The sequence below is a fragment of the Malania oleifera genome, chromosome 3 (genome assembly GCF_029873635.1).
Source record: "Malania oleifera isolate guangnan ecotype guangnan chromosome 3, ASM2987363v1, whole genome shotgun sequence".
NCBI lineage: Eukaryota > Viridiplantae > Streptophyta > Magnoliopsida > Santalales > Ximeniaceae > Malania > Malania oleifera.
In genome coordinates this window covers 29,449,554-29,521,642 of record NC_080419.1, presented here as the reverse complement: position 1 = coordinate 29,521,642, position 72,089 = coordinate 29,449,554, and the positions used below count along the sequence as shown (strand labels likewise).

The window sequence follows — 72,089 nt, the reverse complement described above, 5'->3', positions numbered from 1 at the left end:
ACGAAGAACGGGGCCGAAATCGAGGAAAGAAGATAGAGGGGATGGAAATCTAGAGAGAGAAAGGGTTGCACGCGAGTTTACTGCGCTAAAATCCGAATTTGGCATACTTATACACTGGCCCTCGTCAATGAGACACGTCACTTCGTCGATGAGGTCAAGAAGGGGGTTCGTCGACGAACTCATAACCTTCATTGACGAATTTCAGGCCCTGAAATAGCTCTCTCGGTAATTCCTCGTCAATAAGACACGTGTCCACATCGAAAATGAGACCCTGCAAAAACCCTTAAGAAAATTCCTTTTTCTCCCTCTTTTATTATTTAATTTCTATAATTCTTTAGGTCTCTACAACACCTCCCCCACCGACATTAGTACAAACTTCATAACACAATTTTCGTACTGAGCATACTTCCTCCACTGGCATCAGTACAAACTTCATAACACAAATACCACAGTATTCCTAACTAATCAAGAAACCAGTAACATCACAGCTTTCATCGTATAATACCATATAATGTTGTTTATAAATAAAACAGTAACATGTTATCATTTTCACAATTCGGTATAAAACCACATTCTCTCTATACAAACATAACTCAGTGTAAAATCACAACTCCGTATATATTCATAATTCAGTATAAAATCCATACTCAGTATAAAATCACATTCCTGTGTAAAATCACAATTTCACATGTAATCTCGGTATAAAAACTGTCTTTTCATTTCTCATTATAAAAATGCCATGTTTATATAAATCACATTTTCCACTATCAAAATATCATGTTTGTATAAATAACATTTCTAAGTATAAAAATATCATCTTTGTATCTCGATATAAAATCGACATTTCACTTATTTCACAAATTCACAGTATTTCCAGTATTTCCATAAAATTAGTACCATTCCACCATTTCACCATATAATACCATAAAAATATTCTGATTCAATTATGCAATAAAACATATTATTCTCATGCCACATGATTTAAATTATAATTTTGGAATACCGTAAACTACCCGAGGAAAATATATTTTACTGAAAAATAATATTAAATCAACTTATAGGGTTTACTCAACTCAAACACCCTGTTTCCCAAAAATATAATAACTCAAAATCATAATTCTCATATGCCTAAATATTCTGAAAAATTATATATATCATTTTTGTAATTAAATATTACGAATTAATCGGTGAATTTTCTAAAAATACCTGACATAATCTATCCTCTTACCTGCTTTACTGAGAGAATTCCTGCAACGATCCTAAAACCCAAGTCTGCTGCGACTCGGAGTTCTAAACCCTGAAATCACATTTCTCCAGTTGAATCAACTCAACCCTAGAATTAGAATTATTTTAACATTTCTTAAGTTCACACTCTCCTATTAACCGGTTAAATTCTAAAAATGCGGGTTTGATTCATGTTCCATATTTAAATTTAATTTCTAACATATTTAAAAACACTAATATGGTCAAATCCTCGCAATTTAATCTAATTACAAAATATTTTTAGAAATCTAATTTAATCAAATCCTCTGAAATTTAATTTAATTCCAAAATATTCCCCAAAAATTCTATTTAATCAAATCCATGCAGTTTAAATTAATCTTAGGAATATTTCCAAATATCTAATATAATCCAATCTTACAGTTTAATTTAATCTTAGGAATATTTTCAAAAATATAATATAATCAAATACTATAATTTAATAATTAAATACTATAATTTAATTGGTTAAATTTTTTAAAACAACAAATATAATTTGTATTCCACACCTTAGCCTTAGAGTGGCGCCTAGGATCTTCAAATCAAAAATTTATTCTGATTAAAATGATGAGGATCGAAACTAGGACTCTGTGGTGGTGTCTAATCATTGATTTGACTGGAGATTTGAGAAAAAAAATTGAGGAGAGAGAGAGAGAATTTATCTTATCCCAGGAGTGGTGCCTATGACGCCCTAATCACAAATCCACTCCAATTAAAATGTTGGTGGCCTAGAATGGAACCCACTAATATTTTTCGTTCTTCAATCGGCCAAAAATCGGAGAAGGAATTGAAGAGAGAGAGAGTGGGAGAGCGTGAGGAGAGAGAGAGAGAAAGAGAGAGCGTGAAAGGCAGAGAGTGGGGGAGAGAGTTGTGAGCGCAAAGGGGGGGTTCTTGGACTAAATTTTTTTTTTTTTTTTTGAAAGCTTGAAACTAAAGCTTTCATATATATACATATAATATATATATATATATATATATATATATATATATACACATTACTTTTACCCTTATGCATATATATAATATTGTTTATTTATTTAATTCAATTTAATAATAATTAATTAATAATATATATATATATATATAATATTTCCATGCATATTATTTTCTGGGTGATACGGTACAACCCAGAAAACCCAAAATATCTATATAAACAAATCAAGGTCTTACCAACACTCACTCTCAACGAGATCCTCTAAGTCCTGCTCTGGAGCATCTAGGCTTGATTTTCTGTATGACCTGAAAAGTTGATATATATTTATTGGGGTGAGACACTTCTCAGTAAGATGGAATAGATTATTATCAGTGTGTGGCTAACATGAGTTTTAGTGAAATTTAGCACAATCATTAATTTACTTTATTTAACAAGTATGACATTTCCAAAATATAACTCACACCTATACATTTGAAAATACACATTTTCTTTTGCATTATAGTTCAGCTCACTAAATAATACCAGTTACATAAATTCACATATATGCGTAGAATAAACTACCCTTTTGGATTAAAAACATCATCATTATGTATAAACCCCCATGATCGGGTTGTGCGGTCTGAAGATTGGACTTAACCTTAACTAGCTTACCACCAAGCTAAGCCAAAATTTCTTGTTTGCGGTACGATTTGCCTACCGCAGCTTGGTCCGGATTCCAGGGGCGGTCCACAACACTTTGTTGGCCAAATCGACTTCCATTACCAACACTTTATCTTGTCTGTAGTTACGGTACCATGCTCTCATTACAACTGGTCCTCGGGATTCTTAAACCATATAATGCAATTTAAGTAATAAAAATAATATCATAATCTTATTTTTTTAATATACATCTCATATCACTATTTCCAACCATTCACAATCCGGTATGAAACCGTCATTTCACATTTCACTGCTCAGTATAAAATCATCATTTCACATTTCCCCTGCATTGACAATTTTTACATAAATCAGTATAAAACACATTCTCACTATATAATTTCATAAAAATCTGCATATTCAATTATGTAATAAAAATATAACATACTCATGCCACACGATTTGAACGTTAAGTCATAATAAGATAAACTGCCTGGAAAATTGTATTTTTGCTAGAAGCTAAGTCTGATCATCTCCAAAATTTTATTTAACTAAATATATATATATATATATATATATATATATATATATACGGAGATGATTAAGCTACTTGCTTTGATTTTTCCCCAAATACATATAATAATCAAAACCGTCAATTTCATATGCCTGATTCATACAGAAAATCATGTATAACATTCACAATTTCATATACTCAAGTTTAATCGGTTCAAATTTAAGAAAAAACTGACAAAATCTATTTCTTTTACCTTATCCCAAAAGTGGTGCTTACGATGCCCAAATCACGAAATCTCCCCGATTAAAATATTGGTGACCGAAATTGGAACCCAGGGATATTCCCCGTTCTTCAATCGGTGCAGATTTCGATGAGAAAATTGAGGAGAGAGAGAGAGAGAGCAAGAGAGAACTCACAGTTTGGGGGGGATTTAATTTCTAAGGATGTCTTAGGAAGCTCCTAAGACATTCCTTTACATATATATATATATATATTATAATAATATTATTAAATTATATTATATTATATTAATATATTATATTATATAATTAATAATAACTATTAATTAATTAATTTAATTTTAAATTATTATTTATTTATTTATTTATTTTTGGATCACTACAACAACAACTATTTTCACTATCAATGAAGCTTACACCAAGCTTTGAAGATTACTTGAAGTTTAATCTCTTATAGGGTTATATAATAATCATTATATAACAATATATTGCGTACAAAAGATCTATAGTTGATCTTAAACACTTCTGTAGCAATCTTTTATAGAAAATTCATTCGATTAGACCAATCTACTGATCTCGAATTCAAAACTCTGTAACGTTCACAAGTGAAACCATCGATGGTTTGAAACCCAAAAAATTGCCTTCACATCACTGCTTGAAAAAATTGCCTTCCCTCCATGGCTACAACCTACATCTCTTTCTTTATCCTCGCTTCACAGTGCTTTCTCCCGTTACATGCGTTTCACTCAGAGTATGTGCCACATTCCCAACATTTTTTGCACAAAAGTAAGAAAATCTCCCTCGGGCAATTTTGTTCTTTTCTACCAATTTTGGCCATTTTGGGTAATCGAAAATGATTTGAAAGGGTTATGAGCAACTTAAATAGATTTCAAATTTCTAGCATAGAAATCAAGAAAATCTCCCTACTCTTTTCGAGCATTTCTATTCCTTTTCTACCAATTTTGATCATTCTACCTAATTTGAAATGGTTAGAAAGGGTTAGAAGCAACCTAAATAGATTTTAGATTTTCAACATAAAATTGAGAAAATTACCCTACTTATTTCGAGCATTTTTACCCTTTTCTTTGACCAATTTTGGCTGTTTTAGGTGATTTGGAATGGTTTGTAAGGATTAAGAGTAACCTAAGAAGATTTAAAGTTTTTAACACAAAAATTAAGAAAACCATCGTACTCATTTCAGGCATTCCTACTCCTTTTTGACTAATTTTTATCATTTTAGGTGATTCGAAGCGGTCCAAAATGGTTTTGAGCAATTTGGGCAAATTTCGAGTTTTCAACACAAATACCAAAAAAAAAAAAAAAAAAACCCCATCTTTGAAGTTTTTTCCATTTTATGTATTTTTCTACCTCTTATAAATTTTTCAATTATTTTTCCTATACTCCATTGATATTCCACTTTGGTGAATTAATTTTTTTTTAAATAAAAAACATTAATTAACTGTTTAAAATAATATTTTTTAAAAATAATAATAAATGCGCTCAGTTAGCCACACGAGTGGGCGCCCATGCGCATAAAACAACGCCATTTTGAAGTTACATTCTTTTAAAAAATAAAAGGCACACGTGTGTGCATGCACACCCACCTATTTTAATGAAATGATGCAATTTTTTGAAAATATATTTAAAAAAAAAAAAAACAACCAAAATAGTATCATTTTGCCTAAAAGGTTGTGTTCAACCTTCAAAGCTCGTTTTTTTTTTTTTTTTTTGTTAGACTTTGATCGTATTTTCTTAATTCTTTTGGCAAAAAAAGAGACAAACTTGTTTTTAACTTCCCCAACCCCCACCATCTATTTTGGCTCCTCTATGATATTCCAACTACACTAAAATCACAAAAAATCCTAAAAAAAAATTCCTTTTTTTTCCCCCTCCCTCTCCCTACTTTCTCCCCCACTTTCTCTCCTCTCTTTTGCTCTATAGAGAGGACGAAGCTCTCTCTCCTGGATTCTCTCTCTCTCGGACTCTATAGGCTTTTCTGGCAATTCAACTCACCTCTAGAAAATATGATTTTTCTCCACTATCCCAAATTATTTCCTTTTTGCATGAAATATATATCATTTTTTTCATGTAATGATTATTGTTGGAATTGGTATATTTCCAAAAAGGAGTGAATTGGGTATTTAAAAATTTTATGCTTAGGTTCAACTAATCTAACAATAGTATACCACAACCTAGAATCCGTCTAAATATTTCCCAATCATTCACAATGTTTAAATCATGCACACATTCATAATTAATTAAATCTAAGCACATGTGTAGGAAATTAAAGTGTAGGAATTAAAGAGCAGACACAAGAAATGTTATCGGGGTTCGGCCAATACTGCCTACGTCCCCGCCTCAAGCTCACAAGCAAGAAAATTCCACTATGACTCGCTTAACAGGTGGAGCGGTACCTAATACAACACCTTACCAGGATGGTGCACCTAATTCTCTTAACCGGGTCTGAACTAGTCTGCAAGTCACCCTCTTCCAACCACACGTCGGAAATATAACAGATATGAAATTTTTTTTTTGTACAAACAAATATGCTTCTTATACTAAGCAAATATGTACCACTATGAACAATCAATTAATGCACTCACATATGATAGGATATTTATGCTCAAGTGAGATTGGGTTAAGCAATATTTCAACTCTCAACCAATGGGTATATACTTGTATATACGTGAGAGTGAATTCCTTTGATTTAAATAGACTAGCAATCAAACATAATCGAAGGGGCAATGAAACCCTAAGTAAAAATCTCAACAGATATTTATCAGATAATAAGCACAACAGAGACTAGGGTTTAAGCTTGCAAAACAAGTTTTGTTAAATTAATTAAGCAAGCTTTTAGATCTGGGAATGAAGATGTCAAAGTTTTCAAGCTATGCTAAGTTTTCCTAGATGATGTTTGAATGAATGCTTTGGAAAACTTTCTAAACAAACTCTCAAAAGATTTTACAAAATGCTAAGTATGAGAGAGTTTAATCTTTTGAAGTATATGAAAACAATGCAACACAATCACTCTTCATGCTGTAATGAGTTTGCAAGTGAAGAGGATGAATAGATGGAGCTCTCTCTTTTTAAAAGATTTGGCAATGCACGAATATAAGAGAGTTGAAATGTATGCTTGTTTTTCAAAAGATGTGCAATAAAAAATGCAGAGAACTTTTGAGAGAACATATGGCCAATCTACTTGCTAATCCCTCGTTAATCTGAGCAAATGAGCACATATATATAGACATGACACAAATTATGACCGTTGGGGACATAAGGGGAATTGTTAAAATTGTTTTAATTAAGTTTTAAAAAATTAACCCTGTTTAACTCTAATTAACCTCGGTAAAAATTAGGCCAACTCGAGAATTTCGGTCGACCGAGCCATAGGTTTGGTCGTCCAAATAGACACATGAAGAAAAGTAATTTTTGAATTTTGGGTGCCTGAAAAATGGTTCGGGTGGCTGAAATAGACGATTTTAAAAATGTCCAAGATTCGGTCGCCCGAACTTAAGTTCAGTTTGCCGAACTTGCATGTTCAGTCACCCGAGTTCAAAATGAACTTGAAGTTTAGGCCCCCAAGGATGCTGGGAAAAGTCAAGACTCAGGTTCGGTTGACCATGGACATTTAGTTCAAAAAATTTTGGTCGTCCAAACCACAACTAACATGTCGACTTTTCACCTGTTCGGTCGACCGAGCCGTTTTTAATGCATAAATTCAGTTACCCGAAGCCCTTTCAAACTTGAGATTCGGTCTAGTTTTTGGTCCTAAGTTACCCCGGTTTGCATATATATTACTTCTAAGATATATGAGACTTTTCATGTGATATTTAGGGACCTAAAGTCAATCTATGGTCTGTGAGCATAACTACCTATTATGCATGTGATGCAATTATTACTGACCATAAATTATTATAGACCAAATAATGAAACAAAAATACATATACAATTAAAACAAATATCTTCTTCTTTTGCTCTTGACTTTTCATGGAATCAACTAGGATAATGTGCTTTAAGTCATTTCTGACTTCCACTTCATTTTCACATGTGTGATCTGAATGATTAACTTGTTCAAGTACTTAGACACACACATTAGTAACATGCAGTTTGTCATAATTAAAATCAAAGATCAGACTCAAAAAGTCAACAATTATCTTATGATAAAAACATCATATTTTTTTTTGTAATTTTGCATACATTTCTTGTGTGATTTATAATTTGAAAGTTTTGCATTTTATCTCTTCATGAAATTCATCTAATTAGCATTTTCTAGAAAAAGAATTGTTTTCTTCATGTAGTTTACATGTGATTTGCATTTTAAAGGTGCATTTTTTCACACAGTTATTGCTTCATTTAGAAAATCCCATCATGAAATGGATTTTTGCACACCCTTTTCATGAAACCCATATGGTTATCACTATATGAAAAATACATTTATTTTCCCATGCAATTTTGTATATAATGTGCATGCAATTTAAATTTTAGAAAATGATGCATTTTTTTTTATATAATTATTATCTTTACATGTAACCTTGCATTTCCTATCCCTTTATGAAATTCATATACTATTAGCATTCTCACATGTAATTTTGCATATAGTTTTTAGGTATATTACATTTTTTGAAAGAATTGTGTCTCTTAATTTCATGAGTCATGCACTTATCATTTTATGTCGTTTTTGTACAATTAGTGAATTTACATTTGTGAAAACCAGGTGTCTTCCTTCCATGTAAAATCAAGTAGCATCATTTCAAGAAAAACATCGTTGTTGTATATTAATATGTAGATTTTGAAGTTCAAATAATCAGATTCAAATTTGGTATTTAGTAAGTAACAATGCTTTCGTGGGATTAATTTTTTTCGCATGGGCCCTACGAAGGCTTCCTTTTAATATTTGGAGTTTCCTTTTTCCCCTTTATTCTCGAATTGCAAGAAAGGAAAACTAATTTTTTTTATCAAAAATTGCTTTTGAGGAAGTCATGTGACCCCCATGGAATTAATTTCTCCATATGAGCCCTACGAAAGCCTCTCTTTAAAGAACCAAAACTTATTTTCCCTCCAATTTCAAATTACAAAAGCGGTTATTAGTTTTCATTAGAAAATTTGCTTTAGACTTTAGAGGAAGTAATAGCACCCCTGTGGGATTAGTTTTCCCATATGGCCCCCACGAAATCCTCTTTCAAAATCATCATTTGTTTTGCTTCCATATCTTGAACTCAGAAAATCGATTTCAACCCCTTTTCCCAAAACTAGAGTTTTTCCTAAAATGTTTTTTCCTTTTGATCTTAAAAACCTTTTGGATTTTCTTAAATTGATTTTTTTCGAATTGTTTTGTTTCCCAAAATGCAGTCATTTTTTTTTTTCAAAATTGGTCACTATTTCCCGATTTTGCAAAATTTGTCTTTTAGGGGCGGCCACTAGACTTCAAAAACCTCATATTCACTTAATGTTTTAGATAAAATTGAAATCTCTCGCTTTAATTTTATTTTTTTCAAAACATCAACTCTTTCAAGAGGAATTCAGTTTAGAAAAATACTCAAACCAAAATGTTTGAATTGCATTAGCTTGACCCTAGGTCTTTTGTGCGTAGGCAGCTTACCTTGAAAAGGGTAGGTCTAGCCCAAAACAAATTGTTTTTTTATTTTCCCAAGTGGATCCCAAACTAGCCTTCAAAATAAAAAGACAAGTAGTGTGACTTTCATGGGGTTTAATCCTCCATATAGGTCTTATGAAATTTCTTTTTTTTTTTTTACGAGAAGCACACACACACAAGCAAGCGAGGTAACCATTCATATGAGTGATAGGAAGAAAATTTATTATCTAACTACCTTCCCTACGCATAAACGAACTTTTAAGCTCTAACTCTCTCATAAGGTTTTTTTATATTTTCAACCATTTTCTTAAAAGAATAAAAGAAATAAAGTGGCGAATCCCTGTTTTTTTTATGGCGTCGATAGTTTTGGCAACTTCGCTAGGGAATATTGAAAGTCGAGCCACCTATGTACCTGTGTGTGTGTTTCCTTTTCGATGTCTATTTATGTTCTCATTCACCTTTTTTGTGTTTGTATGAATTATATTATCATGTGTGGTGTTTAATTTTTAGCATTTATTTTTTTTTTCTTTTGTTTCTATGCTCCTAACACTCATTGATCACTGACACTCCATAAGCCCTACACCTAGACTCCTACTTTTTAGGGATTAGGAGAGGAGAGAAATAGTAGGGCATCCATTGGGCTTAGTCCTCCATGTAGTTCTTATGAAAATCCCCTTACTTGGGATATTCTCTTTGAATAACCGCGGGACCTTTTAGAATTGAGAGTTAGAGCCTAAACCATCCACTAGCAAACCATGAATCCCTTGCCCTTAGTTCGAAGATAGGTGTCATGCCCCTCAATTAAGCATAACACTAGGACACTAGGAGCAACCCAACATCATAAATAATGTTAATAGCTTGTCATTTATATTTATTGATTTTACAAAGTCCATTACATATGGGATATAACATGCTTGGGAAAATCCTTAATATATTTGAGGAGACACTAGACTCCGAGAGGTGGCAAGCCATTAAGTTAGATGTATTGCCAATGGGCTATCAAACCATGCTATCAGATAAAATGAAGTAATAATAGAAGAAACAAGATGTCAGTGGTATCCTCAATTGTTGGAACTGACTTTCAGAAGATAGGTGTAACGACCCGGAGAATTTTAAACTATTTAAAATAATAAGAAGGATAGAAGGGAAGGAAAAAGAAATTTTTTAAAAGGTGACAGCGAGCAATCGTCGATGAACCAACTGGTCTTGTCGATGAGTGTTCTGCCTTGGCTCGTCAACAAGGGCATACGTCTCGTCAACTTGAAATTTGTCGACGAGTTTGTTGTTTCGTTGCCAAACTGTGTACTAGGACTCGTCAATGAACCCATACCTATAAATAGTGTGTTCTTTCATTTCGGCGTGAAATTTTCCACATATATCCTTTCATTCTCTAGAATTTCGGCCCTACTACCTTTTCTCTTCGATTTCGGGTAGGATTTAGCTCGGTTTGACGATCAGAAGCTACCACAAGACTCCTGGGAAGATTCTCTACAATATAGGCGGAGTAGATTTTCGATTTGAGAAGTTTGGGAAACATCCCAAAACTAGGGTAAGTGAAATAATTTAAGGTATTATTGTTATTTTGAGGTATCTGGAGCCTAAGAAGTATTATAAGGGTGTTTTACTAAGATTTGAGGAATTTGGAATTTTTGGATTATAGGGTCTTGTTTTGTTGATTTTAGGTCGAATCCTGAGGAGCAAGTAAAGGGAAATATTTTATAATAGATTTTTAATAATTTTAAATGACTAATTTTGGGTATAAATTTCTATATATATCCAGGTATAATTTTTCTAAACCATGCAGGTATTGAAAATGTTGCTTTTAGATAAATATATTATATTAGGAAAAATCATGTGGTTGAAACCATCTTTGATAATTAAATGATTGTGAGTAACGTGGAATGATGAATCATTGATACTGTGAATATTGTTTGACTATGAAATCTGCCTGGTTTAATATACTGGTTTGTTGTAGATATTGATTGTTATAACTTGAAGAATTAATCAGGGCCTTGTTGACCAACACAGGGGATTCGTCGACGAGGATACATGAGGACCTCATCGACGAAGACACGTCTCGTCGATAAGAAGATACTGAGAGAGGGTTTAAGGCAGACTGAAACTCATCGACAAGGGTGCAGGTTCGTCGATGAACTTTCTACAAGACTCGTCGACGAGATAACTTGTCTCATCGACGAAGCCGACCATATAAATAGTTGAAACTCAGATTTTTCAGCAGGAAATCTCGTGAGAAACTCCTTTTATCTCTCCAAAATGTCTTCCTCTCCTTCTCTCTTCAATTCCAGCTCCATTTCTCGCCAAATTGAAGAATTGAGGCCACCACGACGCTCCTAACAAAGTTCTCTACAAGTCTACCGGAGCTGATCGTTGGTGGAGATGGTTTGAAATTCATCCCAATTTCAGGATAAGGTATTTTATCTAGTTTTTACCTTTACCATAGCTATAGGAAATGTAGTATGCAATGAAATACTGATATTTTGTTCTGGGGGATGATGTTTTCAGGATGTTGAACAGCGAAACTTGGGGGTATAGGGCCAGAGCACGGTAGGGGTTTTCCGGAGTTTAGGTAAGGGAAATATGTTATGCTAGAAATTTTGTTATATACTTCAGAAAATTATGAATGTGTATTTATAAGCATGCAGATTAGATTATTTTTCCAGAATAGCATGAATATTATTTTTACAGTAGAATCACAGAAATTGAGCTTGAGATTTTGATTTCCCAAATGTGTGGCATAAGTTTGTTACAGTATAGTATGTATATTTTACAATATTACAAATATTTAGTAACACAGATTATAGCAATGAATGAGACTTACAGTATTTTTCAGAATAACATATTTTCTAAACCATAATACTCAGACAGAAATTACAGACATATATTTCAAATAGATATTACAGAAATTACAAACAGATATTACAGATAGATATCACAGTTATTACAGACAGATATTTCAGATATTTTAAATAGATATTATAGATAATTCAGATATTACAACTCAAATTTATAGTGTTATGGTTGTTTTGAAATCATGTTAAAAGCAGCAAGATGATTATATATTTATATATGTATACAGTATTACACAGTTTCAGACCCCTGTGGATATTATAGACAGAGATATACAGCAGAGTACGGTACCGTTGCTATTTCAGACATGTGCAACCACATGACTTAGATAATATGTGGATTCCGTCTAACCGTGCGAGGAGAGATTGCAGTCTCTCCAGCTTGCTGGGTTGAGGTAGCCAGTTAGACGATGATAGAGATTAGAGATGGCCCAGAGTGATTGCAGTGGGCTAGATTCACACAGATTGGAGGATGTTACATATTCAAATTGACTTGCCTGGTAGGCCAACAAAAGTAAGTCCAGCCTACGGGCCGCACAACCCTATCATAAGGGGATATATCATGATACACAGATCCCAGGGTATAGTAGAAGTCCCTATGTACAGATATATCACACAGCAGCACTTTATACTATTATATTAGTAGTATCTTTAGATAGCAAACTCAAATACACAACTATGTTTTAAATTATATTCCATATATTCTGTACAGTTTATCAGCTTACTTAGATTGCAATATCAGTATTATTTTAGTATTTCAAATGTGTAATTCAGCCGCCACACACTAGTAATAGCATATTTCCTCTTACTGAGCGTCGACTCATCCCCGTGACTTATTATTTTTCAAGAGATCCAGCTAGGCGAGCGGATCAGGCTCGCGGATAGAGATTAGCTTGTACTGCCATACAAGAAAGGGTAGGTATTTTTGAGATACCAGTGTTTTGGGATAGTTTTTAGATTATAGTGATGTCACTTGGTATTTTTGTATTGTAAATCTATATATATTTCAGAACAGGGTAGCTTTCTCGGATTGTATATAGTAGTTCTTGATTTTTGTATACCGCTGCTTAGATATGTATGGTGCATAAAGTTTCTTCAGTGCTCATTTGAGCTTGAGAAATTATTAATAGTATTACAGATAGAGAATATTTTTGTATATGAATATGAAAAAATAATATTAAAGAAATAACAGGTCGTTACTGTTTGGTATCAGAGCCTAGGTTGCTAAGTTCTGTAGACTCTAAAGTGCAGCGGGTACAATACCAGAAGATAGGAAAAGAATTTGAGGATTTGTTCTGTGGTCTGAATACAAGAGTTTCGTGGTGGTTTCTGTGTTTTTCCTTGAGTGATAATTTCAGGAAAACCATAGTAAACTATCAACGAGTCATGTGTTTAGGTTGCAGGTTTGGATTTTGGGGTAAGAACAGGGGAGTTGCTAATAGAGAAACCGAGATTTTTGTTGAATAAGATAAATTAGATCTGTGTGGGAAATAGGATTATGAAAAAACGTTCTTTATATTTTTAGGATGGATCCGGGTAGCAGTGGCACCGATGCTGGAGGTGACAGACTAGGACCCTTCAGTATGAGAGGTGGAGATAAAGACGTCGTGTTACGCAGTGTCACCCAGCAGGTGATGGCTGAGATGGTAGGAGAGGAGAAGAGCGTAGCTGCACGATCGAGCAGTTTACGCGGATGAAGCCTCCTTCTTTTGCTGGAGGACCTGACCCAATTGTGGCTGAGAATTGGGTTCAGGATGTTGAGGAGATTTTTGCAATACTAGCATGTAAAGATGAGTAGAAAGTGGCATTTGCGACGTTTAAATTGATGGGAGAAGCAAAGCACTGGTAGAGATCAGCACAGATGATTAAGGAGTAGAGGCCGGATCTAGTGCCAATATCATGGAGTCGGTTCAAAGAATTATTCTTCAAGCGATATTTCCCTGCTATCATTCAGAGCACAAAGGCAACAGAATTTCTGCATCTGATTTAGGGGTTGATGACAGTGACACAGTATGCTGCGCAATTTCTTGAGTTGTGCCGTTTCGCCCCACATTTAGTACCAGACGAAGAGAAAAAGGCCAGGAAGTTTGAAGAAGGTCTAAAGTAGGGTTTATTTGAGCAATTTATTGGCTTTCGGGCTCAGATGTTTGCATAGGTGGTGGATAGAGCTGCTATTATTGAGAGTGGTATGTAGAGAGGTGTTACAACTCAGGGTCATAGGAAGAGGTTCGCGGCTCAGGATTTACAGGCGAGCTGTAGCTGAGGGCCATGGAGAGGAGATCGCTATGGAGATGGTCAAGGACGGATGTCAGGCCATGGTAGTTTTTAGGGTGGACAGACTGTTCTTACCTATCCTGGATGTGGCCGTAGACATCCAGGTGAATGCAGAATGGGAAAGGACGTCTACTACCGTTGTGGGAGACCCGAGCATAGATCTTGGTCATGTCAGGGGTTGCCAACTCAGGCACTAGCTCCCAGACCATACCGAGGTGGTTTTCAGGCGGCCCATAGAGGACAGTAGAGGAACACTGCACTGGCGAGAGTGTACGCATTAACGCTGGGCGACACCGATGCAGCTAGAGATGTAGTTACAGGTACCCTTACTACTTTCTCATATACAACTATTGTTTTATTCGATATAAGTGTCACCCACTCTTTTATCTCATTGGTATATGGTAAGTTAACAGGGTATGAGACACAGTTATTGAATATTGGGTTAGCTGTAGCTAAGCTGACTGGGTCAGTGGCGAGATGTAGGAGGGTACTCAGGGACTTTCCAGTGATTATTTAGGAAAAGACATTACCGGCTGATTTGGTGGTATTAGATATGCATGGGTTTGACATAATTTTGGGTATGGATTGGTTAGCAGTCAATCATGCTAGTATTGACTATCATTTGAAAAAAGTGATTTTCAAACCTCCAGGCGAGCTAGAATATAGATTTCTTGGCTCCCGGGTACGTTCTTCCCCACAGCTTGTATTAGCCATTCAGGTGAGAAAACTAATTCAAGAAGGCTACCAAGGATTTGTCGCCTACATTAAGGAATTGTCAAAAGAAGAATTGAAACAAATTGATATCCATGTGGTTAGAGAATTTTCAAATGTATTTCTAGAAGAATTACCTGGCTTGCCACTAGACTGTGAAGTTGAATTTACTGTGGATCTTCTAACGGGGTCAGCGCCAGTATTTAAAGCTCCTTACCGAATGACCCTGTAAGAACCCGAATCGTGATATATAGAATTATTGTATAAAAGAGGAAAAAAAGTGGAATTTTGCAGATTTCGTCGATGAGGCCATAATTCGTCGACGAACGTGTAAGGCTTTTCATCGACGAAATTCAGAGGTTCGTCGACGAGAAAAAGCCGAGGGGTTCAGGAAAATTTAAATATCAAGGTTCATCGATGAAATCGCTACCTCGTCGACGAAATCCCTGAAGACTTCGTCGACGAGGACACCATTTTATCGACGAAGCCCTTTGGGTCAAAGGCTTATAAAAGATCTTTAGGGGTTGCTTTGGGGCTAAGTTTTCCCAAAAGCTCTCTCTCTCTCTCTAAAACTCTCCCTACTCCTTCTCTCTAGATTCCTTCACTGATCATTGCTAGAATCAGGAAACGGAAGTTACCACAAGGATCGTGGAAAGATTCTCTACAACTTCTATGAATCAGAATCTCGTTTCGAGCGTTTTCGGGTTTCGGGCCAAAATCGAGGTAAGGCTTGGTTTTCATTTTTGATTCGGTATATGTATGGTAGTACAGATTGTAAGTACGTTTTGTACTATGGTTTGTAGGTTTCAGGATCTTGATTCGTAATTTTGAGGATCGTAGAGTTCGTAGTTGGTTTTCGGGTTAAGGTAAGGGAATTCTGTTTATATCAGTTCATTTTCGAAATCGGGATCGGTAAGCCTATAAGCTACGATTATATGTATATTTTGACTACTTATTTAGGAAAATCTATCGGGTAAAAACACGGGATTTTTGGGTTACAGTTTTCAGGAAAATTGGGGATTTCGGGTATCATCTGTACTTTGTTTGGAAAATGGTTGGTTGCATTAAAACTGTATTATTGAGGTGACCGTAATCCATATTTGCATAAACTGTATACTTGAATTTGTAAAAGATATGATTTTCCGTAAACCAAATAAGTGTGGTATGTTTGTATGTATGTATTTTGTTCAAGATATTTGTGAAATAGCTATGTGGCGACTAATTACTGTACGCTGAAATGTATAGGAACGTAAGTTCCAAAATGATTCCAGGAGTTTGTAAAACAGCCATGTATCGGTTAACTACCGTGGGCGAGAGTGGCCGGCTCTATATCCACGGTGTGAAATATCACCAGTATGTTTTGGCTGGTCACCGAAGGGTGTGTTCTATACTGTATGTAGCAATGGATTCACAGTGGGCCTAGGTCATCGCAGCGTAGTTGTACATGTGGCAATGTAATTGGGGTGAGACTAGGTGACCTTGTGTAGTTGCATATGTAGCAATGGATTCACTATTGGGCCCGAGTCGTAGACTTCGTAGTTGCATGTGTAGTAATGTAATCGCTGTGAGACTAGGTGACCTAGTGTAGTTGCGTAGAGGCAATGGATTCACCATTGGGCCTTGATCATCGCAGCGTAGTTGTACATGTGGCAATGTAATCGGGGTGAGACTAGGTAACCTTGTGTAGTTGTGTATGTAGCAATGGATTCACTATTGGGCCTGAGTCGTAGATCTTCGTAGTTGCATGTGTAGTAATGTAATCTCTGAAAGATAGGTGACCTAGTGTAGTTGTGTATGAGGCAATGGATTCACCATTGGGCCTTGATCGTCGTAGCGTAGTTGCGTATGTAGCAATGTAATCGCTGTGAGACGAGGTGACCTGGTGTAGTTGCGAACTAGTGTGACAACACTAACCGTATGTATGTATGTATGTATGTTGGGTATCGTATGAACTGGAATGGTTTTCTAAAAATACTGGAACTGTATGGAATTGTATGAAACTGTACGAATTGTTTCAAACTGTATCGTATGTATAGTGTTATGAAGTATGTAAAATGACACTGGTATACCACACACTGATATAAACTGTTTTCTTCCTTACTAAGAGGTGTCTTACCCCGAATGTACGTATAATATTTTCAGGGCCTTTAGGTAGCAGTAAGTAGCATCGTAGCGTCCAAAAGCAAGGGGTGTTGTAGCTACTGCTAGTACCTTTTAGGTACGAGTTTTGGTATCCTAGTTCTCAGTATAGTTTTGTGGACACCAGAAGTATGTGTTGTAATTATAAGAATGTATATCCTAGTTGTGTAGACTCTGGTATGATACTATTATTGTATAAAAGACCGTATTTCGCTGCGTATTATGGATGAGTATGGATGATTGTGTGTATGTATGTGGGCATCCGTTTACCCCACGGGGTCAAACCCCTTTATGTATTGTATCATGTATGTTTATATTGATACAGAGACAGGTTAGGTTACTTAAATTCACACCTGGGACCCACCTGCGGGTTTGGGGCGTAACAGACCCAGCCGAGTTAAAAGAGTTAAAAGATCAATTGCAAGAATTACTGGGTAAGGGATTTATTAGGTCCAGCGCGTTGCCCTGGGGAGCACCAGTTTTATTTGTGAAAAAGAAAGATGGGACCATGAGGATGCATATAGATTACAGGGAAATAAATAAACTAACAATTAAGAATAAATATCCTTTTCCCAAGATCGATGATTTTTTTTATCAGCTCCAGTGGACCTAGGTCTATTCTAAAATCGACCTGCGGTCAAGTTATCATCAGGTGAGAGCGAGGGCAGAGGACGTCTCGAAGATGGCATTTCAAACGAGATAGGGCCTTACGAGTTCTTGTTGATGTCATTTGGGTTGACTAATGCACCTGCGGTATTCATGGATTTAATGAAGCGAGTGTTCCATCAGTATTTGGACCAGTTTGTGGTTGTATTCATTGATGATATACTGGTATACTCGAAAAGTTTTAAGGAGCATGAGCATCATTTGAAGCTGGTATTGCAGACATTGAGAGAGAGGACGTTGTATGCGAAATTTAAGAAATGTGAATTCTGGCTGAGGCGGGTGTCTTTTCTTGGCCATGTATTCTTTGAGACAGGTGTATTTGTTGACCTGAGTAAGATAGAGGCAGTAGTGACTTGGGTAAGGTCAGGAAATGTTCAAGAGATTAGGAGTTTTCTGGGTTAGCAGGTTATTATCGGCGTTTTGTGGATGGTTTCTCCAATTTTTCAGGTCCGTTGACGCGACTTATGAGGAAAAACGTGAGGTTTGAATGGACTGATGACTGTGAGCAGAGCTTGTAGGAGTTGAAACGGAGATTGGTTATAGCCCCAATGTTGGCTATCCCATCGAGGGAGGACGGGTTTATGATATACAGTGATGTGTCCCTGAAGGGACTTGGGTGCGTATTGATGCAACACGGTAGGGACATTGCATATGTTTCTAGTCATCTTAAAGAATATGAAAAAAACTATCTTGTGCATGATCTAGAGTTGTCCGCGGTGGTGTATGCTCTTAAAGGAGGCATTATCTATATGGTGGAAAATTTGAGATATTCACGGATCACAAGAGCTTGAAATACTTCTTTACCCATAAAGAATTGAATATGAGGCAAATAAAGTGGCTAGAACATATTAAAGATTATGACTGTACTATTAGTTATCACCCAGGGAAAGCAAATGTGGTAGTAGATGCTCTGAGCAGGAAATCAGTGGGACCAGCACTGATAGCTATGAAGGTTCAGCATCGATCTTTATGGATTTGGAGAGACTTAGCATAGAATTAATAGAAGATAGTCCTCAGGAATTTGTTGCTAGTCTGGTTGTACAACCTATATTATACGAGAAAATTAAAGCAGTTCAAGGAGATAACGCAAAATTGGCGGAGGTAATGGCTAGAGTGCTAGATGATGAGGGAGAGGAATTCAGCATATCATATGACGGAGCCTTGCGGTTCCATACTAGGCTATGTGTTTCTATAGATACCAAGATCAGGAGAACTATATTGGAGGAGGCTCATAGATCACTATCCACAGTCCATCCTGGCAGTACTAAAATGTATAGAGATTTGCAATAGTACTTTTGGTGGAGTGGAATGAAGAGGGAGATAGCCGAGTTTGTACAACAATGCTTGACATGCCAGCAGGTTAAGGCTAAACACCAGAGACCAGCAGGACAATTGTAGCCACTTTTCATTCCAGAGTGGAAGTGGGACCATGTTTCCATGGATTTTGTTATGGGGTTACCACCAATGCAGCAGGGATTGAATGCAATTTGGGTGGTTGTTAATCGTCTGATGAAGACTACCCATTTCATCCCTATTAAATCAGTTATTCCATGGACAAATTGGCAGAAATTTATGTTGAGGAGATAGTTTACGTCCATGGGGTACCGGTATCCATAGTCTCAGAGCGAGATCCTCAATTCATTTCACAGTTTTGGAAAAGTTTTTAGGAGGCTATGGGTACACAGTTAGCATTTAGCATAGCTTTTCACCCCCAGGTAGATGGTCAAACAAAAAGAACAATACAGACATTAGAAGATATGCTTCGTGCATGCGTGCTAGATTTTGGGCTAGCTGGACTCAGTTTATGCCACTAGTTGAATTTGCTTACAATAACAGCTATTAGGCTAGTATCGGCATGGCACCATACGAGGCATTATATGGTAGGAGTTGTCGTTCTCCTCTTTTTTGGGATGAGGTAGGCAAGAGGCGAGTTTTGGGTCCAGAGATTGTACAACAGGCGTATGATAAGGTCCGACTAATTAAAGAAAGAATCAGTACTGCATAGAGTCGGTAGAAAAGTTATACAGACACGCGCTGTCGAGAATTAGAGTTTGATGTGGGAGACCGAGTATTCTTAAAGGTAGCTTCTCTAAGAGGGGTTATGAGGTTTGGAAAGAAGGGCAAGTTGAGCCCTAGGTATATTGGCCCTTTTAAGATACTAGAAAGAATAGTGTCAGTTGCCTACAGGCTAGCTCTGCCGCCAGTTTTATCCAAAATACACGACGTGTTTCATGTTGTTATGTTGAGGAAATACATCTCAGAGCCATCCCACATTATTAGTTATGCAGAAATAGAGCTTAAGGATTCATTATCTTATTAAGAAGCACCAGTACAGATATTGGACAGAAAAACACAAGAATTATGCACTAAAGAAATCAAGCTAGTAAAAGTTTTGTGGAAGAATCATTTTACAGAGGAAGCTTCTTGGGAGCTCGAGAAGCAGATGAGACAGAAATACCCACAATTGTTCCAAGAGGTTTAGAGGTGATCGCGAGAAACTCCTTTTATCTCTCCAAAACGTCTTCCTCTCACTCTCTCTTCGATCTCGGTCCCATTTCTCACTGGATTGAAGAACTAAGGCCACCATGACGCTCCTGACGAAGTTCTCTACAAGTCTGCCGGAGCTGATCGTTGGTGGAGATGGTTTGAAATTCATCCCAATTTCAGGATAAGGTATTTTATCTAGTTTTTACCTTTCCCACAGTTATAGGAAATGCAGTATGCAATGAAATACTGATATTTTGTTCTGGAGGATGATGTTTTCAAGATGTTGAACAGCGAACCCTGGGGGTATAGGGCCAGAGTACAATAAGGGTTTTCCAAAGTTTAGGTAAGGCAAATATGCTATGCTAGAAATTTTGTTATATATTTCAAAAGATTATGAATGTGTATTTATAAGCATGCAGATTAGATTATTTTTCCAGAATAGCATGAATATTATTTTTACAGTAGAATTACAGAAATTGAGCATGAGATTTTGATTTCCCAAATGTGTGGCATGAGTTTATTACAGTATAGTATGTAGATTTTACAGTATTACAGATATTTAGTAATACAGATTATAACAATGAATGAGACTTATAGTATTTTTCAGAATAACATGATTTAGCCATAATACTCAGACAGAAATTACAGACATATATTTCAGACAAATATTACAGAAATTACAGACAGATATACAAATATTTCAGACAGATATTATAAATAGATATCACAATTATTATAGACAAATATTTTAGATATTTTAAATAGATATTATAGATAATTCAGATAGATATTTCAGATATTACAACTCAAATTTATAATGTTATGGTTGTTTTGAAATCATGTTAAAAGTAGCAAGATGATTATATATTTATATATGTATACAATATTACACAGTTTTAGACCCCTATGGATATTACAGACAGAGATATACAGCAGAGCACGGTACCGTTGCTATTTCAGACATGTGCAACCACATGACTTAGATAATATGTGGATTCCATCTAACCGTGTGAGGAGAGATTGCAGTCTCTCCAGCATGCTAGGTTGAGGATGCCGGTTAGACGATGATAGAGGTTAGAGATGGCCCGGAGTGATTGCAGTGGGCTAGATTCACACAGATTGGCGGATGTTACATATTCAAATATACTTGCCTAGTAAGCCAACCAGAGTAAGTCCAGCCTACGGGCCGCACAACCCTATCATAAGGGGATATATCATGATACACAGATCCCAAGGTATAGCAGAAGTTCCTATGTACAGATATATCACACAGCAGCAATTTATACTATTATATTAGCAGTACCTTCAGATAGCAAACTAAGATACACAACTATGTTTCAAATTATATTCCATATATTTTGTACAGTTTATCAGCTTACTCAGATTGCAGTATCAGTATTATTTTAGTATTTCAAATGTGTAATTCAGCTGCCACACACTAGTAATAGCATATTTCCTCTTACTAAACGTCGACTCATCCCAGTGACTTATTATTTTTCAAGAGATCTAGTTAGGTGAGCGGATCAGGCTCATGAGTAGAGATTAGTTTGTACTGCCATACAAGAAAGGGTAGGTATTTTTGAGATACCAGTGTTTTGGGATAGTTTTCAGATTATAGTGATGTCACTTGGTATTTTTGTATTGTAAATCTATATATATTTCAGAACAGGGTAGCTTGCTGGGATTGTATATAGTAGTTCCTAGTTTTTGTATACCGCTGCTTAGATATGTATGGTGCATAGAGTTTCTTCAGTGCTCATTTGAGCTTGAGAAATTATCAGTAGTATTACAAATGGAGAATATTTGTGTATATGAATATAAAAAAAATTATATTAAATAAATAGCAGGTCGTTACACAGATGTTGTGTATACTGTGAATGTGTTGAATGATTGGTTGTTGTTATCTTGTGTTGTGGTTCATGTAAATTACGATATAACATTGGCGGTGGTATGAGGAGGTCGTTATATCGTACCTAGTATAATCGTTATATAACGTTGGCAGTGGTATGAGGATGTCATTATATGGACGTTTATATTGGGAGGTAAACGTTGGCAGTGGTATGAGGAGGTTGTTTACCTATTTACCATGAAGGGAGTGTTTTTTTTGTAACCTGTGTGGATTGATTAGCCTTGTGTGGACTAGTCCTTTGTGGATATGTATGATGTGTGTGTTAAAGTCCTGTGTGGATGATATATGATATGTGGATGTAGACCCTGTGTGGGTATGATTGAAGACTGTTTTAATATCCTGTGTGGATTGATTGTGATATGTGTATATGTGTGAAGTTCTGTGAAACCTATATTGTTGGCTGCATGTGACTTTAATTATTTAAGTATTTATGGTAAAGTAGATTACTCCACCTGAGGACTTGTTGAGAAAGACGAGTACTCAGGTAATTATTTGTGGATACCAGAGTAGAGGGAAGCTACTTGTATGGGCGGGTGACCTTCTCTATTCTCGATGACTTTACCTAGATACATAACCAAGGGCTTACTGAGAAATGTGAGTGCCTTGGTGTTAGCACTAGAGCAGAGGGAATCTACTTGTATGGGCGGGTAGACTTCCCTGTTCTTGGGAATTATTAGTAAAATATTTATGATTGTGGGCATGTGATTGGATGACAAAGACGTTGACCATGTTGTGACTATGAGCATGATATTTTGGCTGTTTGTGGATTGTGAAAGTATCTGGATGGATATTTTAATTATATATTAAACATCTCAGCCACACACTGTTATAAACTTTTTTTCTTTACTGAGAGGTGTCTCACCCAGTCGTTGGTTAAATCTTTAAGGTTATCCAAGTGATCAAGTTTAGATAGCTCCAGGGCTGGGTTGTTTTGTGAGTGGTACCAAAACAGTTATGTTTTTAATTTTTATGTTTGTTATATTTCATCAAGGTTTTGTAATATGGAGAATGTGATTGTGTGATATGACTAGTTGATGTACAAATATATAACTTTGGTATATTATATTCGAGGTTATTTTATTATTTTTCACTGCGTGAATGGTATCAGAGACGCATGTCGGTCTCATAACACTTCGGGCCCCATGCGGCGGGTCCGGGGTGTTAAAATAGGGCAAACCCTAAGGATGATTTTCCACTACCTCATACTAATATGCTTATGTACAATATAGTGAAACATGCGATGTTTTCATTCATGGATGAATTTTCAAGGTACAACCAAAAAAAAAAAATGGAAGACGACAAAAAAAAAACCAATTTTATTACCCAATTAGGCACCTTTTGCTATAAAGTCATGCCCTTTTGGCTGAAGAATGCTAGTGCCACTTATTAAAGGGCTATGGAAACCCTTTTCCATGATATAAAGCATAAAGAAGTAGAGGTTTATGTGGATGGCATGAATGCGAAGTCCAAAAGCAATGAAAAACACCCAAAAATCTTAAGAAAACTATGTGAAAGGCTTTAGAAGCATAAATTAAGGTTAAATTTGGATAAATGCACCTTTAGTGCCAAATTTGTGAAGTTGTTAGGATTCATTGTTAGCCAGAGAGGTATAGAAGTTGACATAGAGAAAGTCTCAACAATTAAACAATTGGAACCTCTACGCAAAAATAAGTTTGGGGCTTTCTGGGGAGGTTGAACTACATTACCCGATTTATATCACAACTGATAGCTACTTGCAAACCAAATTTTAGGCTATTAAGGAAAAACAAGTATAGAGAACGGAACGACGAGTGCTAGACTACCTTTGAGGAAATGAAAGGGTATTAAAGAACCCACTAATCTTAATGCCTCTAGTGTAGGAAAAAATACTGATTTTGTAACTCGCATTGTTAAAATAATCCATGGGATGCATGCTCTGCCAAAGTGACGAGTTAGAAAGAAAGAGAAAACCATACACTGTCTGGGTAAGAAATTCAATCAATGTGAAGCTAGGTATTCTATAGTGGAATAGACATGTTATGTGCTTGCCTAGGCCACCCACCGTTTAAGGTAGCACATGTTGTACCAGACAAAGTTGGCCCATTGGAGCATGTTGTTAATAAAGTATGACATAATCTACAAGTTGGCGAAAGCGATAAAGGGATGGGTAGTAAGAGACCATTTATCTTACCACATGATGAAAGAAAAAGAACTTGTGGGCATGAGCTTCCCTAATGAAGATATTCTAGTCATAGACAAGGGAGCAATCAAGTGGAAAATGTATTTTGATTGTGTTGCAAATATAAAAGATTGTGGAATAGAGGCAGTTTTGGTGTCACCTTAAGTAGAGCAATTTATTATTTCCACTAAGATGACCTTCCTATACACTAACATTTAATATCATGGAGTACGAGGCATGTACTGCCAGATTACAAGTCGTATTAGAGATGAGTATTTGAGACTTGAAGGTATACGAGGATTCTGCCATGATAATTTTTCAAGTCATGGGGGAATGAAAGACCAAGGATCATAAGTTGATACCATACCAATAGTTCATAGAACAATTAGTGAAGAAGATTCAAGTACCTTTCCTTTGAACATCTTCCTTGAACCGATAACAATTTGTAGATGTTTTAGCAATGTTGGTATCCATGATCAAGGTTACTGGTGGAGAGAAGTTCAACCTCTGTGTGTTAGCATTAGTGATAGCTTAGCTCATTGTATGACCATGCAAGAAGAAGTAGATGGCAAACCCTAGTACTATGACATAAAACAGTTTTTTGTAGAACAATAATATCTGCTTCATGCTTCTAACAATAATAAAAGGGCTATCCGACACATAGCCAAGAGGTACTACTTAAGTCGCAATACCATGTAGAAGAATAGTTCATATATGACCCTTTTGAGGTGGGTAGATGCAGAAGAAGCAATGTAAATTTTGGAGGAAGTGCATGGAGGCTTGTTTTCAACTCATCCACATGGATATATGATGACGAGAATAATAATGCAAGCAGGTTATTATTGGTCCACTATAAAGACAAACCACATCAATTTTATGAGGAAATGCTACAAGTGCCAAATTTATGCAAACAAGTTGAAAGCCCCACCGGTACCACTACATACCATGGCAACCCTTTAGCCATTCTCTATTTGGGAAATAGGCATCATTAGTCCTATTCTCCAAAAGGCATCAAATGAGCATTGTTTCATATTGACGGCAATGGATTGCTTTACAAAGTTGGTTGAGGCCACATCATTTGCAAGCATCACCAAGAAAGTAGTCGCATGGTTCATAAAAAAGGGAGTTACTATGTAGATATGGATTACCAAAACAAATCATCTTAGATAATGCTACCAATATAAACAACTGGATAATGTTAGATTTGTGCCGAGAGTTCAAAATCACCACAACTCTTCTATGTATTAGCCAAAAATAAATAGGGTGGCAAAAGCTGCAAACGTGAACATCAAGAAGATATTGGAGAAGATGGTTGTCACATACAAAGATTGGCATGACATGCTCCTGTTCGTGTTACATACATACCAAACCTCCATCAAAACTTCCATTAGGGCAACTTCGTATTCCTTAGTTTATGGGATGGATGTAGTGTTGTCGATAGAAGTAAAGATCTTGTCATTAAGATTATTGATGGAAGCCAAACTCATTGAGGCCAAATGGTTTAAGGTTAGATGGACTAGCTAAATTTTATTTAGAATGAAGGCAATCTATAACAACTAGTTGTACCAACAAAGGGTAGCAAGAGCATACAACAGGGAAGCTCGTCCCTGAGCTTTCAAAGAAGGAGATTTAGTTTCAAAGAAGATCCTACACTTAATCCTAACACAATAAATACTCTCAACCTTCTTACTAAACACACACTGCAACTTAATTGTCTTGCATCATTACAAATCAAACTAGGAGATCCAAACATGTACCAAAAGGGAAGGCCAAATCTGTGTGACCCTATGGAACATAAGCCGTGTGGGGTCTACATGGCTGTGTGGGGCCCACATGGGTCTTGTACTTGATCTTGCTTCAATATATTGACTTGGGTCTTCATGCACCTAAAGTCTTCAAGAGTCTTCAAGTAGTTCCATGTGTACTTACAAAACAATTTGCATAATAGTGGACATCGGTAGGTCGTTCACGTGTCACTATATCAGCAAAAGAAACAGTCAAGGCATGTTGATCGCCATCAATATCAATTTTGGAGAGTCAAAGGCTCTTAGGTTCCCTGGTTTGTAGATGTTTGGAAGAGTGGAGCTCCCCAAAACACTCATTTACATTGTGGCTTGGGGCTGAAGGCAAGCTGACTGCAAATGATAAAATTTTTGGTGAAGGGAAGGCCCAGCCATGCTACTTTTGTAATTTTGAAATGGAAACATTGGACCACTTATTTTCAATTGCACATTCTCTGCTTTGGTCTGGGACCATCTTAGAAACTGGTTGGGAATAGTTATAAAGATGGAAACCTTAAGAGCATGCCTTAAATGGTTGCATAAAAAGGCAAGAGGTACGGGAATTTAGGCAAGTTCAAAGAAGATCTGTTTTGCAGCTACTATACTCTTTATCTAGCATTTCAGAAATAAACGAAAATTCAAAGGAAAGACTACCCCCCAGAAGCCATTATCACAGTCATTCTGATACACACATACAAGGCATTGCATAACAAATTCCCCATGCTCTCATCTGGTAAGAGTAAAATTGTATTGTGGTTGAAAGAATTTATTGGTTCTCCTTTGACGATTTGGTCAGCTATTTTTCACATAGCAATAGAATGAATTTGTGGATTGATTACTGACTCTATGGTTATCTGGTTGTTGGATTCCGTCTCGTTGTATTCTTTCTGTCGATGATTTTTGACACTTAGCTCATTGGGTCTACGATTGGTACAATTGCTGTTTTATTTTGCTTCGTTATTGAAGTGTTTTGATTATTTTCTTTTTGGCTTTGGCTTGATGCCCCTGGGTATGCCTAGGTTGATATTTGCTTTGCATTTTTTTTATGGAAGTTTTGGCTTCCTTCCTCATGGATGCCCATAGTTTTTGTACATATACATTTTGATCTATAAAATTTTACCGTTTACTGATAAAAAAAAAAAAATCAAAAACTCATGCTTACAATATTGTTCAAGTGTTTCAGGACACCATGTCTTCATTTCACTAAAATCCTTTAATACAAGTTTGTATAAGATCATTATATTAGGGGACATAAACTATCAAGATAATAATTAATTTTTCTTGTGGATGAGCTGCATGCAAGTGATGTGCTGTCGAGAAAAATAAGATTTCTCATTCGTATGGATAAGCTAAGTATTCCAAGCATTCGTTTTAATTAACATCATTTGGTTTTCCTCTAGTTTTTCCCTAGTTTTTGTTTATGTTTGATTTTTTTTTTGTTTTGATTTCATATATGCATGTTTAGATTGATTTATTTGGATTATTGTATTGGTATTTTTTTTATTAGTTTTAATAATTGGGATGATTTTTATAGTTTATATGTAAATCTCACGTGTCCTGCTTGTAACCACGGTATTCTTCTGTCATAAGCGAGAATTATCAATAAAATTGAGATTCTATAAAAAATAAAAAATAAAAAATGCATGCAGCTGTGTGTGTGTCTATCTACATATATGTATATCGGGATGTGACGCATCCTCCAATGATTCAAAGACTTGATTGTGCGGGGCAAGTGTTACTAGTACCATCAATCTAATACATATTCTCCACTTAAAGTGGATCCAAGCTCACACTTCAATGCTAATAAATATATTGTATAGATATAAGATATGGTATGAAAAAATAAATTATTCTTATTTTGTATGTAGCTCAAGTTCACCTTAGGCCTCTAACATAATGAAACAAAGAAAAAAGGTAATTGAAATTAGAATTATTTTATTAAATGATTCTAAAGTTAGCATTATAAGATCACATTTTTTGGTGATTGGTGGATGGAAAACATAGTCTTAAATCATGTTGTGTGTAGTTCATATAACTAAATGACAATTATAAGTTTTTAAATAAGTTGTCACTTAACATGGTATTAGAAACTTAGAATTAATCATAATTGTTACTTTTATGTGCAATCTAAATTATTGGGATTCATTCACAATTAAAAATTATCTTATTGATTTCTTATGATAGATGTTATTTATTGTTAATTTATTTTTTCATCTACAATATTTGAATTGCAAATTGTGCAAGGAAGTGTTTGAAACTTGATACACATTTTTTACCTACAATTTTTATTGTTTAATTTTTATTTTTTTTGAAAAAATGACCTGATAACACATGCCCTTTAAAATGACATTTATGCCTAAAAACACTTGCTTTAATTACTAACGAACTCTAAAATGGAATTTCAAACTTTTGGGAGCAGTAGCATAAACACAAACACACACATCAAATCTTAGCAATCTAGGACATGTTTTTATTGTTGTTATTTGTAACATGTATTAAGAGTGATTTTTGAATTCATTGACCCGGAGAGAACTTGAATTTGGAGTTGTCTTAAATTTTGATAAAATGTAATAAAAAATTATATTAAATTTTTTTCAAATCCACTCAAATCCAAATCCAATATTTGAAATCCATGTTTCCAAGTACAACATGAGTGTTAACAGTATTGTGTCGGGCACCCCATTTGTGCCAAACATCAATACTACAATTAATGCTATTGAATATATAAAAAACTAAAACAATGCATAAACTAATAATAAAAGATAGTAATAAAGACAAGACAAGAATTTAAAGAGGTTCGGTATAGAATTACCTACGTCCTCGGGCACCGACGATCAATCCACTATTTCCAGAAAAATTACAACTTAGGAAAATTTCAAATTACCACTAGTAATAAGAAATACCCTAGAGTACAAACTCTTTCAAATTTTTGTGTCTTTACAAATGTAGGGAGGAGCTCTTTATATAGCTCCAACCCAAGGATAAAAAAAAATATCCCAACCGATGTGGGACAAAATACAAAACCAATAAATCTCCACCTTGACAATAAATTCAACAATTTTTTTGTTACCAACATTCTCTGGAGTTCCACATCATCGATGTCTTCCAAAAAATATTCAGACTTACGAGATATTGATCAAATTCAAACATTGTTTGAACTTGATTGATGTAAGTGTCTTGGTCAACATATCTGCGGGATTTTCAGTTGTAGCAATCTTCTGAATAAGTATTTTGCCTTCATCAATTACATCCTATATAAAATGAAATCGAACATCGATGTGCTTCGTTCGTGCATGGTAGACTTGGTTCTTTGCCAAATGAATGACACTCTGACTATCAAAGAACACGACAACGTGCTTCTGAGCAACTCCCAAATTTTCATGTAAACCCTGCAACCAAATAGTTTCCTCATTAGCCTCTGAAGTTGTCATGTACTATGCTTCTATTGTAGACAAAGCAATGGTAGACTGTAAGGTAGACCTCAAACTCACTGGACCATTAGCAAATGTAAATACATAGCCAATCGTTGATCGATGTTTATTCAATTCACTTGCAAAATCAGAATCCACATATCCAACAACATGTTGATTAATAGTATTATTTTTCTCAAATACTATACCAACATCAATCGTAATCGTAATATATTGCAAAATCCATTTCAAAGCTTGCCAATGTCCTTTACCCGGATCATGCATATACCGGCTCACCATACTAACAGCTTGTGAAATATCAAGTCTAGTACAAACCATTGCATACATCAGAGTGCCAACTGCATTTGCATAAGGAACTTGTGACATATACTTACGTTCCTTATCTGAATTATGAGATAAAATTGCATTAAGTTTGAAGTGAGGAGTAAGAGGAGTGCTAACTGGTTTTGATTGCTCAAACATGCCAAAACATTGAACTACCTTCCTCAAATACTGTTTTTGAGTCAAGCAGACTCTTCCTTTCATTCTGTCTCTGCATATCTCCATGCCAAGTATCTTCTTTACTTCGCTTAGATCTTTTATCTCGAACTCTTGATTTAACTAACTTTTCAGCTTGTTGGTTTCTTCCCTGTTATTTGAAGCTATCAACATACAAGAGTAAATATATAAAAGATCCATTTTGTAGTCTGTGAAAATAAACACAAGGATCATATTTATTTATAATGTACTTGTGACCCATTATAAACTGATGAAATCGTTTGTACCACTACCTTGGAGACGATTTTAAACCATATAACGATTTACCCAGTTTACATGCCCAATTTTTTTTCCCAACAACCATAAATCCATCTGGCCGAGTCATATAGATTTCCTATTCCAAATCACCATGTCAAAATGTAGTTTTTACATCAATTTGAACTAGTTCAGGATCAAATTGCGCTACCAAAACTAACAAAATTCAAATGGAAGAATGTTTAACAACTAGAGAAAATATCTCATTATAATCAATACCTTCTTTCTATGCGTAGCCTTTAGCTACCAATTATTTGCATTTGGAAATCCTTCTTTCTTTGCATAAACCCATTTGTAACCAATTGCTTTCTTACCTTTAGGTAGTTAGGCTAGCTCCAGAGTCTAATTCTTATGAAAAGACTGCATTTCTTTATTTATCGCTCTTTTCCATTTTTCTAAATTAGAGTTCCTCATTGCTTCCTTAAAAGTGTAAGGAACATCATTATCTACAACTGGAAGTGCATAGGCCGCCATATCAACATACCAAACAGGTTTTTGAATTTCCCTTCCTGGCATATAAGAAGCAATTGATTCTTGCTGCTGTGGAGATTTTTGGATTGAAATCTCCTCTTCTTGTACATTGTTCTCCACTATAACTGGAGAGTTACTTCGCATAGCCTTATTTCTTACTGGGTCTCCCAAAATTCTCTTAACCTCCACCTATTGTTGAGCACCACTGGTGTTTTCTTCAACTGGTGACTCCTTGCGTATTATTTTCTTTATTATCGCAAGTTCATCAAAAGTCACATCCCTGCTCAGAATTATTTTTTTCATTTCTAGACACCAAATACGGTATCCTTTGACTCCTGCACGAATCTCCCAAAATATTGCTTTATTGGTTCTTGGATCCAACTTAGATTCTTTAACATGATAATAAGCAACAGTACCAAATACATGTAAAGAATCATAATCACTATCAGGCTCTCTAGACCATACCTCATAGAGTGTTTTTCCCCTATTGTAGATGACGGTAGATGGTTGATGAGATGGCACACATATCTAATAGCCTCGGCCCAAAACCTTTTGTCCAACCCAGCATTAGACAACATACATTGAACTTTCTCCAGTAAAGTCTGATTCATGCGTTCTGCCACCCCGTTGTGTTGTGGTGTATCTCTAACTGTGAAGTGTCAAGCAATACCTTCATCCTGACATACCTTCATAAACGAGTCACTCATGTATTCACCACCATTATTTAATCTGAGTCGTTTAATCTTTTAGCCAGTTTGAGTTTCAACTAATTTTTTCCACTGAAGGAAAATATCACACACTTCATTTTTATGTTTCATAGAATACACCCAAATTCTTCTGTAAAAATCATCAGTAAAAGTGACAAAATAATACATACCACCCAATGAAACAGTTTTAGTAGGTCCCATACATCTGTGTAGATGTAGTCTAAAATACCTTCAATCTGGTGGATTATAGTGCCAAATTTCATTCTAATCTGTTTTCCCAAAATGAAATGCTTACAAAATTCTAATTTGCATACCTTTGGACACTTCAACAAGCCTCACTTAGCCAATTGTTGTAAAGATTTTTCACCTGCATGTGCCAACCGCATATGTCATAACCTGGTTGTATCTGAACTTGCATTTTTCTCAAAAACAATAGTTACTAAGCCAATAACTATACTACCTTGTAAATAATACAATTTATTTTTCCTTATACCTTCCATCACCACAAGTGCTCCTAATTTAATAATTAAGGTTCCATAATTTAGAGTGTTAGTGAACCCTTTAAATTCTAAGGCACCCGATGAAATCAAATTTTTCTTTAGGCTTGGAACACACCTAACTTCAGTCAAGGTTTTATAGTTTCAAATTGAAATTTCAACTATATTGAACTTATTCCAGTTGTTTTATAGGTATTATCATTTCTCATAAAAAAAACCCCACCATCTAATTCTTAAAAATTAGAAAATCATTCCCTACTGGGACACATGTGATAGGAACAGCCAGAATTCAAAATCCACTCACCAAAATAATGTGACTAAGTTGTTCCAACAAGAGAAAAATCTGACTCACTTCCATTATGCTTGACTATTTTGGCATTAGAATGTACTTTGCCCTTATTCTTCTGCTGCAATTTAGGGCAATCTTTCTTCCAACCTCCTTTCTCATGATAAAGGGCACATTCATTTTTAGCAAGTCTCTCATGAGATTTACCCCTCCTTCTAGGTTTACAACTCTGAGAGCGTCCCCTTATTGTTAGTGTTTCCGTTGTTTCCTTCTGGACCCTCTGATCCTTCTTTATGCATTCAGTATTAATCAATGCAGTACAAACAATTTCAAAAGTAACTTCATCTTTCACATACAATAAAGTGGTGGTCATATGTTCATAATCATCACATAGAGAATTCAGTAACAATAAAGCTTTATTGTAGCGACCTGAAAAATTTCGTTCAATTTCTCTAATACCACTTGTAATAACCTGAATATTTCATATTATAATAATCACTGATAAAGACAGCGGAAGTCCTCAAATGCTAAATACCAGAGTACTAAACTATCCCAATATCACAATATCAATCCCATTTTCACAATAAAGATCTGAACTCATTAAAAACATAAATAAAATAATGCAATTCTAAACATGACCTTCTATCCCACCTAAGCTTCATTGCACTATTCTGATCATTATTATACTCCACATGGCGTCTGAAAAATATTGGATTATCATGGGGTGAGACACCTCTCAGTAAGACCGAATAGATTATTATTAGTGTGTGGCTCACATGAGTTTTAGTGTAGACAAAATATAACTATTAATCTAACTTTAAATAACTCTGCATTTATAATTGTAACTCACACCCATTATTAAAAAAACAAACTTTCCTTTATATCTACAAATATGAGTAAAAGAACCTCTCTACATGGATAAACGACATGCATAACCCCCATGATGGGTTGTGCGGCCTGAAGACTGGACTTAGCATCTGGTCGGTTGAGTAATGCTAAGTCAAAATAACTCATTTGTTAGTTCGATTTGCCTACAGAACCTGTCCGTATACCAGGAACATACCCAACTCCTTTCGCTGGCCAAATCGACTTTTTATACCAACACTTTCCGAATAGTGTGGCTGCACTAATATCTCTCCCTATAGCTACAGTATTGTGCATATCATTGGTCCATCAGGATTCTTAAACCACATAATGTAATTTATATAATATTATACAATAACAATATAACGACCTTCTCATATCTTGCCAACGTTATATTGTAATTTATATAATATACAATATAATTCTCAACAATCACGTGATCTGTAAATCTCAGTGAATTTTCACAATTTCTACTTTATTCCCAACATTTCACGATTTCAAAATAAATTCACAACTCAGTAGGAAACCATAACCCAGTATAAATTCACAACTCAGTATAAATTCACCACTCAGTATAAAATCACAATTTCACTATGTATATTCATAACTCAGTATAAAATTCATATTCCAATATAAAATCACAATTTCCTTGTATAATATCATAAAAAGGGTTCCCAACCGATTTAATTCTACAATTAAAACAATTATTCTCATGTCACACAATTTAAATTCTTATACCATAATATAATAAATTGCCCAAGAAAATATATTTTTCATAAAACAACGGTCTGATCATCTCCATAATTTTTTTTAATTAATTCATAATATACACTTTTTAGGAAAATGGGAGATGATTACCCTACTCACTTAGTTTTCCCCAAATACATACATAATAACCAAAAACCATCGTTTCCATATGCCCAAAGAGTTCATAAAAATCATATATAGTATTTCGATATCCAAACTCTCAATTTAGTCGGTTCAATTTTGAAAATAACTGACATAATCTATTCCCCTTACCTTATCCTAAGAGTAGTGTCTACGACACTCAAACAACAAAATTTCCACGATTGAAACGTTGGTGGCCGAAATTGGAACTCAGGGATATTTTCCGTTCTTCAATCGGTGCAAGTTTCGTTGAGAAAATTGTGGAGAGAGAGAGGGAGCTCCATTCGTTATAAGGGGGTTCCTTGAAATTGAATTTCAATTTGAAGGTTCATGTGTGTGTGTGTTTTAACCAATTCGTGACTTATTTGTTTAATTTGTTAAGTACTCAAGAACTTAGTTTATTTATTTAATCTTTAACCATACAAACATCCAATCATTCAACCAAACCAATCAACTATAATTAGAAAGTAAGCAAACAAGGCAATACACAACACTTATGCAATATAAAAACTCAAGATGGTTGTTTGTTTATACTACCCAAATTTGAACCAAGCCCTGTAGTGAATGAGAATTTATGTTTGCTGATGTAAAGCCCTGTACAGATGAATCCAATCACTCTTCCCAAATATTTAGAACTCAAATAAACTCTTGGTAAATTTATCTTTGGGATGTTAACCAAGTAACGTACTCCCGTATGGTTTCCGCAAGATATGGTGTAACCAACGTACTCCCTTTCGGTTTCCACGACCCAAATCAAAATTAAACCTTAAGTTGGTTTGATTTCCAAATATACGTAGTTTATATGATTTTCAAATTTAAACCATCCACGCAAATTCAATATGCACTGAATAATAAAGAATAGGGAAAGAGAGAGTGAGATGAAGATTTTTACGAGGTTCGGCTTCAACACAGCCTACGTCATCGCCTTTGGCAAACTACCAAAGGATTTACTAAACTTGTTCCGTTGACGGGTGGAACAAACCTTTACAACACTCCTTTGTTTAGGCTAGAGCCTGCCTTCTCCAAACGATATCCCCTCGTCTGGTAGAGCCCGCCTCTCTAAGCAATATCCCCTTGCTTAGCCAACGATCCAAACAATCCTTGGAATCGTTAATCTTCAAGAAAAAAAAAAAGAATAGTTGTGTACAAGAAACACTCTCTAGAAAGAGCAAGTTAGTACGAGTTCAGAACTATATACTTCAATGTAAAAATATCAATATGAAATAGAATGAAGCTCAAGTGTAGAATTCACCAATATCCTTGTTAGATGAGGATTAGTAGTAGGAATTTAGAGGAGGAAGGATTAGCACTTCAGAATATCTTAGCAAAAGAGATTTGCAATGAGTGAGCAAGAGAACTTTGGAAGAACAAGAGTGCTTTCATCTTCTCAAAACAGATTTTTTAATTCTTGGTTTGTTTTGATTTGCAAAACCATGTTTTTACAGGCTTTCAAACTTGTTTCCATGTTGCAAAAATTTTATTAGAGAGTTTCCCAAGTTGTTAGAAATTTTGGAGCCCAAACGGCTATTTTTAAAATATTAGATTTAAAAAAAATTTGCCCGTTGAACAGTGTTCAGATGTTTGAAGAGAGGGTTCAGACGTCTGAAGTGTCGAGTTCAGATGTTTGAAGTGCCGGGTTCAAACATCTGAACAGCTACTGCCTGTTTTAGTTCTATCCCAAAAAATCTTCAGACATCTGAGCTTATTCTTCAGATGTCTAAGGTCGTTTTGTGTGCTGTTCAGACAGCTGAAGTTCCTCGCGTGAACAGTGTTCAGATGGCTGACAGCTGTGACCCTATTTTAGTGTTTTGGCTATGATTTTTTTTGTGTAACTCCAAATTAGGTGTTCTTGGCGTCAAAATAAATTTAAGAGAAAATACTACAACTTCTATTTTGAACACATTTTAAAATAAAGATATTTTGATATAGAAAAATTCACCTTAATACAGATGTATAAAAACTGACAGCATTTGGAAAAACTATTTTTGGTGCTTTTCATTCCAAAAATGATTCTAACATTTTTAAAATAATTTTTAACTTATAAAAATATTTTCCAAGTATGTCCAAGTACGTTAAATGGTATCTAGTTCCAAGAAGTTAACCTAAGAGTTTCAAAATATTTCAAACGATATTTTAAACATTAAAGCACTTACATGAGACTTCTAAGACATTAACATTTTAGGTTCTTGAGTCTTCATGCTTTGTCCTTGGATTGAGTCCATCTTTTCTTCAAGCTTCCATATTCTTTGAGCTTTCTCACTTTGCCTTTCTTTGGCTCTTTTGACTTTAATATTCCTTGGCTTTCAACAACTCATTCATGTCCTCATAATCTTCAAGGTTTAATATATCATCTTTAAATTTATGCTTTGACTCATTTAAGCTTCATTTGATCCTTGTGAGCACTTTGACCTTACTTTCTCATATATGAGCCCTGAAATATCATTACTCACACAAATACATTAAATTTCACTTGTTTGTTAGCATCAAAACAAGATAACAAGATTTTAAGCCTTGTAAAACCAACAATCTCTCCTTTTTTTATGATGACAAACAAGGAGCAAAAATTTGAGTAAACCTTAAAAAGGCTCCTTCTTCTTAATATGATCAATATTAATTTCATCAATCATGCTCATCACTTTCTTTTGGTTTTACAAGCTTTTTCAATCAATACTTAAATACTTCTTTTGAATAGATATTATGATCATGCTCAATTATGCTCAATTTTTGTTTCACAACTTCTCCCCCTTTTGACATCAATCAAAAAGAAAAGAAATGATTTAAATTTAAATACAAATCATTTTAAGCATATCAATAACCATGTCTTCCAAACATATGTACACACTCAAGTTATTGTTTTTCAATATAGCATGTGTAATGTGTAGCTCACAGCATTTATTCAAGATACCAGCTGATATTAATTTGAGGGTTTTTATGATACCAATTTAAAATTTAATTCATGATATCAATTGATTAATGATTCATGACACTCCCCCTGAATTCAATACATTCAGTTTTGTTATTAATTTTGCTCTTATCATCCCATGTAAAATATTGAATCATATCACGTATCAAATATCAATATCATGCTAAGATCATCAATGTCACATCATGCTCATAGACATAATCATACTCATGAATGATTTGACTTTGTGATACCAAGTGAGCTTTTAGATTTGACATCTATTGAAATTTTTAATATGTGACACCAAAAATACTTTACAGATACCAAAGCTTAATATCACATAATGTATAGTTCATGGATATCAATATAACTACTATATCTTTCATAGCTCATAGATAAAAAATAGTATGTTTATCCATGTGATTCATTTAAAATCATGCATGTTCAAGAATTATTCCTATATCAAAAATTTATGCTTAAGCTTAATAATCTCATTCTCAATTTTCAACATAGTGAACCATACTTTTCAATATAAATCAAGTCAAGTTAATTAATACACATGTAGCATATAGCATATCAACACATCACATGTAGGCAAGTAAGCATGTAGCATGTAACATCAAGGCGCTTATATAATAAGCTCAGATTTGATATTTTCTTTATATTTTCTTAAGTTAAGCCTTATAAAAAGTCATCCTATGATTTTGGCCAACAATGCCATTTTCTATTTTATATATGTGTGAAGTCATTATTTCATTTTTGGTACCCATATTTTCTTGGGTCCAGAGGATTTTTCAAGGGAGGTTTCTTTTATTTTCCATACTTGTTTGGTTTTAACACCTTTCCTCTTAAACGGACATTCAAACTTTATATGCCCCTTTTTCTTGCATTGATAGCATATGGTGTTTGTATAGGCATTAGAAGATGTGCAAGTATAGTCTTTGGATTCTTTTGAGAAATATCCCATGTAAGAATTCTTTTTCTTTTTATTTTCAATTCCATTGAAATCAATGTTTTCTTTATTTAGAGACATTCTTTGTCAGCCAATCATCTTATCAAGGTTTTCCTTTCCTTTTGTGAAGTTGTAAATAATTTTATCCTTATCTTTGATTTGATTCTTGAGATCATTTAACTCTATGTCTTTCTCGTTATCAACCTTCTTTAATGATTTCTCTAATTCTAAAGATAATTTTCTGATTCTATCCTCTAATTCATAAATATACATATCTTTCTCATATACGGTAGAGGATAAGGATCGAAGGTCCTCTATCATTTGGTCATTCTTGCTTTCTAGTTTCTCAATTTTCAAGTTGTTTTCTTTTTCAACAAGATTTTTGGATTTTATTTCTTTCATTGCTGATTCATACTTATGTTCTAATTGCTTGAGTTTTGAGTCTTTATCTCTTTCAGCATTCTTTAAGAATTCTAACTCTTTCATTAAACTTTCATTCTTATTCTTCAATGAGGTGTTTTGTTTATTTGCTTTCATGAGCATATTATGTACTTTGAATAGATCATTTTGAAGTTCATCATAAGATGGCATACCCTCATCACTTGATTCATCACTACAATAATTATTTGAAGATTTAGTTGATGAGCTTTCTTCGTTATCCCATGCCATAAAGCATGTGTAAGTAACCTCTTGGTCACTTATTTCATTCTCCGAACTACTTGTACTATCCCAAGTAGTGGCTTTCATGGTCTTCTTGTTTTTCTTTTTAGACTCATTCTTTAATAGTGGACATTCCTATTTTAAATGTCCAGCTTTATTGCAATTGTAGCATTTAGATGTTTTATTCCTTGATTTCTTTTTGCTGAAATCTTCTTCTTCTGATTCGGAGTTTGATTTCTTCTTTTAAATTTGTTTCTCCTTCTTAGTATCCTTGCTAGCTTTTTAGATATGAAGGCTTCTTCATCTTCATCCATTTCACTACTTGAGTTTTCTTTTAAGGCTTTAAAGGCTATTGATTCTTAGGCTTTGGTTTTTCCATTCTTTCCATTCATTGTCATTTCATATGTAAGGAGAAAACCAATAAGTTTATCTAAGGAAGTGTTTTTCAAATTTCTTCCTTCGGTTATGGCAGTAGCCTTTGGTTCCCACATGGAGGGAAGGCCTTTAAGAATTTTCCTTATCATCTCATAAGTAGTGTAGGTTGTTCCTAGTGCATTTAGGGAATTGATTACGTGAGTGAACCTAATAAACATATTTGTAATTGATTCATCCGGGTTCATCTTAAAGGCTTCATACTCGCTTGTGAGCATATCAACCCTATTATCCCCAACATCCGTTGTTCCTTCATAAGTAACTTCTAGCTTATCCCATATTTCCTTAGCTGATTTACAAGTCATTACTCAATTAAATTCATTAGCATCCAAGGCACAATATAAAGCATTTATAGCACTTGAATTTGTTTGAAGCATTTTATAATCTTGATTGGTCATATCTTTCTTCTCTTTTGGGATTTGTTTTCCATCTACTATCTCAGTGGGAATTTGATCTCCATCTATAACAACTTCCCATACTTTCCAATTCATCGTTTGGAGATAGATTTGCATTCTATTTTTCCAAAAAGTGTAGTTCAAACCATAAAAGATAGGAGGCCTAGTTGAAGATTGTCCCTCTCCAAAGGGAGCTACGCCTATGTGAGCCATTAGGATCTTTCTATAGTTACTTGTTAAGAATTGCTATAACCCCGCTCTGATACCAATTGAAATTAGGAATAGCTTCCCAAGAGGGGGGGTGAATTGACTTTTAAAACTTTCGTTTTAGTTCCTTTTAGAATTCTTAACTTATTTTATTTCTTTTAACCAATTCGTGACTTATTTGTTTAATTTGTTAAGTACTCAAGAACTTAGTTTATTTATTTAATCTTTAACCATACAAACATCCAATCATTCAACCAAACCAATCAACTATAATTAGAAAGTAAGCAAACAAGGCAATACACAACACTTATGTAATATAAAAACTCAAGATGGTTGTTGGTTTATACTACCCAAATTTGAACCAAGCCCTGTAGTGAATAAGAATTTATGTTTGCTGATGTAAAGCCCTATATAGATGAATCCAATCACTCTTTCCAAATATTTATAACTCAAATAAACTGTTGGTAAATTTATCTTTGGGATGTTAACCAAGTAACGTACTCCCGTATGGTTTTCGTAAGATATGGTGTAACCAACGTACTCCCTTTCGGTTTCCGCAACCCAAATCAAAATTAAACCTTAAGTTGGTTTGATTTCCAAATATACGTAGTTTATATGATTTTCAAATTTAAACCATCCACGCAATTTCAATATGCACTGAAAATAAAGAATAGGGAAAGAGAGAGTGAGATGAAGATTTTTACGAGGTTCGGCTTCAACATAGCCTACGTCCTCGCCTCTGGTAAACTACCAAAGGATTCACTAAACCTGTTCCTTTGACGAGTGGAACAAACCTTTACAACACTCCTTTGTTTAGGTTAGAGCCCGCCTTCTCCAAATGATATCCCCTCGTCCGGTCACTCCTTAACAAGGCTAGAGCTCGCCTCTCTAAGCAATATCCCCTTGCTTAGCCAACGATCCAAACAATCTTTGGAATCGTCAATCTTCAAGAAAAATAAAAAGAATAGTTGTGTACAAGAAACACTCTCTAGAAAGAACAAGTTAGTACGAGTTCAGCACTATATACTTTAATGTAAAAATATCAATATGAAATAGAATGAAGCTCAAGTATAGAATTCACCAATATCCTTCTTAGATGAGAATTAGCAGTAGGAATTCAGAGGAGGAAGGATTAGCACTTCAGAAGATCTTAGAAAAAGAGATTTGCAATGAGTGAGCAAGAGAACTTTGGAAGAACAAGAGTGCTTTCAGCTTCTCAAAACAGATTTTTTAATTCTTGGTTTGTTTTGATTTGCAAAACCATGTTTTTATAGGCTTTTAAACTTGTTTCCATGTTGCAAAAATTTCCGTTAGAGAGTTTCCCAAGTTGTTAGAAATTTTGGAGCCCAAACGGCTATTTTTAAAATATTAGATTTAAAAAAAACTTGCCCCTTGAACAGTGTTCAAATGTCTGAAGAAAGGGTTCAGACGTCTGAAGTAAGGGTTCAGACGTCTGAAGTGTCGGGTTCAGACGTTTGAAGTGTCGAGTTCAGATGTCTGAAGTGCCAGGTTTAGACGTCTGAACAGTTATTTCCTGTTTCAGTTCTATCCCAGAAAATCTTCAGACATCTGAGGTCATTCTATGTGTTGTTCAGACAGCTAAAGTTCCTCCCGTGAACAGTGTTCAGATGGCTGATAGCTGTGACCCTGCTTCAGTGTCTTGGCTATAACTTTTTTCTGTATAACTCCAAATTAGGTGTTCTTGGTTTCAAAATAAAGATAAGAGAAAATACTACAACTTTCATGTTGAACACATTTTAAACTAAGGAGATTTTGATAGAGAAAAATTCATCTCAATGCGGATGTATAAAAACTGACAGCATTTGGAAAAACTCTTTTTAGTGCTTTTCATTCCAAAAATGATTCTAACCTTTTTAAAATAATTTTTAACCTTATAAAAATATTTTCCAAGTATGTCCAAGTATTTCAAAAGGTATCTAGGTCCAAGAAGTTAACCTAAGAGTTTCAAAATATTTCAAACAATATTTTAAACATTAAAGCACTTACATGAGACTTCTACCACATTAACATTCTAGGTTCTTGAATCTTCATGCTTTGTCCTTGGATTGAGTCCATCTTTTCTTCAAGCTTCCATATTCTTTGAGCTTTCTCACTTTACCTTTCTTTGGCTCTTTTGACTTTAATATTCCTTGGCTTTCAACAACTCATTCATGTCCTCATAATCTTCAAGGTTTAATATATCATCTTTAAATTTATGCTTTGACTCATTAAAGCTTCATTTGATCCTTGTGAGCACTTTGACCTTACTTTCTCATATATGAGTCCTGAAATATCATTACTCACACAAATACATTAAATTTCACTTGTTTGTTAGCATCAAAACAAGATAATAAAATTTTAAACCTTGTAAGGCCAACAATATTCATATTCATAAACTATCATTTCTTATAATCATATACATATTGTAACGACCTCAAAATTCTTGCCATATATATACATATATATATATATATATATATATATATATATATCTGTGTATCTACATTCATACCTAAGCAGCGGGAACACATATTATATAACCATTCACATATATATACTATACAACACCAGAATCCAGTATATACAGACCATAGCCATACAAAAATATCCCCCAGCATCATCTACTCAAAAATATACACAACTCTATCAAAAACTCACCCTATAACCAGGGTAATCAAACTACTTTTTATCCGCGAGCTTAATCTGCTCACCTAGCTGGCTCACCTGAAAAATGTTAAAGTAATGGGGTGAGTCAACGCTCAATAAGTGGAAATATGTTATTACTAGTGTGTGACAACTAAGTTAAGAATACTTTTTAAATAGCAACTGAACTATAATGCAATAAACAATCTATAAAGCATATCTTTCCTTTCACAATTTAAAATATAATTGTATCATCTGTATTTTCTACTTTTCATACTGCTAATATCATACTATACTTATCATATACTGTAAAATTGTATACATATACATAACTGTACTTTATCCCTGGGACTTTGTACGTCATGATTTGACCCCTCATGATAGTGTTGTGCGGCCCGTAGGTGGGACTTCATCTGGTCTGCGATGACCCAAAAATATATACATGATTAAAGCACAATAATAATAAAATAATAAAAATGGTCATTGAATTAATATCAATACAAAAGTGTTTTTCTGTAGGATCCTTGATTCCATGTTTGATGTCTAAGAAAAACCTTGTCTAAGCGAGTGCTCAGAGACCATTGCGGCTCAGTCGCTCCCTGGAGGTCGGCTTGGTCAAAATGAAATTTCATAGGATAAACAGGATAGATACTGTTTGTATACGTAAATAAGTACATATACATAAAATAGTGTTTTGACAGACATAATTTGTAGAAATACATAATAAGATGATAATAATATAGGTATTATATGTGGGGCCCACAAGACTATGTGGGGTCCACATGAGTCCCGGAGCCACAAGACACTGTTTATATACGTAAATAAGTACATAAAATAATGTTTTGACTGATATAATTTGTAAAAATATATGATAAAATAATAATAATATAGGTATCCTATGCGGGGCCCACAAGACTGTGTGGGGCCCACATGAGTCCTGAAGCCATATGAAGGTTTACACGAGTTTCAAAGTTATGTAGGATGCATAAAATCGTATAAGAGTTATTCGAGTTACGTAGGATCCATTCGGGTCTCGAAGTTGTGTGGGGCCCACAAGACCATGTGGGGCCCACATGAGTTTTCAAAATTTAAATTTAATTCTTATTCAAAAATAAATAATAAAATAAATAAATACTAAAAATAGTTTAAAAGTAATAACAATGATAATAATAATGATAATAATGATTAAGAAAAATAATAAAATAATAAAATTAATTAATTAACTAATTGATTAATTAATTAGGTAAGTAGTTAATTAAAAATTTATTTAATGGGAATGGAGGCAAGCACTCCCACATAGCTTCCATCCCCATCCCATACTTAACCCATACCTTGCCCATCCCTTGCCCATTCTTTAATTTTTTTTAAAAAAATTATAATTTCACCCATCTCTCCACACTTTTATAAATTCCATTTCTTCCCCAAAATTTTCCTATAAATAGGGAGTTCTCAACCTTCATTTTTCACAACAATTTTCCAATGAAGAGAAGGATTAGTGAGTGAAAGAATTTGTGGTGGAGAGAGAATTTTTGAATAAGTTCTCACTCACCCACTCTTTCCAATCTCATTTCTTAAAGATAGTTATTGTGTTCGTAGCACGCGGTAAAAGAAGAAGGTAAGTAAATTTTGACTATGTTACTTTTTTTTTTATTTAAAATTCATACCCGAGTTTATTTTATAAGTAAATTTCAATTATGTTAATTAGTTTCACAAAATTTTCATGAGTTTATTTTTACGCGTATTTAATTATACCAGTTCTATCTTTAATATACTTGCATCTATTTTTGAGTTAAGAAATGTTCTAATCCCCTCGGGTAAATTTCCAGCATTTATTTCTATTCAAAAATAAAATTATATATATTTTTAACACAAAAATTATGTGGCATGAGTTTATTTTTACGTTACATTTTTTATGAAAATATGAGTAAAGATGAGATTTTCACGATATTATTTTAAATTGCATAAATTATAATAAGATAATTTTAAAACCCCTTACGGCAACGAAAGTTCAAAGTTACAGATGCTCGATACCGCAGCTTAAAGTTTATACGGATCAGAGTGCACCCACACTGTTTACAGAGTGGTTATTTATGTTAGTGAATTTCTCCTGAGTGCACACCTGGTTCCGGACCAGGACTTAATAAGGAAAATCTCACTTAAAGTTTACGTACGTTGATTTAGTTTGGTCGGCCAGCCAGCTAAGTCTAGTCTTCGGACCGCACAACCCAGTCATGGGGGTAAACATGACTTACGGCAAACAGGCCTAAGGGTGGTTTTTATAATATATGCATATACATATTTAATTACGTGTACAAAGTTACTGATGATTTGAAGGAAAAGTGTAAGTTTACGTGAAAAAGATCATTTTGGTGCTTAAATGACGATCTAAGGAAAACGTATAAGGAAAAGTATATGTACGTTTATCATTAAATATTTATACAGTTTTAAAGTTAAAAGTTTAATTTAACAATTATAGTATATAATTATAAAATTTTACTGTTGTAATTGAGACAAAAGTTTTATGCATAAATTTTTAAATTTATATTTATTCTAAAAGAAATTTTGAAGTTATAGTATTAAACATTGTTTTACGAAATTTTTAAAAAAAACTCATTTTGGCCACACACTAATAATAATCTTATTTGCTTACTGAGCGTCGTCTCACTCCAATCATATTTTTATTTTAGATAACTCTGAAGAGCATGTTGGAAATCAGGCTTAGCAAAGCATACGGGTGGGGATAGAAAAATAAAGATTTGTTTAGAAATATTAGTATGATGTCAGATATTTATGCTTGTGTAATTTTTCTTCTTTTGAAATAAATGATTGTAATACGGATAATTAGCGCTCTGGTTTAATAAAAATTGAGTTTATTTTGCTTCCGCTGTAAATCAGTAGTAAAAAGTTAATATCTCAGGCCCCTCGGGGTCAGGGTGTTACATGGTCGGCCCTCCAGATAAGTCAATATACTCTACACTACCTTAACCCGACTAAACAAGATCCACTCCTAAGCTCGGGACTAGCTACTACCTCGTCAAACCGGCCCCCTCCACCCAGCGAACTGGGGAGCTGCATACTCTCCGAGCACGGTTGATGGTACCCACACACTATCTGAGATATGTGGTTGCACTCTATCTATATCTAGCAACGGTACCGTGCTCTGTAATCTTAACCTATATCTGTTTGTAATCTTTCCTCAGGGATTTGATACTATATATATACACATATATACTCTTTTACTGTTTTCATCATGTTTCCAAAATTACCATAACTCTATCTTTCTGTATTGTAAATACTGTAATCTCTGTATACTATGTCTATAGCATCTTGATGCTACCCCTATATCTTTGTCTGTATACTCTATCTATATACTCTGTCTGTATATTCTGTATGTTATGGTAATTAGAAACATGGTATGCTATAACTCTGTACATACTATTCTGTATAAAACTATAATATAAATACTGATCTGAGTAAAACTGTATGCATGTATATATATATATATATACATATATATATATATATATATGTTTCATGAAACTATTCATATAAAAGTTGTATATGCATGCACATTTCTCTGTATACTCTTTGTGAATATAAATCTATATCTGTATATTTTGTGTAATCTCATATACTGGAAAAACTATATAAACTGTATATACTGTCTATATCTGTGTATTCAGTATAGTATGATATTTTATAAAAGTTATATAAATTCCTTCATCACATAAAAATCTACTCAGGCCACGCAAGCATTTAAACTCATATTTTGTAAATACTGTATAATAAACTGGTATAAATATGTGACTATGAAATCTCTGATAGCATTATGAAAAATCCTAGTATAACATATTTCCCTTACCTTAATTCGGAAAAGCCCCTATAAAACTCTGGCTCTATACCCGCAGGGTTCCCAACTCAACATCCTGAAAACAAAATCTTCCAGAACAAAATATCAGTATTTTCTTACCTACAACATTTCTCATAACTGAGGGAAGGGAAAATACTGAATAAAATGTCTTACCCTGAGATTGGGACGAAATCCAACCCAACTTTTCCAACGATCAGCTCCGACAGACTTGCAAAGAACTTCGCTAGAAGCGTCGTGGTAGCCTCAGATCTTCGATTCGGCAAAAAACAGGCCCTGAAATGAAGAGAGAAGGAGAGAGAGTCGTAGGAGAGAGAGAGGGGGGCTAAAATGAGATAAAAATTCGGTTTTTCCTTATTTATAGGGCCAGATTCGTCGATGAGACACGTCATCTCATCGACGAGTCATTCATTAAATTCGTCGACGAAACCCTGTATTCGTCGACGAAATTCATAGTAGCCCATTCCTTGCTTGTTTCTCGTCGATGAAATCTTGCCTTCGTCGAAGAATTTCCTTATGCGCTCGTCAACGAACCCCTATATTCGTCGACGAGTCCTGGCAATTTCTTAAAATTATTATTATTATTATCTCTAGAATACGATGTCTTCGACGAAATCTACTGCCTCCTTCTATTTTTGTTTCCATTTTCCTCTCTCTTTAATATTTAAATATCAATATTTTCCAGGTCGTTACACATATACTTTCATATTTCATCTTTATATTCATACTCTTTCATTTCTCTTATCATATACATACTCTTTCGTTTCTCATATTCATATTCATTCTCTAGCCCATGAGTATCCACCAGCATATAGCATGACTCGTCTGTAACTCATGGCTATTCATTTCACTTTTTACTTTTCATAAACATTTCTTAACTCATGAGCATCCACCGGTATACAATACACGTTGCGTCTGTAGCTTATGGCTGCATATTATCGCGTCTGTAATGAGAAACCAACCTGTGGATATTTACATCGTCATGTATTCATCCCACATGACCGGGTTGTGCGGCCCAAAGGCTGGACCTAAGCGTGGTTGGCCTACCCGGTTAGATCAAAACAGGGAATGTGTCTATAGTATGATTGGCCTACCTAATCCTAGTCCAGTTCCCAGGGGGTAACACAATCCTTCATAGGCCCAATCAACTGTCTCGCCACACTCTGCATCAGACATGTGATTGCACTAAAACAATGCTAGCAACAGTACCGTGCTCTCAGAATAACTCTGGTCCATCAAGGTTATCGTTTCCACATCTCAGTGTTCATATTTCATTATGTCTGTATAATTCTTATCACATATATATCATCATTTCTGTATAATTCTCTATTCAACATTTTTGTACAAAACATCTTTATGTGTTTCACATATCATTATTTCAGTATAAAAGACATTTGTGCATTTCTCATTTCATCATTTCTGTAAAACATTTTTGTATATCTCATATATCATCATTTCCCAATAAAAACATATCTGTACATCATATTTCATCATTTCTTAGCAAAAGCACATCTGTATATAAATCTCATATCATCACGTATATATATATATATATATATATATATATATATATATATATATATATATATATACATAAAACATAACTAGGTTTCCCATATTTTCATATATGAATAAAAACATATTTGGGTATTTCATATTACCATATTTCAATATCAACCACGTTCCCAATAATAAAAATGTTATTTCATATTCCTCATGTCACACAATTTTTAACCGATAATCATAATACAATAAGCATAGCGAAAATATTCATTTCATAGTATTCCAAAACTATATACCATATTTTCATTTTCATATACGATAAATCAACCAGATCATTTCCTAAAAATATCTGTTATAATTTATTCCCCTTACCTGCTTATTGAGAGGGCTGCTAAAATCTCTAAATCCACGCTCGTGGCATTCAGAGTTCAAAACCTTGAAATCACATTTTCCTCAGTTCAATCAACTCAATCCTAGAAAAATAATCTCATTCACATTTCCAAAACTCATATACTCCAAATAACCAATTAAATTGTAAACCACTAATAATTCATCTCCCTTACCTCAACTTTGGGGTGGTGTCTGAAATGTCTAAATTGAAAATCTGCTCCGATTAACTCGCTCAGGGTCGCTCCTAGGATCCCGTGGTAGCTTTTGATCGTCAATTCGGGCTATAATTGGAGTGAAAATGAAGAGAGAAGGGAGAGGGTTTCGCAGGGTTCCGAGAGAAAGATTATTTTCGTTTAATAAAGAAAATGACTTGCAGGATTTCATTTATTCAGCACTCCTCAAAACCGTCAACGGTTTGGATTTTAACCCCCCTCCTTTTCACTGTTTTACCGTTTACCCGACTAGGGTAATACAAAACCGTCGACGGTTTTCTGGCCTCCCACCAAATCGTCAACGGTTTGGTTTACACCAAACCAAAAATCCTATTTTCTTTAATTATTTTTATTATTATATTTTTCCGGGTCTCTACACACCCAACATATTGCTCTTTCGCTTTCAACTGCTCTACACGTGGCAATTGAGCGAGACTTATCACTTAATAACAAGTTCGTGCACAATCACATGAAGGAGTCAATCCCGTGTATTTATTTAGTGGGTTTCGAGCATAAACACTTCATTATAATTTATTTGATATAACTAAGTGTAAATGTATTAAACCGAACTTTATCTTTATCCATTATATTTTCACCACATAACAAATCCTATGAAAAAAAAAAAAAAACTACTCATACAATAATTTTTTTTTTAAAAATCGAATATTAATAATACTCAAAATCATTATTGTATTTTCTTTCTCACAATCATACCCAAAACATAGGAAAATGATTTTCTTCGGATATATCTTTTCCTTTTCCTCATTGTTTGTTTCTCCATTCAAAAACAAAACTTCACAAATCTCTTGTCCAATATGGCCCGCTCAAAATGAGGAGACATTGAACATTCACCTGAAGAAACGGCCATGGAAGGTGCCATCTTTAAAGGCAGCCCTATCGTTTCAGTCAGAACTAATCAATACTCAGCAAAAAAAACCATTAGCATTTTTTACGTTTACTTCCTCTCCTCATTCTTCTCTAACCAACTTCCACCATCCTCACCTCCAATCTGCGTGTGAAGAAGGAAAGAGAATAAAAAATTGACAATTAAAACAAAAGACAAAGAAAATGAATGATCAAAGCCATCCCACGAGAGAAAATTTATTTTCTTACTGCAGCTTTCATGTGGGACATGATCAGAGTCTTGATCCAATGCAATAAGCCACAGAAGTGATCATTTTCTTCTTGTTCATTCATTTCTTTCTCTCAGTTTTGGTCCTTTCTCTCAATTTCCTCAGACGGGATTTCTCAATCAGCTATGAGCTCCAATTCCCACGTTTTGTTTTCTTTAATGTTCTTCTCTTTCTCTTGTAAGTTCTTGTATGTAGTAAGTGGCAGAAGCAGTCCCCGGTCGAACACTGATTTGTTCATCCTCGCCTGTGGCGATTCAAGCAGCAAAACAGATGCCAATGGCAGGAAATGGGTTCCGGATTCCGAGTACCTCACCTCCTCCTGCAATTCGATGTCGGCCACAGCCGAATCTCAAGACCCATCGCTGCCTTCTTCGGTCCCTTACATGTCTGCCAGAGTTTTCACATCTGAATGCACCTACAAGTTCTCTGTTTCTCCAGAGAAGCACCACTGGGTGAGGCTTCATTTCTACCCATCTTCTTACAGCAGTTTAGATCCTTTGGAGGCATACTTCTCAGTAACCGCAGGGGAGTTTACGCTCCTTAACAATTTCAGTGCTTCCATTACGGCCCAAGCTCTCACACAGGCCTACATAATTAGAGAATTCTCCTTGAAGCCCAGTCAATCTGGTTCTCTTATTCTCACATTCACCCCCTCATCAAAACAAAAGGGATCATATGCTTTTGTCAATGGCATTGAGATGGTTTCAGTGCCTGCAGATGTGTTTGAATCAGCACCTTTGGTTGGTTTCTCCGACCAGTCCGTGGATGTCAATGACTCCTCACTGCAGACTATGTTTAGGTTGAATATTGGTGGGAAATACATTCCTCCAAATAATGATTCTGGGCTTACCCGGACATGGTACGATGATTCGCCTTACTTGTTTGGTGCAGCCTTTGGGGTTACCTCTCAGGCTGCTAAGAATGTCACAATTAGATACCCTTCTGGCGTACCAGGGTACATTGCCCCGATTGATGTCTATAGCACAGCTAGATCGATGGGTCCTAATGCAAAAGTTAATGAGAACTATAATCTCACTTGGGTGTTTCAAGTTGATGCAAATTTCACTTACCTTGTTAGGTTCCATTTTTGTGATTTCCAACTCACCAAGGTCAACCAGAGAGCATTTGATATCTATATCAACAATCAGACAGCGCAGGCAGCTGCTGATGTGATTGCGTGGTCGGGATCGAAAGGAGTGCCTGTGTACAAGGATTTTGCCACGCACACAAGCGATGGGCCTGGCAATGAAGAGCTATGGGTGGCCTTGCACCCTTCTGTATCGATGAAGCCAGAGTACTACGATGCAATCCTTAATGGGCTGGAGATATTTAAGCTGAATGATGCGGCTAGGAACTTGGCCGGCCCAAACCCAGTTCCTTCTCCCATGCTTCTTAAGGCAGTGTCTGATGAAAAAAAGGCATTTGCTCCATCAGAGTCCAATAATCAATCCAAACTGATCAGTGGCATTGCAGCCGGGATAGCTGGTTTGGTTTTGGTTGCTGCTATCTGCATTTTCATCCACCGCAGGAAGAAAATTGCTGATGGGTCTGAATGTGCAGCGAGTTGGCTGCCACTCTACGGTAACTCCCAAACATCGGCTTGCAAATCAACAATCTGCGGAAGAAGTGATGTAGGTAGGAGCCTTTCGTCTCAAGCTGCAGTCATGTGTAGGCATTTTACCTTGGCAGAAATAAAACAAGGTACGAAAAACTTCGATGAGTCACAGGTAATTGGGGTTGGAGGATTTGGGAAGGTCTATAAAGGCATTGTGGACAGAGGGACCAAAGTGGCCATTAAAAGATCAAACCCATGCTCGGAACAAGGTGTTAATGAATTCCAGACTGAGATTGACATGCTTTCAAAGCTAAGACATAGGCATTTGGTGTCTCTGATTGGGTGCTGTGAAGAAAATGGTGAGATGATCCTGGTTTATGATTTCATGGGCAATGGGACTCTAAGAGAGCACCTCTGCAAGAGCAACATGTCTCATTTGTCATGGAAGCAAAGGTTGGAAATTTGTATTGGTGCTGCAAGGGGACTTCACTACCTTCACACTGGTGCCAAGTACACCATCATTCACAGGGATGTAAAAACTACAAACATACTTTTGGATGAGAATTGGGTGGCAAAGGTTTCTGATTTTGGGCTCTCAAAAACGGGTCCCAATCTCGACCAAACGCATGTAAGTACAGTAGTGAAGGGAAGCTTTGGGTACTTGGATCCCGAGTACTTCCGAAGGCAGCAATTGACAGAAAAGTCTGATGTTTACTCTTTTGGGGTAGTCCTCTTTGAAGTCTTGTGTGCAAGACCAGCTCTTGATCCTAGCCTTCCAAAAGAACAAGTTAGCCTTGCAGATTGGGCGCGTCAATGCCAGAGGATGGGAGTTCTAGAGGAAATTATAGATCCGCATCTCCGGGGAAAGATCAATCCCAAGTGCCTGAATAAATTCGCTGAGACAGCTGAGAAGTGCTTGTCTGAGCATGGAATTGATCGCCCTTCAATGGGAGATGTGCTGTGGAATCTCGAGTTTGTGCTCCGGTTGCACAAAAACCCTGATGGAGAGGTCATGATTCCAGAAGATAAGGTGAATGCTGATTACACTATGCATAGAACTATGCTAACCATTGAAGAGGAGAGTACAGCGAGCGAGGAAACCGATGATGTAAATACAAGTGCAGCATTTTCCCAGCTAGTGGATTTCAAAGGGAGATAGGATTGAGACTTCTATTGTAGTTGTTGTTTTTTTTGGAAAGCGAATACCATGCATCCTTCTGTTTCTCTTTCTCCTTGGCCTTGCAGAGAGAAGAGGCTAATGAAAGTATTTGAAACCGATACTGTAAAGGCCTTAAGGTCTGCCTGCTGACTCGTTATGAAATGTGCATTTTCAGGATCCCCACTTCAGCTGTTTTCCTTTTAACACTGGTTTATGTGGAATAAAATGGAATGGAAATTTGACTAGAGAATATGAAGAAACGAGGTGACAAATTCAATTCCATTTTGTCCGATTTTTTTATAGCTACGAATTCTCATTTTGTCTCGGATATTAGCTTGGAGTTTTAACTCATCTAACAAAGACTGATTTTCTGCATCATCGGTTTTTTAGCTGATACAATCACTTTGGACATCTCTTACACTGCATTTTGGGGGAAGCTGAGAGATACGTGCATCCCAAAAAGAGAAAAATATTCTCTTTATAATTTAAGATGAGTCTTGTATTATAATTTTAGGCTTGTCTAGTCATGAAAAATGTATATATTTCATCCATTATAAGTTTAACGATAACTGTGATTCTGGTTCTTGAATTTTAATTTGTTGCATTCATTATCTCACCTACACATACAACCTATTATAGCATTATTGACCTTAAAGTGCACACATCTAACAAAAATTAAGATTTTTAGTAGCCCGACATCTAATCACACTTAATCAATAGAAAACTGCCAAAAGCATATGTCGAAAATACCTCAATTTGAGTTTGCAAACATTAAGATTTTTCACTAGATTGACCTCCTAATCATGTTGAGTTTGCAAAAACGTCTCAATTTTCTTACGTGTGTGCAATTTAGCACCTCATTATTATGAGTTACATAATCTTGACCTACTAGTTCGACAAATTAGAGTTTGAAAACGAAGTGTAATTTTCGTGATAGCTTAGGGACCATTGAAGCAGTTAAAAGGTAACATCATTTCCCAAATTGTTATACAAGTATTTCAAATTAAAATGAAGCTATATTTTGTACAATTATTCTAAACATACATACATATATATATGTATATATATATGTATATCCTTTCTCTATGTAATCCACGACTTTCATCCATCCTAAATGGAATCAAATCTTCATTTTTTTTAGTCGGTGCCCTTCAATTAAAGAATGGAATTGAGTAAAAATAAGTCAATAGGCTAGCGTAAGATTGATTTCTTGTTCAAGAATCCATTTAGGTGGGGTCCCCTTAGGTTCAATAACAACTTTTATCGTTTTTCCCGGAGTTGAGGAATTTATTCACTCTAATAGTAGGAAGGGATTTTTTATTTTTACTTGTACAAATTGTGTTTTGAACTTTTCCATGACAACTATGCTATATGATATGGGCTTGTGATGACATGGGCCCACCTGGTAGGGCACCAATGGGTGCAGGTGTGTGGATCCCCCGTGTCATCACGGCTTGCTTCACCCAACTTTTTTTTTTTTATAACAAACAATGCTCTAAATTTTTCAAGAATGTCACTCCAAAAATATACTCACTCTACTTTTTCGTATATTTAGCATAGATGGATTAAATGTATCTCTCTTTAAATTGTATTTTAAATATACGAAAGAGTAGAGTGAGTATATTTTTGGAGTGACATTCTTGAAAAATTTAGAGCATTGTTTGTTATAAAAAAGAAAAAGTTCGGTGAAGTAGGTCGTGATGACACGGGGGATCCACACACCTGCACCCATTGGTGCCCTATCACGTGGGTCCATGTCATCACGAGCCCATATCATATAGCATAGTTGTCATGGAAAAGTTTAAAACACAATTTGTACAAGTAAAAATAAAAAATCCCTTCCTACTATTAGAGTGAATAAATTCCTTAACTATGGGAAAAACGGTATAGTTGGTTATTGAACCCAAGGGCACCCTGCCTAAATGGATTCCTGAACAAGAAATCAATCTTACGCTAGCCTATTGACTTCTTTTTGCTCAATTATATTCTTTAATTGAAGGGCACCGAGTAAAAGAAATGAAGATTTGATTCCATTTAGGATGGATGAAAGTCGTGGATTACATAGAGAAAGGATAGTGCACTTATAAAACTATATATATATATATAGAATAATTGTACAAAATATAGCTTAATTTTAATTTGGAATACTTGTATACCTTTTAACTGCACCAATGGTCCCTAAGCTATCACGAAAATTACACTTCATTTTCAAACTCTAATTTGTTGAACTAGTAGGTCAAGATTATGTAACTCATAATAATGAGATGCTAAGTTGCACACATGTAAGAAAATTGAGGCGTTTTTACAAACTCAAACACTCACTCATATTATCTGATCCCACAACTATTTTCTTGAATCATAAAATGAGAAATATAATTTACATAGTTTAAATTTTTTCATAAATTATAAACAAGGGTAAAATAAGTTATTTATTTTTTAAATACTCAAATAATCTAATCATAAAACGAGTATATGATAAGAGAACATAAAATAAAATTTTGGATAAAGATTTAAATTTTTAAAGATAAGTTTTTAATAGCAGAAATTTCGATGTTTTATATGAAATTGTGAAACTTTTCCAAATTTAAAAATAAAAATTTAGGTTCGAAAATCCACATTCACGCAAAGAAAATGATATGGGCCCAATGGCCCAATCTAACAGATTCAAAATGTCAGGAGTTAGGGCACAGGCCCATTTTCGACTCTCGTGCCCGCAGCAACGTAAACGATAGGGGTCCAAATCCAACCGTATGTAATATATAGACCCCGCCATTGACGGATCCAACGGTCACGATCCCCCGACTAGATGGCTTCACCCAAAAGATCTTAGCCTCAGCCCACCACACGCTGACATCTCTCTGTCTCACTAGGGTTTATCAGTCTAGGGTTTTTGAGCCATCTCATATGCAGTAGCAGAAACCTAACAGAGCCCGAGTGGCTCTTAAATTTATTTATTTATTTTTCCTATGGAGGTTTTCTAGCCGGAGCTCCAATTGCCTTATTCTGGCTTGAGGATTCTGAACGAGATGGAGGACATTGGCGACGATTTTGGCGACATCTACGCTGATGTTGAAGCACAAGCAGCTTCTGCCGTCAATGGCGTGGCAGATTTCACTCGACTGTACATAGAACGGGAAGATGATGATGGTAATAATGATACTAATAATAACAGTAGTGATAGTGGCAATGATAGTGTCGCCAAGAGAGCTTGCTCCGCCGAGGGTTTGGGTTTGAAGAATGTCAAGTCGACCAGAGACGAGCCGGTTTGGTCCGATGATGATGGGCCGAGTCAAAATAAAAAAGCTTCGAGCTTGGAAGTGGACGGAAGTGATAGTGAGGACGATTTGAATATAGTTTTGAATGACGAGGATTGCGGGATGTTTTCCATCAACGGCGGAGCGAGCGTGAGGAGCGGAGGGAGTGACGAGGAGGATGGGGATGGTGGTCTTGTTGTTGGATTGGAGCAGGCGAATGCAAGTCATAGTGGTGAGAGAGGAAATGGACTAAAGGGTACATATCATCATTCGCAGTACAAGGTAGTGTCAATTGTAAATATTCTTCTGTTTCTTTGTTTATCGAAGTGACAGGACAGCTATGTATTTTGGTATTTGACAGAAAAATTAGAAAAAAGATTCATAAGTTCTGTTTATTATAGGAAGAGCCAATCTATTTTTTGAAAATAAAAGGCAAATAGGGGAAGAATCCAGAATCAAGAATCAAGCTATTGCCATAGTTTGTATGTTGGAAAATGCATCTTAATGCTTGGTTATCTTCTATGTTTTGCTAAATGGACTGTTATTAAGAAAGACACCAGAATCTAAGCAACCATCCTGGTCATCATTCAAAGTCCATACAGCTTGAGCTCGGAAGCGAAAAATGCAGGACTCACTAATATTTTTTCAAACTCAAGCAAAACAAATCAAGTGCACAATTCAACTGCCTATGCACATGATAAATACTTGAAAGACTGGAATGAATCAGGAACTTAATTTTCATTTGTCTGAGAAAGGTTTTCACCAGCATTTCTCCTGTCCTTTCTAGGATGAAGTGTGTACTTCTGTTCCTAAACATCCATCTTGGGATTTGAATCATTGTATTTAATAAAAAAAGACGTGTTTAGATGTTTGGTACTTTCGCTAGAATTTGAATGACCCTGATCCCATGTGCAAGATGTTTCTATTTTCTGCCATAACCCTGTTCAAGTTGATTGGCATCTAATTTGGAGGCTGCGTACACTCAATGGGGTCACTCAATTCTAATAGGGCTTCTGAACAAGCCCTATAGTTTCAGTTTGCAGATATTTTTGGGCATTTTTATGTTGGCAGGGCATTTGTGCCCTTATCCATATGAATCATGGTTATGCGGGCTTTTCTTGCGATTCCTTACTTTGATTGATGATATACTAATTAAAATACAAGTTCTTTGACTCAATGAATCCTTATTACGGTTTATGATTATGGTGCTCTTGTGTAGTACATACGACATCATGCAGCTGCATGCTCAAATGTTGCAAAAGCCAGCGGGACTGCTGGGTTGGCTTCATCCTCTCCGTTGTTTGCTAGAATTGATTGGGAAGATAATAGATGCAATCAACAGAAGGGCTTAGGTTCAGGTCACGGGGCCCATCTCTCTTCCAAAGCCGTTCCAGGTTTAGCTCAAAGTGGATACGGTTTCTCACTCCCATGGTATAGGTGGGCACATGTTGCGATTTTGATTGAACACAAAGCTAGTTTATTTAAGAGCAGCGCATGTTAAGTTCTCTACACCTTAAAATTTTAGTCATTATTAAATGGACAACCATCATATAGTGATGGTGGGGGTGGGGTTCACAGGTGCAGGTTTTTAAATTTCTCATTTTAATAATATCTGAAATTCCCTGATGATCTTAATTAATGCACATCCTATTGTTGCAGGACTATACTAGATGTAGATATTAACTCATTTGAGCAGAAGCCCTGGAGGAATCCTGGAGTGGATATAACAGACTTCTTCAATTTTGGTTTTGACGAGGAAAGTTGGAAAAGTTATTGTAATTATCTGGTATATAATAATACTGTTTCCTGTTTCTGTTGTTGCTCACTTGTTCTCATCACTTGTGTCCTAGGTTTGGTCTTCTGGCTCATGAACACACCCACCCACATGCAGAGGGAGAGAGAGAGGGGGAGGGAGAGGGGGAGCAGGGAGGGGAGAGAGGGAGTTGAAAGGTTACAAAATAGAAACCTACCTTATTCTGAGTCATGTACCAGGAACAAACACGGCAGCAAACAACCTTGCGGACCAGGATCCCAGTCCATGAATCTTCAAAAACCACTCAGGTTGATTGTTGAAAATTATTGTCAATACTCTTCATCTTTTAAGCGACGTCAACACCTTATAGAACGCTTTTAGGGTGTCTAAATTTTACAAAATAATATGTTTATGTTGAATAGGCTTACAAAGCTGGATTTGAGAATGAGAAAATACATCGAGAAGCTGTGGCAGGTGAGATTGCTCATGTTAGGCAGGCAGCTCCTCCTGGGTCAAAATATGACGACAAGGAAGTGAGGCAGCTGAGACTGGTATGTCCGCGTCAAGGAACTGATTTTTTTTTTCTCCTGCATCTCATATATAATATTCTAAATTTGTTTGATTTTGGTTATCTCATATCCGTCGTCATCTCTAAGTGAGTTGTTTTAAGTTTTTATGTTTGTAACTCTTGATTGTTTCAGCCAAAAGGCAGAGCCATTCAGGTTGAAGGCAGCTCCTGCGAGCGCCTACCATCTATGGATGTAAGGCGCCCGCGGAATCGGGATTCTGATGTTGTTATACAGGTAGGCATTTGCATTGACTATATTATAGTGTATTTTTGAAGCTTGATATACATTGCTAGCCCACAACCTAATAGCTTAAGCTTTTAGGTAAAGTGGTAATCTAGCATGGTATTAGAGCAGGTTACTAGGAGGCCTTTGGTTCTAGTCTCCTTGCCTGCGTTTATCGTGTGATGTTTAAAAAATTATTTGTTCTCAGTAATCGGTGTATTTATTGTGTATTTATCTTTCCACGTGCTGTTGGGCTGCACTTGTGGGGGAGTGTTAAAGCTTGATAGACATTGTTAGCCCACAACCTAATAGCTTAAGCTTTTACTAACATGTATAAACAGCAGTTAGCTATTTTCTTGCTTCATTATTTAATGTTTTGGTTTTGGATGGGGGCAGATTGCAGTGCAGGATACCATGGAGAATTCCTGTGGTTCTCAAAAGGGGGAAGGTGGCCACAGGGATGGCACTGTGCATGAATCATCTGAATATGAGGATTTTGACATGGATGATGATATGGACATACAGCGCTTTGGTAGTGCAAATGCCAAAGGACCGTCGGCAGAATCTCCAGACAGAAATGTGGACAGATTAGATTGGGCTGTTCTCAAAAGGTTTGCATCATATTTGATATTTGTGAAAATTTTTCTTATGTGTTCCTTTTGTTGTGTCTTAAAGGTGTACTGAACATCTGCAGAATCTAGGATTACTTTATATTGAAATTTGTGCATAGTTGTTGGGCCATGTCCATATCTTCAGATTATGCTTTTGCAAGGATGTTGCTATCAAAATCTTACATGGGTTGTGTTCTCGTGGATTCAGCAACTTGGGAATATTAGGGCCCGTTTGGTTAAGGTTTTCAAAAATGTGGGATACAAAGAACAACAAAATCCACATTTGAGAGTTTGAAAAACTGTTTCAGAAAATGTGCCCAAAAGCACCCTGAAAAGATACAGGTTTTCAGGAAACAATTTGAGGCCTTTTCCATGTTTTTGGATACAATTTTCTGGATACAATGAAAATACAAGGTATAGTTATAGCCCACTTTTTAATGATAATAATATTTATTATTTTTATTTTATCAACAAATTGCCACTTAGGTCAACCTTAATCAAATGCAATTCCACAATTTTCATTTCTGGAAACAATTTCAAAAACAACTAACCAAAAATGTTTTTGAGTATAAAAAACGCATGACACAATCCCTTGTTTTCATTTTCAAAAACAGTAATACAAAAACTCTTTTTTGGATCCTGAACCAAATGGGTGCTTAGGAATTAGAATTTTTTATGAGTATGTTTTATGAATTATGGCGAATGTAATTAAATTTATACTTCGATAATATACATCTTATGAATTAATGAATGGAATATGCTTGTTTGCATGCACTACATCTAATATGCATGCCGACCTTGTGCTTTTATTATATTATTGCTTAATTACTTCTCTTAGAGTATTTATTTATTTATATTTTTCCTTCTGGTTCTGTATAAGCATGTGGAAAGTTAGCTCTACTTCACTCTTTTGAAATGTCTGCATGACTGCATTAGATACCGCCTACTAATTCCTTTTTGTCACAAGGTGATAAATTACTTTCTATAGCATACTGGAGCACATAGTCTCTCTCTCCCTTTCTTTCTCTCCCCCTGGTTGTGTGCTTGGACGTGCATCAAATGCACACTTTAATTGTTCTTGGGCTTTGTACCTGGTTTTTGTGCTATACCTAATGCTTATGAATGAATGTTATATGTTCAATGGATGGATCATGTATCCTTGAGAGTGCGTTTGGTTTGCGGCATAAAAAATACTCCTATGGAATGACATTCTGGAAATCTAATTCCCAAGAATGGGATGCCAGCCTTGTGGGAATATTTTTGTTTGATTTACGTTGTAAGATTCTCAAGAATGTACACAACATTCCCATGTAAAAAATACTCCCATGAATGAATGTTATATGTTCAATGGATGGATCATGTATCCTTGAGATGGATCATGTATCCTTGAGAGCTTTTGGTTTGCGGTATAAAAAATACTCCCATGGAATGACATTCTGGAAATCTAATTCCCAAGAATGGGATGCCAGCCTTGTGGGAATATTTTTGTTTGATTTACATTGTAAGATTCTCAGGAATGTACACAACATTCCCATGTCAATGTTTGATTAAACATGAGAATTCTAGCAGACATCTCAAGAAGATGTATACCCTTGGCATGTGCATACCCAATATATGAAGAATAATTATATTTTCAACTCAATGAATTACTAAGAATATGTACTAAACTAAATTCATGTTGTAAAATTCTCAACAATCATAAATTTTTCATTTTTTTAAAAAATCAACACTTAAATAATCCAATTAGCTGAAATAATTGAGGTAATATAGTGTCTAAATATTAATAAATTAAATAATATTATTATTACACGACAATAATATTACTTATTTTATTAATAATCATTATTTTAAATATAATAATAGAATGTAATTATACTAGATTATAGGGGCATTGTTTTTCAACTCACCAAAACCATAGGAATGGGATTCTCATGAACCTTTGCCATGAGGGAGTAGGATGGGAATGAGATGCACATGTTTTGTGGGAATTTTCATTCCTAGAAATGTTAAAATGCCTGCCACATAGGATACCTGTGCCCAAACAAACATGGGAATGAGATGCCATTGGTATTTGCGCGTTGCTTGGTTGTTTATAATTGTAAAGTAAACCACTTCAACATGCAATGGATGATCCATCGGTTCTATTGTAAGGAACATATGAGCGGGCTAGGTTTAGGTTTTTTGAGTTGGACTTGTGTTGACCCATTTTCCTGCAGAATGTTATTGGGGATATTGTTGCCTGCCTGATTCTAGTAGTTGTGCAGATGGACAACTCCTTTTGAATGAACACTAGTTTGTGAAACATCTCTGCTCTTTGTATGCTACCTCTTTTGGTTGGGCACAGACATTCTGATGGCTATAGTTGTTCTTTGGTGCTGATTCGCTTTCCAAAATTTTGCTGTTTTGATGCAAAGATTTATTGATCATGATGGATTTATTATTTTATTATTATTTTTATTATTATTATTATTATTTGTGCTAGCTTATGAATTTGATCTGAGAATTTGTTTCCTTTGTTATGATTAGGTGCTCCCAGTCAGCAGCTGCATCAAACATAGTGGCTGAGGAATCTGGTAACTGTGGAAATGACCAAATATTTGATGCAGAATGCCGTCACTGTCAAAATAAGAATTTGCACACTTCAGATGGAAATGCTGAGGTGGTGGAAACACTAAATAGCATGAAGGAAGAGGTTGCGCGAGCTACATGCAACACAAATTCATGCATAATGGAAACAGAATCTTCACTTGGTGATGAGATTCAACAGAGCCCCTGTTCATCTAATCTTGGAAGTCAGTCTGATGCATCTGAGCATTGTGTTCATGCTGATCCTGAAGATACTCGGAATTCTATAGAAAGGCCATCTTCCAATTCTGTTATTGATCTGCAGGATTCAGTTTCATCTGACTACTATCTCACTAAGGATTTTAAAAGCAAAGGAGTCCATATGAAAACTGGTGATTATGTAGATTCTTTGAGATACAAAAAATTCAGTCAGGAGGAACGAGAGAGTCGCAGTAGAAGATTGCATCGCTTGGCTGAGTTGAAGTTCAACACCAATAATTATGATGACTCTCCCATCTCTGATATGGAGGGCCTATATGATGATAATAGGCATCTCTCATCAGTTGGTGGTAGGAGACGGAAGGAAGCACTGCGTGATTTGGGTTCTTATGATAGAGAAGATATCTCAAATCACTGGGAAGTAGAATCTGGCCCCCATTCTTGTTGTCAGAGGTTTTCTGACAATCATGTTCAAAGTGCTTATACAAAAAAAAATCGTAGGAAAGGTCATCTGAACTTTAGAGATGAGACAGGTCAATACTTTGGAAGGAGATGGGATGAAAGTGAATACTTTCTTGAAGAAAGAATCACTAGAGTGGACAAAAGAATAATGGAAGGGGATTGGTATCATCATGAAAGAGGAACAGCTAATGAGGACATGGACCATCATACTTATCAGGAGTCCAGGCAGGTAATTTCAAAGCAGTGCTCCTACACAGACAGAGAGAGGGGCACTCGATGGAGAAAGAAAAGTGATTACCATCAGTTTAGGAAAAGAAGTAGTAATGATGATCGATTGTTTGAGTGCAAGCATGCAGACGATTTCGTGCAAGAAAAATATGGTAAATCATACATTGAAAAGGAAAGGGATTTAATTGATGAAAAATATGGAAGGCATCTGGCATTTGCTGAGAGAGAAAACTTTGGCAGAAGGGAAAGATGTGGCAGCATTTCCTCTTTGGATTTGGATGATTCAATATTCTTGGAATTTGGGGACGAATACTGGCGGCACAGTGATTATCAATCCATGTCCTCTCGATCTTTCAGGGAGCCTCATTCTGCAAGTGGAGCTAGATGGCATGATATATCCCCTAGAAATGATTTGTATGACACAAGACTACCTGAAAGATATGGGAGACGTAGAAGACACATATGTGCTGAAAGATGCAGAGACAGTGGCTGTTTTGGTAGTCATAATGACTCTTATGAGAATGAAGATGGTATCATTTATCCTGATGATCAGGTTCATTTTGGGAAAAGAAGATACGACTTTCAATCTAAAGTATTGCACTGGAGTGAGGATCAATTGATCTGTAGGCATCAAGATGATGAATTGTTTGCCGAGGAGGAACCATTTTACTATGAAAGAATTTCTAGACATGAAAGGATTCATGGCAAACATGAATCTACCTATGATGGAATGCTTACTGCCGACAGGCAATTTGATCGGCATAGATGCAAAATGACAAGTGAAGGACGTAGTCGTAACTGTAGTAATAGAAGTTCTAATATTGTTCGTAGAGGTAAGCTTGAGCAGACAGTCTTGAGGTGCAGGAGTTCAGTTGACTTGGTTGTTGGGGAAGGAAAGGTAAAGTTGGGGAAACTGAGGTTAAAACCTTGTACCACTGTACCTGTATATATGAGTGTTCCACTTATGTTGAGTGAATCTTCTCTTATTTTGTTAATCTTATACGACTGCGTTGGTAGTTCTGGAATCTCATATTTTGAATGTGCTTTATTTTTCCATGTAACCTTCTTTGTGAGGCCTTTTTTATTATGGCTTCTCATGCTTGAGTGTCAATAATGGCCATTCAGATTAGTGACACCAGCTGCCCAGGTTCATCGTTCTAAACTGTGTAATTTTTTCAAATGTCTTTTTGGTCTTTAAAAACTACCTTCTAATGGTTGTTCTTTCACTTTCCAACCTGCTGCCTTTTGCTCAGGATCTGAATGTGTTGATTGAAACGCTCAAACTCTGAGCATGTTGTCTGAGATTAGGTTGTCTTTTTGTCTCATTGCTTCAGACTACATTCTTTTAGGCTCGTGTATCCTTTCTAATGTGTTCCCATGCATCATCGTTTTATGCTCCTTTCTGATGCAAGCGATGGCCTCTATTGCAATTTGCAGACCATATCTTATACAGCTTTCCCCCAGTATGTCCTCAGTTGGGGCCTATGCTGAACTTATCCTAATGTATTTATTATTTCTCTCTCTCTCTGTGGGGTATTACCATTTAACCAACTCAGTATCCTATCTCCAACTATGCAAATATTATGGAAACACAGAGAGAAACTGAAAGCACAATTGATAATATAGTCATCTTAAATTCTAGAAGAGTAATTGTGAAAAAAGCAAGCATATAATTTGGAATGTAGATTTCCTAGATATCATTTTTGCCAGTTATGGCTAAATCCTTCTTTGTTGATGAATTGTTTGAGCTGAACTTATTTGATGAATTTTATGAACTGAAGCTGTTCTTGGTGAGTGTTTGGTTTGTTTTTATAATTGCATTTTTTTTCTGCCCTGAATACATTTCTCGCAGCCCCAACACAAGTACTTAAATGTTTTCCTTAATTTGCAACAGCGCACCATTCTGTCTCTCTGGCCATCTCAAGTGCTTAATTTTTTTCCCTGAGCTGCAGGGTGTCTTAAATAATCATCATTTTCAACGGTTACATAACTATATAGCTTCAGTGTCTTTAATGTTTCTATTTCATCATGCCTGTTAAATTTTATTTTATTTTATTTTTTAAAAATTGTAATGAAATGTATCACTATGCAACAAATTGGCGTCAACCCATGTACAAAAACAGGTAATAGCTGAACCTGACAGGACTAAACAAATTCAACTGCCCAATTATGTCTGGCATAACACTTCCAGAGTCCTGGCACAAAAAGAATGTACACCAATATATCCTTCAATTTATGTACAGAGACTTCCTATCTCCTGAAATCTCTTCTTTTATGCTCCCTTTATAAGCACCAGAACAGGCATATAGAGGTGTCATTTTCCATGATTTCCCCCTAGCCACTTTCAATGTCGCTAGCTTTCTAGATCCATAATGTTCTGATATTGATGAGACCCACTGAGCTCTAAACTACTGCCACAGGAGCCCCCACGACTCCCAGGTTTTCAAGATGCGGAGGAGCAAAGATGTTCCATATACTTCGCACCCATGCTGCTTCCCAACTGAAAAAAAGACACTTTCCTGGCTACCACTGCTCTCCACACAACCTTCTAAGGGAAAAAGGTCTCAGTTCTCTCATTGGTGAGGCTGTGAAATGGTTTAACTTTGAAAAGGCGTAATTTTTTTTGCCTACTCTCCACTTCATTATATCCTCACCTAGTTGCCTCTGTCTGGTCTGAGATCATATATCCATTAGAGTTGTTATATCCTTCAGCTCTGTCATTTCCTGGTCTTCTGACATGCGGCTCCTTCTTCCCCTTTAACCAGGACACCTGTAACTAACTCAAATTTATTTGTGGCAATATTATATAAGGCTGGTTAAGTATCTTTCAGAGCCTCACTCCCACACCACATATCCAATCAAAATCTTGTGCGATTGCCATTTCCACTCTGGAACCTATTACTTTGAGGATTGCAGCTTTCTCTCAAGATTTCTTTCCAAAGGCCAGTTCCACAAGTAATATTATAACCTCTTTAGGGAACCACCAGTTGCCTGTCTAGCCAAAAATAAGTAGAGATTGATCAAGATACTCTTCATGAGGGCGATCTTCCCTCTTTGGAGAGATGGTGCTCTTTCCAAACAGCCAACTTTCACTCAAACCATTACACAACCCCATCCCACATCTTTGGATTTAAAAGAGGACCAGTGCCACTCCCAAGTGTTGAGCTGGGAGCCTCCCAATGTTACACCTTAGAACAGAAGCAAGGCTCTTTCTGTTCTTAAAGCCAGTATTAGTATGAATTTTTTTTTACTTTATTAGACAGAATCAACTAGTCTTGCTGTTCTTTATAAGAGTAGATTCTGTGAAGCATTTATTAATCATCTTAATGTAAATTGTTTTAAGTTGACTGCGTTATTTTTTAGTTTCTTTTAGATTTCAGTCCCCCTTTGTTTTGGGGTGTGGTACAAGTTCATAGGTATTTGGTACATTCCTCCCAATGTTACACCTTAGAACAGAAGCAAGGCTCTTTCTGTTCTTAAAGCCAGTATTTAGTATGAATTTTTTTTTACTTTATTAGACAGAATCAACTAGTCTTGGTGTTCTTTATAAGAGTAGATTATGTGAAGCATTTATTAATCATCTTAAGGTAAATTGTTTTAAGTTGACTGCTTTATTTTTTAGTTTCTTTTAGATTTCAGTCCCCCTTTGTTTTGGGGTGTGGTACAAGTTCATAGGTATTTGGTACATTCCTGAAACAGATCTGTAATTGAAAAAATATTGGGTATTAAAAATATATGAACCTTTACCATATGTTGTTCGGCTTCATATTATTGTGAGAGTGGGCTATCAGTGTGTATCTGATGTTTTTGGGCTCCTAGGGACTTATTCCGGTTATAGTATCAAATTACTGAGAAACATAGGGCATCAATGCTTGTTAATTTTGCAGGTAACAAAACCTTTTCCATGAAGTTTTTTATACAATTTCTTAAGTTTTTATTGTATGGTTATGACACCCTATTATTCTGATGGGATAATGGGATGCCTGTTTATTTTAATTTTATTTTTTAAATTTTCAATTAGTTAAAATTGATCCCTGGATCGATCTTGGAAACAGTGAATAAATTGGGAATTGAAGAATGCAGAATACAGTGAATTATGTAGTCTGGGAAGAATTTCACTTCCTTTGCTGTAGGTTTGGCTGAAACACCAGTGACTCCTCAATATAATTATCTTCATGTTTACAGATTTTGAAACTTTGAGAAGTCAAAACAGTACATCAAATTTTGTAGTTAAAATTTTGGATTCGTTTCATGATTCTCAATTGTAAGTTATTAGGGTTCAAATCGTTTGGTTTGCATTGAAAGCATATATTTTGTCTGGAAATGGTTAAGGGTAAGAGTTTTTCTCTCTTAATTTATGAGCTGTTTTCATATGTTTTTGGTTGAACTTTTTGAAACTTTATATTCTGGTAAAATAATATTTTAGTTGTAGAATGTTTTTGCTTCTGGACGTAAAGCAAATTCATGTCTCTTTCTAAAATTGAAGTAGTAGTCTAATTTGAATTTTTTGAGCATAAATGACCACAAGTTTTTGGTTGTAATGGAGCTTGATGCTGATCACAAAATTCTGATGAATTTCTCTATTCTGTAGTTCTTGATTATTCAATTTCAGCATGGTTCGATGCCCCTAACTGGTGAGTGTTCAAATATTGGTGAAACGTATATCCTTGATGCAGAAGAAAAGTTGTTATTCTCCTTATCATTGTATGTTATTACAGACATGTCTGCCATGTATGCTGTGTGGGAATCATCTGCCTTAGTAGAGAATGTACTCAGTCCAGCAAACTATGGTTGGAACTGTAGCATCTTACCTAGAAAATGATTTCTTCAATTTTTTAATGATCATATTTTGATGCCATGGATGTAATGTTGTTTTTTTTTTCTTTTCTTTTTTCTTTAATTTTCCTGAGGTTTCATTCCTTCTGTGTTCCCCTCTTCTCTCCCTTCACCACAACCTCCTCCTCCTCTGTCTGTCTTCATCATCATCATCATCATCATCATCATCAACATCTTCTTCATCTTCTTCTTCCTCCACCTCCTCCTCCTCCTGCTCCTCTTCTTCTAAAAAAAGTATCATATCATGCCACATAGAAATCATATTATATTTCCCTTTCTGTAAGGCTTATTGTTTTAAATGATTTGTCCCTTTTGAATTATGAATTTATATTTCCTTCATTAATCACTTATGGCCAATGATTTACCTAAGAGACGAGCAATATGATGCATGATACATTGTTGCATCTAATTTTTCCCCCAAATTTTATTCATTCAAATGTTTCTTTTTACTCTTTTTTGGGTTGTCATTGACTTCTGTATGACCTACTATTAAAAATAAAGAAATTTCAGGGAAAATGTTCCCTTTTCTTGCATTTAAACATTCGGAGACTTCCTATATGATGTTTGCATGCCGTATAATTTCTTAAATGAGCAATTATTGTCCCTAGTAGTTTTGCAATTTTATATGGTGATTCTTTAGATTGAGGAAAAATTCTAAATATGGTTGGCTAGATTTTATTTCTATTGATATTACTTTTTCTATGTGCTCTTTGTTTGTTTGTTTTTTTTTTTTTTTTTTTTAATTTCTTTCCTTATCGTTTGGGAGAGTATGGATGGAAGGGAGATAGGATCTCATGCGCGGATCTTCTATCATTTATATGAAGGATAGCATTCAAATCCTTGCCAATTTGTTTACCAACAGTTCAGAACAAGAATTCCTTATTTCTTGATTTGCTAGTTTCATTGTTTGATCTTTTTATGAATTCAATATTCAAAGTCCTTTAAATTTTATCTTCACCACAGTATTCTAAGGTTCCAAATGGTCCTTCAATTTTTGGTTTCAGGGAACTGGTCAACTCAACCTATCATTTGTGATATTTTCTGGATACTTCAGGATATGGAGGGACAGAAGTAGTTTGTTTTTTGTTTTATTTTCATAAAGTCTCGGTTGAGCCAGAAAAAAAAGCTTCTAAGTTTCCTTATCCTTTAATATAGGTAGTTCAATAATTCCACTTAAGAGGAGGATGGTTTTCCCTCAAGAATGAGAATTTTATCAGGAAAGCTTTGGAGATTAACATAGTTCCCACTAGAAGGTGGCATTTGAGTTTTTGAAAGAGTGCATGCATTATGGTGGGAGGTATTTTTTTTTTGGTGAGAAATCAAAGTGATCAAGATCCAATGATTGAAAATTTTGAGAAAATTCTGGCAGGTTTTAAAGGGCAGTTACTTTCAATGTGTCAAAAGATGATTTTAAGTAAAAATATATTGTCCAATTTATTACTAATTTACGTTTTGTTTATTTTCAATCTGTTTGTCTAGCTGTGGCAGCAATCGATCTTTGTGGCAGGGTATTGCTCAAGTCACAGTTGAAGTGTGGTGCTTGGGTTGCTGTAATATGGGGGATTGACAATGTCGCTAGTAGCTATAGTTTTTGGTGCATCTGCAGGGCGCCCAATCATACACTAGTACCCTTATACACTATCCCTCTAGCGTAGATGACACTTTCAGTTACCATTTGGCAAGATGTGGAACTTCGCTTGTCCAATGGGAGATTTGGGAGTTTCAGATCTGCAGGTGTGAACAAAGGCTATTCTTGGCAAAGGTTTGGAGATTTCTCAAGTTCAATTTATAGTTGAAAGTGATAGGAGCTAAATGTGGGGAAAGACATAATGAATGGGTGGTTTGGGTTAACAGGAGACTTGGTGAGGGCAGTCCTTTGAGTGTATATTTTGGCAAGATGTCTGGTATGGCAAGACCCCCCTATAAAGCCAATTTCCAAGGCTTTTTATGTTGCCCTTTACCCAAGATGGATTTGTAATTAACTGTTATGCCAAGGAGGGAGATCAAATGAGATGGGACTTGTGCACCAATAGAAATTGGGAGAGGGGAAAGACTGGAGGATTGCTTTTGTCTCATGAAGGCACTGTTAGATAAAGGGGTGAATGGAAGGGGAGAAGACGAGGCTTCTGGTTTATGCTATTCTTGGAGTTAAATGGGTCGTGGCAGATGGAGATGGGGTTAGAGCCACAGCCCTGGAGGAGGTCCTTCCGCAAGAAAAGAAAATAGAGATCAGGATCTGTTGAGTTGCTATTCATCAAGCAGTGCTTAAAATTTTTTGGAGTGAGGGACGCTAAAAGCTAGAGCTTCATAGGAGTTGAAGATCCATTGAAAATAGTGAAACAGAAGTAGCTGTCTATTTTGTATTTTTGGATGAATGGCTCTTGCTGTAGCAACTTTGTTTCCTCAGTTGACTTTGTAAAGAGTGCTTGGTTTAAATACTATTATTGTGATGATGAGTTTCAAAAGCTCTTTGTTTTTCTCTTGTACTGGGGTGACTACCCCCAAGGAAAGGGATGGACCTGGAATCTTGATATTTGTATGTGAAGAGTCTCTGACAGTGTTAAGCTATTTGGTTAGAAATTGAGATGAGTCCATGGCAGGTAGTTTCCCACAGATATAGAAAGCAACTCATTCCCTTTTGTTTGAGATTGGTAGTGTAAACAGTTATCTAATGGATTTTTTAGTTCTGATTTCAACAAACCTGCTCATGTAGTCATATAGGATTTATTATTATTGTTGTTGTTTTAGGGGGTGGGGATAGAAATTTTTCGATTGAAGGACGGAAAGAGTTCACTCTTCCAAACAATTAGATTGGTGTCCTTTCCTAGAGTTTGTGGCTTAGTTATTGAACTGATGATAGGATCCTAATCTTGTACTCTATTCAAGATCCTAGTTCAGAAATCAATTTTATCTTATTTAAGACTTAAAAAGGTAAATTGATCATCCCTGTGCTCTAGCCATGGCTAATTGGTTGACATATACTGCAACATGACAATTTCACTAAAGTATTTTGTTCATCCTAACCGTGCAATAAGATAGCTTGAGGCATCTTAAAAAAGGTGCTTATTTATGCAATATTTTGGATATCCTGGCCATTCTTGGAAATATTTATAAGCCGACTGGTGTAGGATGGGTAGCGGGTATTTGGATGGATCATTTTGACCCAATTTGGAGGCCTATGGTCAAAGAATAGGGTAAGTGGTTTATTGGGTCCAAAACCCAAATGTGTTTTGTTGTTTATGTGTGTGATTTGCTTATGTTAGGATCATGTATGTTTATAATCCAGTATAGTTTTAGGGGTATGTGTGACACGTGTTTAGAAGCTTTCTTATAAATAGTGTGTGAAGCACGTTATAAGCAGTTATTGTTGAATTTGAATTGGAATTGAATGCCAGTTCCACCCTGTTACCTCCTCTCCTGCCTTTCCCTTCCTCTCTTCTGTTTCTTATAACTCTCCCATGGCTGCGGAACATTGATGCTGCCCCTGCATCACCAACACACCTTGAATGGTTTATTACACTTTTTAATTGATGCGATCAGTTTTTTCTTCATAATTCATCTACTGCATGTTATGTTTTCTTGAACCTGTTTATTTTTTCCTGATGATAAGTTTAATTTCTCCTTTGTTGCTATAATGTGACATTTCTTTGTGGCGATGCAATCTGCAGTCCTCTGGGAGGTGCTTCAAACCTGAAAGTGTAATGTGCTGTGGCAAGCTTCAAAAAGTTGAAAGCAAGAATGATAGGGAGCAGGCTATCAAGGATTTTGATAAATCTCGCACGGGCACGACAGCCGAACCCAGCATCACTGAAATTGGAAATGACCAGAATGGTGAGAAATGGCTTGATAAATTTACTGTTTCTGAGCACAATGATGCTTTGGACATTGAGGAGGGTCAGATAGTACCGGAAGGACCAGACAGGGTTGTTCATATATTAAAAGAATCAGATACCGGTTTTCTCTTTGAAAAGAAATGCTGTTTTGAAACTGCATCCCAGACCAGTAGTGTTAAAAAGAACATGATGCATAGTGAAAGTGCTGGAAATGCGGACAAGGTTGTTCGAGGAATTGACAACCGCCGTATTCTGGATGTGCTAGCAAAGATGGAAAAAAGAAGGGAGCGCTTTAAGGATCCCATCGCGGCCAAAAAGGTGCCAGACAAGGGTTCCATGCCTCAAGTTGATCCAGTAGTTGAACCAGCCGAAAATAAGCAGCAAAGGCCTGCACGAAAAAGGCGGTGGGGTGGTAGCTAGAATTCCCTGAATTACTATGCTTCACTCCATATTAGATGCATTTGCTCTTTGGATCTTCAATGGAGCAACTTGGATTCAATACGAGCCACAATGGTGGAAACCCAAGTCCAAAATTGATGGTGAAGGGAGCTGGTCGAACATTTTTTTCCCTCTCCAGGAAAATGGAGGGAGGGTTGTTTTCCAGTGTTCAGCTATTCGTTTGTAATAAAATTGTGTGGGGCTGGTATGACGTAGGCGAACATTCATGACTCGATATTGGTTGTTCCTGCCCCTACTGATGGTGTTCGTAATACTGTTACTGATTTTACCAAGGCTATAAAAAATCAGCACAATGGAAGTTCCTTAGATCGGTTTGCTTTTTCGCCCAATAAGAACATTTAGTGCTGTGATATCGTGGGTGGTGAAACTGCTCAAGTTCATGTTATTACTCCCATCATGTTTGAGGATTCACTGGAAATGTATTCATACATGGCACGTTTTTATGCAGCCAAAGCATGAATTATTCTTCTGAAAATATATTTCCTTCTGTCAAACTTGCAGTTACTTGCACATTACTACAGGGGAAAAAAAAAAGAAAAGGAAACCCTAGATCTAGAATGATGTTTTTGGATTTGAATTTGTTTTGGATTGTGGCCTCAGATGGAATGATGTTTTTGGATATGAAGTTGTGGGAGTTTATACCTACATGGCAGGTTTTTAAGCGGCCAAAGCATGACAGTTTTGGAAACATTTCCTTGAGAACTTGCAGCTACTTGTACTTCATACTACAAAGGGTTTGGGGAGGGGGGGGGGGGGGGGGGGGGGGGGTGCGTGGTGGTTGCGCTTTTGCTTTTTTGTTTTTGTTTTTTGTTTTTTCTTTTTTCTGTGCAGTTATATGGAACTAGCTGATGAAAATAGTTTTTATTTACATTGGATATCCAGCTTTCTAAGGTTCTGCTTTGATCCAATAGCAACTAAATCTAAGGGTTTTTTAAAGTCTTCACATTTTTTTTAAAAAAAATA

At 35.6% G+C, this 72,089-nt stretch overlaps 2 protein-coding genes across 2 annotated transcripts; both read left to right on the top strand.

The window, feature by feature from the left end:
* The first annotated feature begins 49,215 nt into the window (after positions 1–49,215).
* Positions 49,216–52,360, top strand: LOC131151822 (receptor-like protein kinase ANXUR2). The gene has a single exon (XM_058103244.1). It carries the CDS (start codon positions 49,527–49,529, stop codon positions 52,113–52,115), a length of 2,589 nt encoding a protein of 862 aa, XP_057959227.1. The 5' UTR covers positions 49,216–49,526; the 3' UTR covers positions 52,116–52,360.
* Positions 52,361–54,957: 2,597 nt separating this feature from the next.
* On the top strand, positions 54,958–71,771 carry LOC131151821 (FIP1[III]-like protein). Its single transcript, XM_058103243.1, has 9 exons — positions 54,958–55,651; positions 56,589–56,806; positions 57,029–57,155; positions 57,362–57,430; positions 57,545–57,673; positions 57,824–57,925; positions 58,310–58,524; positions 61,051–62,896; positions 70,503–71,771. The coding sequence occupies exons 1-9, from the start codon at positions 55,142–55,144 to the stop codon at positions 71,085–71,087; spliced, it is 3,801 nt and encodes a 1,266-aa protein (XP_057959226.1). The 5' UTR covers positions 54,958–55,141; the 3' UTR covers positions 71,088–71,771.
* The last annotated feature ends 318 nt before the right edge of the window (positions 71,772–72,089 follow it).

Coding starts and splice junctions, on each gene's coding strand:
- LOC131151822 (XM_058103244.1), top strand. CDS start 49,527: ATGAGCTCCAATTCCCACGTTTTGTTTTCTTTAATGTTCTTCTCTTTC.
- LOC131151821 (XM_058103243.1), top strand. CDS start 55,142: ATGGAGGACATTGGCGACGATTTTGGCGACATCTACGCTGATGTTGAA. Junction 55,652..56,588: donor ATCATCATTCGCAGTACAAG/GTAGTGTCAATT, acceptor GCTCTTGTGTAG/TACATACGACATCATGCAGC. Junction 56,807..57,028: donor TTCTCACTCCCATGGTATAG/GTGGGCACATGT, acceptor CTATTGTTGCAG/GACTATACTAGATGTAGATA.